Here is a 71042-nt window from a genome sequence, read left to right as displayed (position 1 = left end):
TCAAATTGCATCCAGCTTGGATGCCCTTTAATAAGCGAAGAGTCCAACGAGCCATGTTACGTTCACACCACGGAATTCTACTCAGCAATAAGAAGGAACAAGCTACCGGCACACACCACTTGGGTGAATCTCCAGAGATTCGTAAGTGACATATCTCTCCACTTCGCCATTTTCCTGGGCTCGCGGGATTTCTACGGTTCTTCATTCCTTGTACATCATGTGTCTCTGATCAAAGGCTAATTTAAGACTCCTGCTTTAGTGGGCCTTAGGAGCAGTTTGAGGGAAATTCCCACTGTGTCGTCACAGTCTTAAAAATGGAGATTCAGAGCAATGAGCAATGTTTACAATGAAATGTTCTTGTCTTTCTAGTGCGGCAGTGCTGACACTTTTTGGTCTCAGGACCTCTTTAGAGTCCTCAAAGTTACTGAGGGCCCCAAAGACCTTTTGTTTATGTGGGTTCTATCTACCCATATTTACCGCACTAAAACAAAAACCAAGGAATTTAAAAAATATTTTACCAACTCACTTAAAAATAGCAGTAATGTATCCTTTATGTGTTAACATAAATATTTGTATCTGAAAGTGTTCCATTTTCTGAGGCAACATAACATTTAGTGACAAGAGTAGCATGGCCTTCCATTCGTGCAAATCTTCAGCGCCTTGTTTTCTAGTTGGCAGGTCTTGTCAACAGCTGAGTCTCATGTCTGCTTCGATCTGTTCTCGTCTGTTGGGTTGGGTTGAAATCTGTAAGGAAGCCCAACCTCCCACAGCTCTGCAGTTGGAAAAAGGAGAACCAGGAGAACCCCCTGAAAGCGAGGGCTCCCCAGGAATCCGTGGACCACACTTTGAGAACTGCCCATCTGGTGGCTTGCCTCAGATTTCATTTAAGCGCTTCTTTCCTCGAAGTTGCAGAACACGTGACAAGCTTGACTCTTTGTTCAAGTCTTTGAAGGACCTTGTCCTTTTAGACAAACTAGGGAATAGTAAACGGAAAATCGGGTAATGAAGGAAAAATGGCACCTCCAGAAGGCTTTTTGTGGGGAGAGGGTGTGGTGTCTGTTTTTTTCTTAAATAGAATACTCTGGAGACGAGGTCTGAGTGAGCCCGTGAGGCCCCAGCATTTGGCCGAACTGAACAATGCGAGGAAACCAGCCCTAGCCCCCGAGGATGCTCAGGTGACCCAGTCCTGGGAAAACGGGGCGTTGTAAGCAGCTGTGTAAAAGCAGCGTTCATCTTAGCTTGCCTTTTAACGAGATTAGTCTTGCTTTTCCCCTCCTCTTTATTTCACTGTCTGCAGGCCACCTCTTGGCTCTCATGGTAATGTGATTAGCTGGCCCGCACCGAGGCCACTGTCACAAAGATCTCTGCTTACTTGAGTGCACCTCTTTCCTGAAATGCAACATCTTGTGTTTATAGTCACAGGGGTATTGTTAACGCTGGGATTCCAGTAGAATGGGATATTTACGACCTCCTCTTACCTCCCCCACCCCCATAAAAGTTGATTCAGGGAGACATTTAGGGAAGAAATAGACAGAAGACAGATGTGTTTCCTTCCCCAGATGCGGAGGGGTTTCAGTTGTTCTGCATATGTAATGACTTTTTATGGCTCTTTGCAAATGCCTCTTTTGACTTTTAAAAAGGTGCCAAAGTCAAATATAGGTAGTTACTGAAAACATTTTAGTAATCTCACCGGACGCTCCAGCTGGCTAGAAACCCTCGATCAGAGGATATATAACAAGCCTACATGCCTTTCCCATTTTAAGAATATAACCATGATTTCTTTGCATCTATATTTAAGTCTGGGAACATATGTACAAAAAGCCATAGTGTCTTATTTGGGCACCAAATATCTTTCATAAACATTTAATGGTTCAATAATTCTTATAAAAGCAGTTTATGTAATTACAATAAAAAGGAGATGAAATGAATGGTTAATGTGGACCCTCACTTTTTTTTTTACAAATATGTTATTACCATGTTTCTGATTTTGTACAGCGTCTTACAATTTACAAACCTTTTTGATGTACAATCAGCTCGTGTGATCTTTACGACAACACTGTTTTGAAGAAACTTCTTTTCTTTTCATGTAAATCATTAAATCCGATCATCCCTGAAGGGGAAGTGTGGTTTTAGTGATTTTGATAATTTAGGTTAAACGGAGCGGAAAATGTCCAGGATTGGGAGAACTTCTGTCCACAGCGCTGCATTTTTATCAGCTTTTTGCTGTGCCCGTCCCACTTGAAAGATCGTCTGCTCGGCGTTTAAGGCACTTGGTTTGATCCCAGCACCCAGGTTCATCACTGTGCACTTCTGACTTGGTTGCAGAGGGATGCGTATCAGAATATTGGATGCTCCACAGACCTGCTCCTACTGTCATTTCTCCTTCAGAGCCTGGAGCTGAGAAACAAACCCATGATTAATTAAAAAGAATGGCAGGCGAGAGCGGAGTCCATGGATGGATTTTCCAAAGCACAGATATCATTCTGCCTACAAGACACGGTTCAGACATCTTCTCATCAGTCAATGTCCTCGATATCCCCCAGTCTAAAAATGCTCTTTTTGGGGTTCTTCTTCCAGTTATGTGTGCTCAGTGGTAGGCTGGTAAATGTGTAACAACTAGCTCTTTGGGGGAAAAAATGAGCCCTGATTTATAGTGTTGGTGATTCCTGTGGTAGAAACACTCCCACTTCGGCTGACTTCAAAACACCACTGAGCTGGACCTGATGGGCTCTTGCCCAGGTACCCTGGCTCCGGCACACCTCTTCATGCCCTTCTGAATTTCTGCTTACATAACGAGTTAGATGCCTACATGTTTGTCCCTCCAGGGAGATTTATAACCACGGTGAAGGCAAAGAGAGTGTCCTACAGGTTTTTACATCCCATATTGTGGGACATCCAGTGTCCCACAATAAAAACTCCCTATAAATTGTCCCTGAATTGCATCGTTACTGTTTTTATTGTTGCTGGTTCTTATTGTTGGTTAATATTTATTGAATTTAAATGTACTCTTCTAAGAGCTTCATTTGTCTTATCTCATTTGCTGCTGATGAAAACAAGAATGTGTTAGAGACTATGGAAAACAGTATGGCGGTGCCTCAAAAAATTAGAAATAGATGAACACTACTTAACTGTACACTTGGAAATTGTTAAGTGATAAAGTTTGTGTTACATGGGTTTTTTTTTTACCACAATTAAAATTTTTTTTAAATAAAATTACTATATGATCTAGCAATTCTACTTCTGGGTATATCCCTGAGAAGAATGAAAAACAGGGACCTGAACAGATATTTGCTCACCCATGTTCACACCAGCACTATTCGTAATAGCTAAAAACTGGAAGTAATTCAACTGTCCATTGACAGATGAACGAACAAACAAAATGTGGGGTATATACAATGGAATATTTATTATTCAGTCTTAAAAAGAGAATTCCGACACCTCATGGATGAGCCTTGAGGACATGATGCTAAGTGAAATAAGCCAGTCGCAAAAGAACAAATCCTGTATGATTCCACCTACATAGGTGTCTGAAGGAGTCAGAAAGTAGAATGGTGGCTGCCAGGGGCTGGTGGGAGGAGCGAATGGGGACTTAGTGTTCACTAGATAAGGGGTTTCAGTTTGCAAGATGAGAAGAGTTCTGGAGCTGGATGGTGGCGATGGTCGCACAACAATGAGAATGTACGTAATGCCACTGAACTGTACAGCTGAAAATGGTTAGGATTTAGGGTGGTAGATTTTATGTTATTCGCATTTTCCCACAATTTTTAAACATAAAAAAATGTTCAAGAATGTATTAGAATACATATGTTTGTTAAAAGAGCTGTTATCAGAAATATACTTGTTCAGGGCGCCTGGGTCGGTTAAGCGTCTGCCTTTGGCTCAGGTCAGGATCCCAGGGTCCTGGGATGGAGCCCGCATTGGGCTCCCCGCTCCACAGGGAGTCTGCTTCTCCCTCTGCCTCTGCCCCTCCCACCACTTGTGCTCTCTCTCTTGCTCACTCTCTCTCTTTCAAATAACTAAATAAATAAAATCTTAAAAAACAGAGAAAACTTTCCGAATCTAAACTTATTTATCTATAAACTGGGAGTCATACATTTTCTTATTGTTTTTTTGTAAGGTTCAAATGTATGAGGTTGTGTTTTAATAGTACAAAGCGTGATATATGCCTGCGTGTATAGCGTGTTAGAGCCCAGTGGTATATATTGCAGACACATTGATATGAAGTATTATATTTCTTTGGACCTGAGACCAGTGATCTCATCACGGATATAGACCTATAGGCATCTTACCATACTGATCCAAATATAAAAACACTCATCGTTATCATTAGCATGAAAAATGTTTATTAAATTTCCATTTTTGTTGTGTGTTGGTCTTGTAGCCTGGGTGATTATCTGTCTTTGAAAATATCGAACAGCTATGTGACCAAGAGTCCTAACCCTACTTAGCTATACCTATTGCTAATGTCTTAGGAAATGCTCTCAATTCCCGGTTCCGTAGGTGATAGCTCACTTCACATCCCGAACTTCTGAATTCTGAAAAGTCACAGAAATTTCCAGTTTCCATTAGTTTTCTCCCATGCTTTTATTAATCGAGGTTGTTGTTGGTATAGTGCATAATTTTATCCTCAAAGATGAACTCTGGACAAAATACAGATGGGAATATTTCAGTAAGAATTTTATTCCAACTACTTTAGCCCTTTGTCTATAATTATATGGGCCATATGTCCAGAGGATTGTTTTCTACTTTGGGTTACGTATTATTGAGTCAGTAACTTCTGGATAAATGAATGATGTTTTAGGGTTCATAGCTAATCCTTCCAAGGCGGTGCTAGTAGACTGTTTCACTCAGTTCCACAGCCCAGAAAGGAGTTTCAGCTTTATCCCCTCCTCCTCCTTACTCACCAGCCCCAGAAGGGAACTTGGACTTCTGGTGTTTAAAGACATACTAACTGTGCTCCCATAATAGACACCTGCATAGACTCATAAAAGAGTCCTTGGTTCAAATAGCTAGTTTTCCATTCTTGGCCAGTTGTAGAACCCCACCCCACCCCACATCCCCTGGGCTGGATCTGGGGCTGGGGGAAATCAGAGAAAGAGTTGGAGTGATAGCACATTCCAGATGAAGCATGCTCACAGAGCTTGTCTTACAGGGCTTGCAACCTCTCCAGGAACAGGAGGCAAGTGACTGCTATGGTAGGCTACTCACGAAACAGATGTGGAGATGGAGGTATAGAGAGGGCAGACCCTAGATAGGTAGATACAGTGAGCCCCTGGGAGACGGGGGCACCCTGCAGAACCAGGCACTCCCTGTTCCCTGCTCCCTGCATCCTAAGGGGGACATTGAAACCTCATCAATTAAGCCCAACAAGGAATGCTTCCTCCTTCAAAAACTAAAATGCTTTTGTCGTCAAAAGACCTTTTCATTAAAGCAGTTATGTCAATACGCCATCTGGGCACAAAGAAAAGAGTTCATTTGAATGTACGTAAATGCTATTAGTGTTACAGTTATTCAAACTGTAGGTGACAGTTGTGTTTCAGACAGTGCTGCCTGCATTCCTACTTCTCCAGGTGCCTCTTGGAAACCGGGTCATTGTAGCTCAACATGGCCGGTTCCCTAAGGACAAAGGAAGTTAGGAGGCTGCCTACTTTTGGGAGGCTTCTTATTCAGGAATAGTTGATCTTGCTTTTGTCCTGTGCAACCTATTACTAAATATCGGTTCTGAATAGAAGGTGCTTCTAGAACAGAATTGCTTACTAGTATGAGTATTTAAATGTAATTTTCCTGTTGTTCCTTTCAAAGAGCAGATTTTAGCATTCAAACCTCTAGGATGGCTTCCAAATTAGTAATTGGTTTATTTGAACTTTTTCTCCCAAGAAGTTCACAGGTGAGCGTTCTTCTGTGAAGAGCATAGTTTCAAAGTCTAGGACACTTCCTCATAGGAATGAGGGTAGCAAGGGAGGCTGGGAGCATATCTAGAACAGTCCAGGATGGGAGGGGAGCAAGGACACAGCCTCGGCTGGGATCTGCAGGATGCCGGTTCATTTCCGCAAAAAAGCGGGAGTGGAAGATGGAGAAATGTTTTTGTCTTGTTATCTTTTTCAATGAATGGACCCTTTTCGAAAGACATGGAGACCTGTCATCATTGTCAATTAGATATGGTGAAAAAATGAAACTCAAAAAATTCCACACTTGACCAATAATAGCATGAATGCAGTTATTCACACAGGGTAAAAAAAATAAAAAAAAAAGAGCATTTTAGTCATCTGATAAAGCATTGCAAAATGTATGACAGGTTCCCTGACACTGGAATTTGAGTTTTATGATCTGCCTGTGTTAATTGAAGTTTTTGGTTAAGTTTCTAAGAGAGAGAAAATTAAACACCTTAAAAGCCAACACCTTGTTTCTCAAGACATAACCCGGGGCAGATTTTTATGGCTGCACTAGGCTTTTAGTCCCCGGCTGGCACTCTCTTCCTAATTCTCAAACTGCTCCTAGCACTTCCTCTTTATGGCGGGGGCTGGGTTTCCGGGCCGCAAGTGCAGACCGGCCCAGCCGGGCTCCCTGCAGAATGGCTACAGCCAGGGCCAGCCCCAGAGGGGGCACAAGGCCTCCAGGTGGGGGGCTAGTGCTGAAGGGGGTGAGCCCAGGCCTAGCTGCTGGCCAAATTATAAACTGAAGGAAGTGAGAATGGGAAATATAATCGCCATGTCTGAAAAAATAACTAGTCTTTCTTAAGCCACAGCTGTCCCGTGCCAGACACTCAGTGGTAGGTCAGGACTGCCAGTGCAGGCTCACAAGACTCTCCCATACCAGTGATTCAACAGGGCCATTATTGGTAATTAAATTATGTAAAAACAAAAGAATACTAAAAGAGGATCACTTCCTAATTCGCTTTTACTACATTTCATTTGTTTGTTTTTCTTTTTCTTTTTAATGATTTTATTTACTTACTTAAGAGAGAATGAGAGTGAGCATAGAGGGAGAAAGAGGGACAAGCAGACTCTTTGCCTAGCAGAGAGCCTGACATGGGACTTGATCCCAGGACCCCAGGACCCCAGGACCATGACCTGAGCCAAATACAGACACAACCAACTGAGCCACCCAGGCGCCCCTGTCCTGCAGGTACTTCGGGTTACTGCGCCATACGGTGGACACATTCTTGGACGGTGTGTAACTGGGCATCGTTCCCACCCCCACATTCAGTGACGTCACCGCAGTCAATTGAAATCAGCCACGATGGGAGTGTTTACACCACAGAAGTCAGCAAAATGCTATAAATCAGAGCTTGGTTTATCGTTCTATTGATTGTCTGAACTTAAGAAACTGACAGAGAAAATGTCAGTGATGCAGGTGAAACTTAAAAGTGTATCATATGCTAGCTGCTCAGTTGTGAATGGCCGAGAAATTGAAAACACAATCTCCCAGGATTTGGAAACAGCATCTGATTTAGCGGTCACACACACCCGTGATAAATAACTGAAGTTTTGGTATCGTCTTTGTCGTTTTACTCTTGTCTTACTCTTAAAAATACCAACTACCATTTATGTCAGAACCACATTTTTTCATCAGTTGCAACTGTAGTTTGGCCACGGATATGCGAACTCAACAAATGTTGGCGGAAAGCGTTCTGGGAGGGTCAGTTGGTTGTATGGAATTTGCCATCAAGAATACTGTATATTAAATGGCTAACAGACACATGAAAAAATATTCAAAATCACTAGCCATCAGGGAAATTCAAATCAAAACCACACTGAGATACCACCTTACGCCAGTTAGAATGGCAAAAATAGACAAGGCAAGAAACAACAATCGTTGGAGGGGATGTGGAGAAAGGGGATCCCTCCTACATTGTTGGTGGGAATGCAAGTTGGTACAGCCACTCTGGAAAACAATGTGGAGGTCCCTTAAAAAGTTAAAAATTGAGCTACCCTATGACCCAGCCATTGCACTACTGGGTGTTTACCCCAAAGATACAGACGTAGTGAAGAGAAGGGCCATATGCACCCCAATGTTCATAGCAGCATTGTCCACAATAGCTAAATCGTGGAAGGAGCCGAGATGCCTTTCAACAGATGACTGGATTAAAAAGTTGTGGTCCATATATACAATGGAATATTACTCAGCTATCAGAAAGAACAATTTCCCAACATTTGCTGCAGCATGGACAGCACTGGAGGAGATAATGCTAAGTGAAATAAGTCAAGCAGAGAAAGACAACTATCATATGATTTCTCTCATCTATGGAACATAAGAACTAGGAAGATCGGTAGGGGAAGAAAGGGATGAAGAAAGGGGGGTAATCAGAAGGGGGAATGAAACATGAGAGACTATGGACTCTGAGAAACAAACTGAGGGCCTCAGAGGGGAGGGGAGTGGGGGAATGGGATAGACCGGTGATGGGTAGTAAGGAGAGCATGTATTGCATGGTGCACTGGGTGTTATACGCAACTAATGAAGCATCAAACTTTACATCAGAATCCGGGGATGTACTGTATGGTGACTAACACAATATAATAAAAAATCATTAAAAAAAAAAGAATACTGTATATTTTCTTATTTGTACATTGTGTGTCACACATCTTCCAGATCGGTTACATTTCTAATAAAGCTACATATATGAAACACACACACAGATACACACTAGCCCTGAGCGCTGGTTTCTAAATATCTACTAGCACCCCAGCGCACACCCCGCTGCCGCGTACTCCAGACTTCTAGGACAGTGAGTGGCTCGAGAAACTTCTTTGATGGCAGCCCACTTTAACAAGCTAAGAACCACGGCCTACCTACTTCAGTTTCCACACGGCATAGAAACAGACCTCCTCAAGTCCATTCGGCAGAATTATGCGCCTTTTTGATTCAGCAATAGGGGCACGGGTGGATTACACTCGAACACAAGCGCATTTACCGTCTACATGTCATGACTGGGGAAGTAGAGGCAGATGCTGGTATGCGCCACTGCACACAGCAGGGGTAATCAAACAACCCACAACAGACGACACCAACAATAAGGAAGCCAAAGCCACCGTGAGTTCTCATTTAAAAGCAGGAGAAGGGCAGCAATCGTAAAGCACGACCAACTCAGGTCGGGGCTGATAACAGAGTGTTCCTCCCCCAAAGTGCAGGAATCCCAACCACGACGCCTAGGCTACACGGCTTAGCCCTGCTGCGCAGCCAGAGCTCCGGGAAGGTACCGAAGAGGAACTGTCCGTTTATTCCAGTCCTGGGCTAATTCTGGTTCGAGAATAATAAGCTGTACTGACTCCTAATGACTTACTGCTTAGGTCACAAATCATTAGGCATTAGTCATCTAGAAAAATGTAAGTGTCTGGAAGTGCCTGGTCATTGGCACGTGAGAAAGTTCTCTGTTCTGGGCTCAGCCCGTGGGCTGTGTGTCAAGGGAAGCCCGGGGATCCCACGTCCCAGGCAGCTCTGTGGCATCACGGACGTTTCACACATAAATGCGCTGTCTGCCAAGCCTGACTCAGACTCTGGAGTCCTTGTGCTAAATAAGATCCTTGCTGGTCGTTCCTGGCAGCAAGTGACACATCTTCGTGGAAGCATCAGATCCTTGGGTTGTCAGAGCCCTGGGGCCGAATCAGTCACAGAGCGTCTGCGGTCGCCCGCACCTCCCCTCTTCTCCAGCTGGATGGGAGGGCTGCGCTCACTCTGGTCACTACAAAGGCCCGGGTCTGTGCCAGGCGCTTAGACAGACAGGCCCCTATCATCCAATTGAGGGCCGAGCGGCAGGTTATCTCTGCAGGGAAATCCTGGGTCTGCTGCATGGTGTGCTTTAAAGAGCTTATCTTTCTGTTTATTTGTTCTCCCGATGGAAACAGCGTTGGCCCAGTGACAGACGGCACCCGGAACTGACCCAGCAGCCGACCTCCTCCGCCACAGTCCAGGGTTGATTTGGGGGTTAAAGGTTATACTTTTTGAGAAAGGTAGTAAAACATTAATGGTGAGTAAAGTTCTTTCTCTTTTGCCCCAGAAGTTAACTGGGTGATCCTGTTTGCTCTATAAAGCGAACTGTATTTGCCAAGGGTAATTGGAACTCTGCAGCACGAACGACCTTGATTTCCTCCTGCTGCTGGGCTGTTGTGCGGAGGTGAGCGCCGCAAGGCGTTATCAGACAGCCGGAAACAGCCCTGTGGTGCCCAAGACCACTCTCAGGCAAGTCCCCCAGGCAGGACAGATGCTGCATGTTTTGTGAGAACCACTGGATTCGAGACCCGCGTACCCAAAATGTTAGCAAAGCACAGACTACCCAGGGCCTACCCCTCACCTGCAACGCGGGGACGGTGTGCACCACGCCCGGTGGCACCCAGTGACATTGAAAGCTGGGGAGGCTGACTCACTTTCATCATTGAAGCCTCTGACTTTATTCCTATCTCTGGCCCCCAGACTCTTGGGGGACCTTGGACCCTGCTTCGGATTCTACATCTGGAACATGATGTATTTCTTTGTTCGTTGTCTTCCCACTGGAATCGAACCTCCGCGAGAGCGGGACCTTGGCCTGTTTTGTTCATTGCTGTCTTCCCAGGGCTTGGAGCAGCACCTGGCATGGAGCGGGTACTCAGTGCGTATTTGTCAAATGACCAGATGGATCCCATCACCTGTTCTGCACTTGTTGCCCATTGCCTTTGAGGCACTTGCCATCTCCCTGGGCAGACGTGGGTGTTAGTGGCAGTCGTGAAACAATGAGACAACAGCGTAAGACCAGCAGAGCCAGGAGCTAAGGCATGGGCAAGGCGGGCACGCCTCGGCAGGAAGTCATCGGGCTCAGAGGCCCTCATGGGCCAAGGGCTGAGGTCAGGCAGGCGCCTCTGTGTCTGCTGGGCAAAGATCAAGTTGGTGCGGGGTAGGGGCTGGGTGAACATGCACAAGCAAAAAATACGTTCTGGGTTGCCCTAAGCACATGGAGAAAACTGCTAGTTTTAAAAATCGAACTGAACTCTGTCTTAGTTGACTGCAAGAGCATGGCCAAAGTCATTTCTAGCAGATCATGCCCCATCTGGTTTGGGGCTGTTCCTTGGTGCCTGGAAACAGCTATAGCATGCTGGGACTCTTCCAGTTCTGTTGTTCGTGGTCCTGAGACTTGGCTTTCCTAAACGCAGCCTAGAAGCTCTTCTCTTCCCAGCCATGGGCAGGCTGCTGAGAAGTTGCCCGTCAGCGGAAGCACATAGACAAGGTGAGACAAACTTATCGGTCATCACGTTGGAAAAAAAAAAAAAAAAAGGTCTCTCAGGACACCTGGGTGGCTGTCAGTGAAGGATCCGACCCTTGGTTTCAGCTCAGGGCATGATCTCAAAAGTCGCGTGATGGAGCCCCTGGAGGGGCTCTGAGCTCCGCATGGAGTCTGCTTGGGATTCTCTCTCTCCCTCTGTCTCTGTCCCTTCCACTGCTCACTCTCTCTCAAATCAACAAGTAGAATCTTTAAAAATAAATAAATAAGTAATGTAAAAATTGTCTCTCATAACGAGTATCCAAGACGGGAGCGTCTGCTGAGCTTAGGCAGGAGGCGGTTTGCCTACCCGGGGCCTGAGGTTTGTATGCAGAAAAGCACATGTACATCAGCGGTCACAGCGGACGCCTGGGCGGACTCTTCATCACTGTGCAGGCTGTTTATAACAGTCCTGGGGGCGCAGGGCAGACTTGCCCCTGCCAGCGGCCGGGCTCAGGCAGCAGCTGTTCTGCAGTGGGCACCCCGAAAGCCTGTCCCCGACGCCCAGTGTCACGCTCCGCGCGCTCTCAGAAGGCGGCGTGTGTTGCTGCTGTTTGCAAGGTGATAAAAGGCCCCCAAGAAATGACCGAGGCGACAGGGATCCACAAAGCAGACAAACTGCTATTCCATGCCTTGCATCATCTCCGACAGACCAGGTTTAATCTTGGCACTGAGAGGTGGCTGCACAGCATTTGGCAGCCGTCGGGCAAATTTCTTATTTTCCTACAGTATAAAAATCAAAACCACATAATTGAGGCAAATAACAAATCTTTCAGGATCCTGATTACCCAATTTGGCTGTTTACTTTAATCAAATCACAAACTAATAACCACGTTTGGATTGGATTATGTGCCTATAAAGATAACCAAGGATCCAACGCGAGCGACTGTCAGTCAAAGCCTTTTCAGACAATAGCGAGCATTACAACATGCCAATTACATTTTTATCAGGTAGTTAAGATAATTACCTGCGGTAAATGTGTTAGCGGGACAAGTATAGATTGCTGTAAACATTTGCTGACCACTTTAAAATGCTGCCCGACCGTATGGGAGGAATCAAGGGTACAATAGTATGCAGATGTATTTACACCAGCTGATGTCATATAAAATCCAATAAAGGTTTTCGCCTGAAGCCTGTGTGTCCCTTTGCCACCACAAGATGGCTCTGTACCATTCCTTCTCAGAAGCAACCTGGGCTCGGGACCAATTCGCGGTTGCGAAGCATCTCGCAAGCCCTTGGGTGGGGTATCATCAAAACTGGACAGGCAGCTTGAACCGGTGACTTCAGCCCCTTTCCTGGGCGAGTGAAGCCCCCTTGTCCCTCCCTCTCTCTCAAGTCTCCGATGCCCGGGGCTTTCTTCCAAATGCTGGATCCATGTGGCATCAGCCTCCCAATGAGGGTGCACTGCCTGACATTCTACCCCACATGCAATGCTGGTGAAACTGCATACAGTTTGTAACATACAACTTATTCCCTTTGGCTATTTGTATTAAGAGGATCTTTTTCTCAGGGCACCTGAGGGGCTCAGATGGTTAAGGGCCTGCCTTCAGCTCAGGTCCTGGAATTGAGTCCTGCATCAGGTTTCCTGCTCAGAGGTGAGACTGCTTCTCCCTCTGCCTGCCGCTCCCCCTGCTTGTGCTCTCTCTCTCTCTCTCTCTCTGCCTCTCTGTCAGATAAATAAATTAAGAAAAAAATTAAAAAAAAAAAAAAGAAGAAGCAGCAGCAGCCATTAAGGAGAATCTTCCAACTACAGGACACAAGTTTCCAGAACTCGTGAGCCCACTCTGCCTGGCCCAGCAGTCGAACAGCAAGATGCAGCACTGCATATCCCTGGGAAATCTCAGGACACCGAGGAGAAGGAGAGGATGCTGAAAGTTTCCTACGTCCTCGCGGAAAAAAACAAAATTAATTCATAAGGGAGATATAAATACATAGAGATAGATGACATAGACTATATAAAGGTCAGGAATCAAAATGTCTTCAGACTTTCTAGCACAATACTAGAGATGAGAAGGCAATGAAGCCATGTCTTCAAAATCCTGAGGAAAAAACATTTCAAACTTGGAATTCTATCCTCAGCCAAACAGTGTAGTGGGAGGGTAGACAAAAGGTATTTTTAAAGACTTCCCAAGTACGCTTTCTCAGGAAGCCACAGAGCGCTCCACCAGGATGACAAGCAAACCAAGAAGGAAGAAGCCTTGGCTCCGGGGAACAGAAGGGGAGACAGGAGCCCTGTGGATGACGAAGAGAAGGGACCCAGGCCACGTCCTGGGAGCAGCCAGTGCAGATGGGAGCAGGTTGGAAGTAGTCCCGGAGACATTTCTCCAAGAAGGTAAACCTGACCGAGTACCCAATGTGCCTGAGCACGTTGAGAGGACATTTCCGTAACTAGGGGGAGTTTAAGTGGAATTGGAGGTAAGTACATAAGACACAAAAGACAAGGGATGCCCAAAACGAACAAACAAACAAACCCAGGCAGTTTTTAAATTCTGGATAAAATTAAAAGCCTTGCAATAAGGAAAGAGATATCACAGGTTACCACCTGGGTCCACCGTTAATCGCACTGATACAATCACGTTAGTATAAATCCCGAAGATGGGTCCAAGTAAAGCTCCTGCTCAAGCCCCGCAGTATGGCGCGGCGGCCGAGAGCCAGACTGCCCAGCTTCAAATCCGGAGCCGCCACTTACTAGCCGTGTGGTTGGGCCACTTGCTTAACCACCCTGACTCAGTTTCCTTATCTGTAAAATGAGGATCATAGCAGAACCAGGGTCTGGGGGAGTAGTAAAGGAATCATACGTGTGAAACAGGTGGACCGGTGCCTGGCATGTAGTAAGTTCTATATGAGCGTAATGTAGCGTTTTCTAACCGTTGAGGAGAACGGAAGGAGAAGTGTGTGCGCACGTCTATGTGTCATCCGCATATTCTGTTTGGGAAAATCAATAGAAAGGGAATGACACTGTAAAAATGTGATTCGGGGATGTAAATGAACATACGAAAAAAAAAGCTAAGATGAACATAAAATGGTTGCTTCTGGGAAAGAAGAAATTGGAAGGAGCCTGGGGTGAAGATGGGAAACGCAGAGATAACGTTGTTTTTCGTAATAAGCCTTGTCAAATGATTTGCCTCTCCGTTTCCCAGAAGCAAACCCGGAGACAAGGATTTGCGGGCAGGATTTAGCAAGGAAGCCCTCCTGGGGGAGATGGTGGGGGAGAGGCGGGGGCGGACTCAGGCCGACCCTGCTGCAGGCAAGGTTGCTGGACCCGCCTCTCCCGCCCCTCTGGCTGGCAGCCAGGTGCTCCCACAGGCCCTCAGGTGGAAGAGGCTCCTGCAGCCCCAGGGCACGCCTCTGCTGGAGAGGGTCCTGGGTGCCGACCCCCAGAAAGCTGGCCTCAGAAATGTAAAAGGACCTGGTTGGTGGCCTTTAGATAGCTAAAGGTCCTAAAAATAGAGTTCAAAACTCTCCAGTTTGTTTCTCCAGCCAGACTCTTCCAGACCTCACTGGGATGGGCAATAAACCCAACTTGTTCAACTACGGGGACTCTTAGAGGTCTGAGGCTGGAGGGTGCTGAGATAGCCTTCCAGGGAATTTTTTTCCCCAGGTACCTAAGTACCTCAGTGTGTACGTTTAAGCATGGGGTAGAGTTCTTCCTTGAACCCCTGAAATCACTCCACATAGACCGTCACACCTGCCTTGTCAGTCTCAATGCTATGAGTGAACTGCTGCTCAAGGAATATAGGCTCATTATTTATTGTCATCCGCCTCAAAGCAATTTGTTTCATTTTATTTATTTTTTTAATTCAAATTCAATTACTTAACATATAATGTATTATTTGTTCAACGGTACAGGTCTGTGATTCATCAGTCTTATATAATACCCAGTGCTCGTTAGGTCACATGCCTTCCTTAATGGCCACCACCCAGTTACCCTATTCCTCTACCCACCTCCTCTCCAGCAACCCTCAGTTTGCTTCCTATGATTAAGAATCTCTTATGGTTGGTCTCCCTTTCTGGTTTCATCTTGTTTCATTTTTTTTCCCCTTTTCCCCAATGATCTCTGCCTTGTTTCTTAAATTCCATACATAAGTGACATCATATAATAATTGTCTTTCATTGATTGACTTATTTCGTTTAGCATAATACCCTCTAGTTCCATCCACATCATTGTAAATGGCAAGATTTCATTCTTTTTGATGGCTGAGTAATATTCCATTGTGTATATATACCACATCTTCTTCATCCATTCATCTTTCCATGGATATCTGGGCTCTTTCCACAGTTTTGCTATTGTGGACATTGCTGCTATAAACATTGGGGTGCAGGTGCCCCTTCGGATCACTACATTTGTATATTTCCCCGAAAGCAATTTAGATAGAAACAATAGTGTTTAAGTATATTTTAGTACAATTATAATATTCAAACAGCACTTTTGGGCAAATACAACCAGCAACAGAAGATTACAAAAGATTCTCAATTGCTCAAAATCACTTGGAAAGAAAAAAACTAGTCCTTTGTTTTTTTCCAGAGGACACTGCCCTACCTTTCTTCCAGATTTACATACTTTCATTGATTGCTAAATAGAAGCTTAATAAAAAGTTTATGTGATGACATGATTGAAATTCACAGAAAGTCTTTTTTCAGCAATCCTGCTGTAAACAAGGAGGGCTCTCACACTCATGTTTTTTATATTTTTTACCACTAAAGTGGCACTGGCCCAGGCGCCCTGGTGGTCGGCTGGAAAGCTCTGTGGGACACACCCCAAGCATTACGTGGGGCTGGCACAGCATCTCACACAGAGATCCCAATAAATATCTGAAGGAACCAACCTGAAGCCATTACGCGCAGTCTCCCTCCCATTATCACAGATACCATAAACACATGTCGCTCTGTGGCAATCGTACCATAATAAATGGTAAATCTCTGCGGGAGGTGAATAAGCAAGCCGCCGGTTTGTGGGCAAGATTTATTGTCACGAACGATCACACAGGAGAACACGCTCCCTTCTAAGTTGACAGTGCTTCCCTTCCTGGGCTGCCCACCCTTTGGATGTTGGAGCACACCGCTGAGCTGGAGACAACGTGTTCAAAGTCGTCACTAACTCTAGGATTTAAAATGATGACAACAACAACCACAACAAATCAACAGAAAGATCTAAAATTCCAGACCAAGTTGCTGCCTCCATTTCTTTTCAGCTGCCCTAAGCGTTACTTATGAAAAATCTTTTTCTACTCACCTTCTGGAGCAGGAATTTTTTTTTTTTTTTTGAGAGAGACAGTGTGTGTGTGCTAACAGGGCAAGATGGGGCAGAGGGAGTGGGAGAGAGAGAATCTTAATCAGGCTTCACACCCAGCACAGAGCCCATCATGGGTCTCGATCTCACAACCCTGAGATCATGACCTGAGCTGAGACCCAGAGTCTGATGCTTAACCTACTGAGCCACCCAGGTGGCCCTGGGGCAGGAATTCTTAACGTGGGGTCCAACTCCATGAGATTGTTGGACAGTTTTTTTGCTTAGATGTGTATTTTCTGGGGAGGGGGCCCTGGAGATGACCTCCCAGTTGTAGCGGTAGGCAGGAAGGGTGACAAAAGGGGAGCTTTTGATGTGCATTGGAGTTTTTTGTTTTGCTTTGTTTTTTGGTTTTTGGTTTTTTGTACATTTGGTAGGGGAAGTATCGCCATCAGGGGAAAGAATGACAAAAAGCTGGGAAAACAGAAAAGTCAAATGCAACTGTTTCATCTGCTCTAGCTGCAAAAAGATGAAGGCATTTCTCCTTTTATACAGGGGCAGGGACATAGATGGGAGGGGCAGCAGCTGCTCTTACATCTGCTCAAATTCCTGTTTTTGGAAGATTAACATTTAAGACCAGCTATTTTCCCTTATCCCTAGGTAAGTCAACATTAATAGAGATCCCTTTGAGATTCTGGGCCAAGTTTGTATCATCACAGACATTGGAATATTGGTTTTCCAGGATGTATCCTGCACATTCTCAAACACAGCCCCAAGTGTTCCAAGGAGTACAAAGACCCCTCCTCTTCCCACCCCAATGGGTGCAACCCTCCACCTGAAGAGAGATGACTCTCATCTCCGAAGCTGGCCCAGAGACCAGTGAGAAGGGATCGAGTGAGGTCAACCCCATGCTTTTATCATTGACTTTTGTCTTGCACTGCTGGTCAGATCAACATGGCGGCCGGGAATCCCTTGAACATGAACTTTGGAATAAGACAAGTGCTATAGTTTGAAAGCTCCAAGAGAGAAAGAGCCTGCCTCCACTTTAAAACCCTACTCCTCAGAGGCTGGAGACCACCAGCTGCCCAGTAATTTGGGCTGGAGAGCCCAGGCTTCCTCATCCTCTCTAGGAGGGCTGCTTTGGAAAAGACACCTTGTCATATCATTGTTCTGGTGATGTCTTGTGTCTGCAGATTTTGGGATTTCATGATTGAGGGCAATTCCATGTAAAGCATCTACATCCATTTGGATGTTGCACTGTGGGGTCCGGAGCAAGTCCACTTGGCCAACTGGAGCAGGTCTGGCAAACTCTTTGGAGGAATTGACCCTAAGCTGCCGCCTGATGGATGAATTGACATTTGCTAGTTTTGAGGGACAGCAGGGAGCAAGAAGGAGAGAGTGATACAAACCAAAGGAAAATATTTGGGGAGGTCTGAAGGGAAGTGAGAGATGGGCAGGTATGAGGAATGAAGCAAGCACAGCTTGGACAGAGCAGAAGTGGAGAGGAATAAGGCTGGAGATAATGCTGGTTTCTCTGAAGCCTTGCAAGGGTATTACTAAGGAGTTGGGACTTTGTCCTAAAGGCTATGGGATGCCACTGTGATCCCTGGCATTTGGGAAAGACCCCTTAGCAGTCATGCGGAGAAAAGATTGGAGAGTGAGCCTGGATGCAGAATGCATCTGGAGATCGGGAGTAATGATGGGCTGGACCTCGATGCTGGCTATGGAGGTGAAGGGAAAAGGATGGATTCTGCCCCTCATGGAAACCAAAAATCCATTCAGAAACGGGGCAAGGACTCCCTAAAGGTGCCTGCTCACCTCTGCCAGGGGTGGTGTCTGGCGTCTCAGTGAAAAAAGCTAGCGGAGGAAATTATCAAACACAGAAATCTTGTACTGGCTGTGGGTGGAAACTGCGCATTCAAGCACCTGCCCCTGTGGGTAATCAGAGGGTAATTAGGCCTTGCTCGCTAGATGGAATCTGGCCACTCCAGACTAAATGGATTTGAAGTGAGAGGGAATGACGAGATCCAGGCCTGTGGCGGTACCCTGGTGGGACAGTTACAGCTGCAGGAAAATGTGATGGTCAGACCGAAGCTAGAGGAGGGCTAATTTGAGAAGCCAGCTTGGAACTGCATGGTGAGTAGACGACCAACAAGGAAAACAGCACCGGGTCTAAGCACTGTGCACCGGATGATTCCAGGGGAAGTCATGGGGGACGTTCAAAGAACAGGTGCCGAGAGAGGGCAAGAAATCTGCTGACACAGCACAGCTGGGAGCAAGGACAAAGATACAGGTGACAGCCTGGGGGATCTCTTTTAACTGGGCAATTAGACAATCAGTGACTCCTCAAGGCTCCTTGAGAGATGGGCAGTATAGTGAGAATGTGGCCGAAGGGTGGAATCTCTCTTGCTCAATCTGAAGGCAAAGTGGAGGGAACTTTGCCTAGCCATTGTCTTCCAACTCACTTTGGATTGACCTTGGCCAATGCAACAGTGCTCAGCCATTCATTCATTTTTTGGTTTGAGCCCATATTTGAGAACCTAGTGTCAGTAACAGTTTACAGGTGTATAGCACTTCGTGGTGTTCATGCAGATGGCTGTAATGATGGTGACAAGCGCTAACAGTCACTGAACAATTCCTCTGAGCCATGCATTTTGCTACATGCTTTACATGTGTTTTCTCGTTTAGTCCTCACAACCTGTGAGATAGGTACTATTGTTCTAAATTGACTGATAAAGAAACTGAGGTACAGAGAGGTTATGAACTTAGCAAGTTCTTACATGATGCTCATAACAACTCTGTGAGGGAGGTAGGGCAGGGTCTCCTCTGTTTTACAGATGAGGCAAAGCAGGTTGGGAAGAGTTGCCCAAAGTCATACTCAAGTAGTGGTGATTGGGCCCAATCCAAAGCTCTTGCTATCACATTCCTATAAGAGAAGAAAGAGCATGTGGTTCTGCTTCTTTAAGTTAAAGGTGTGTTTCAGGGGTGATGTCTTGGTTCCTTGCCTGATCCAAAGGGCAATGGCTCTGGCTAACCACCTTGCTTGCGCTGGACCAATCCAAGAGAAGTAAACATTGGAGATGAGAGTAAAATTGGGGTGAAAGGAACCACATGTTAAAGGTCTTCCAAAGCAGTACACATTTGAGTTACTTTGTCCAGTTATCACTGCAATTGCACTGATTCTTGTGACACTGTGCACCTGACTTGGTTAGGAAGAGACTGGTATAATGGCTGGATGCTGTGTCAGGGTTCCCTCACCTGCCAGAACGCTCCTTGTTCAGATGCCCTCCCCTTAGTGTGAGTTCAGGACCACCAGGTCTACAGTTACTTTGTGTAATGAAAGATTCTGACTCTATGTGTTGCTTATACTGCATAACAAATGACCCCCAGACTTAATGGATTAAACCAACACACATTTATTATCTTACAGTTTCTGTGGGTCAGGAATCTAGGCATAGCATTAGTAGGCTGCCTGCTTCAGGGTCTCTCCCTGGCTGTAATAAAGGAGTCAGCCAGGGGTAGGATCTCATCTGAAGGTTCAGCTGGAGAAGGATCCACTTCTAAGCCCATATGGCTGTTGGCAGGATTTGGTTCCTATTCAGCCCTGGTGGAGTGACGGCCTCAGCTTCTAGCTGGCTGTTGGCCAGAGGACACCCTCAGCTGTTTGGGGTGGGCTTCTCCAATAGGGCAGCTTGTTTCATCAAAGTGCACAAGCCAAGAAGAGGAAGGGAGTCAGCTAGGAAGATGGGGAAGTCCCAATGTTTTGTAACCTAATCATAGCCCATCACCATTGTCTTAGTCTATGAGTTAGAAGCAACTCACAAGGTCCAGTCCACAGGTAATTACACAAGGACACGAATACCAGGAAGTAGTGATTACTGGAGGCTATCACAGAAGCCTGCCAACCACAACTCCAGCTTGAGAGTGAAAGGCATTAAGGCAGCAGCAAATGGGCAGAAAAAGAAAAAAAAGGCTACTATTTTTGGATTACTTATTATGTGCTGAGACTTGTGCTGAGCACCACACAAGAATTAACTGTGTCATGTAATTCTCATAACAACTCTGTGGCGTATATATTATTATTCTCATTGTACAGATAATACAAAGTTCAGAGGGATTGAGGAACTATCTCAAGGTCAAATAGTAAATGGGAGAGCCAGGATTCAAAGTTAGACCTGCCAAACTACAAAGCCCATCCATCACTGAGGTTCCTTTTTACCTGTGCTCTCAAATGTCTCCTACTTGCCTCCTTCTCTCTGGCCCCGTGGTCACGCCCTTGAGCCTGGACCTCCCACTCTGTTGACAACAATGTATCTTTCTTAGTGTGCCTTTCTGACTTTAGGACTCACCGTTCTAATCCTATTATCTGCGCTCTTTTTCTTTAGTACCATATTTGTTCATGTTAAAAGGTCTAAGTCTTGCTGGAATAACTGGGGGAGGACTGGGGAGATCTGGAGCATTTGAAGGAGGATAGCTCTGAGCAAAATTCTCTCCACACGGTTGGGGAGTCGCCTAATTTGAACACTGCTTTTCTGATGGGATCACAGCCCACAACGGCAACTGGAAGGATCAGGGCCTTCCTTGGGTGTAACTGAAGATGGGGTGGTGAAATCCACTGTGAAGGGCCATTTAATAAATGCAGGACGTGAGAGAAGGGAAGAGGCCATAGGTTTAGTTTGCTGCGTGGTTGGTGGCTGCACTCATTGGGACCGGAAGACCCTGGAGGAGGAGAGAAGAGGAGAGAAGTTTCGAATACATTGAGCTTGAGCGTCTCTGGGTGTTAGATGATTTTAAGGATCTACTGTTCATTTTGCTGGGTCTGCTAATAGAATGAAGATATAATTATATAATTAGAACCAGCAGTTAGAGCCAATTCTCAAAATGAGATGATGTAGAGACTGCTTTAAAATACTCTAGCAAAAAAAAAAAAAAAAACATGGGGAAAGTTGGGGACGGAGGCTGTTAGAATGACAACAAATTGATGGTTGTCACAGTGGGGTGATGGGTCCAGGAGTCTCTCTGTACTATTCACTCTATTTTATGTAGGCTTAAAATTTTGAGGATGATGAAGATGATTATGATGGTGATGATAAGAGGAAGAAGAGGCAAAGAGGAAGAAGGGCACAGACTACTCCTCTCAGTAACTTGGCTGGGAAGGGAGGACATGAAGCCATGCAATGGATAGGAGAAGCACCGAGACATAAAGGAGTTTTTTGTTTTTTGTTCTTTCTTGTTTTTTGTTTTAAAGATGAGACACTAGAGCATGTTTATTGGCTGAGGGAAAGCACTAGAGAAGAGAGTACAACTTAGCCATTGACACAAAACTGCTGCGTAAGAAGCCGTCCTATGACATAATGGCTCCCAACCATTTATGGTCAAGATGTATAGATAGGTGGAGGGCCAGCTGATGGTAGACTGATCGACACTGGGCTCAGCGGGGATGACTCAGCTTTGTTCCTCACATCTCTCTTTTCCCTAGCACAGGCTAAAGCAGAAATGTCCTCCTGGGGCCAATGGAAGAAGCCTAAGAGAGCAACACATAAGTTCTCTTGAGGCCTACACTTGGAACAGGCACACTGTCACCTTTAACTTACAAGCCAAAGCAAGTCACACAGTTGAGCTTAGCATCAAGAAGAGAGAAAATATCTCCAGCTCCCTTGATGGGAGGAACAAAGTCCCTTGGCAAAGAGTGGCTAAAAAGCTGAGGCTAGTAAATGCAATTTTCTAGCTAGAAGAGGCATATCAGAATTCTATGTTAACCTTTTGGCTTGACTTACAAGATGCATAGTCTTATCCCTTCCAGGCTGAAGCTGTTTGGATTTGGAGAAAAGAGCTTGAACCTCGGGTGGGCCCAAGGTTCTCTTTCAGGAGTCATTAGCCATGGGGAGTTAAGAGGCCAGATTATATAAAGTCAGCGTTGCTTGGGTTGAGCCAAAGCCCTTGGAAAACTGCAGTCACAAGGGCAGAAACTCAGAATCTCATTGAAGAAGCTGATTTACAGAGAAGAGTGGAGAAACAGATAGGGATGACCAGAGACCCGGGGCTCTGAGGGCATGAAGTCTGGCAGAGAAGGGGGAAGGGAAAAACGCATGCACACGCAGGCACACATGCACACATACGCATACACACCCAGGCACACACCTATGCAGGAAACACGTAGTTTTCTGGAGCAGTCTAAGAGATGCCGGAGAGAGCTAAGGAGGATGGCAGACCCAACTAGCGACAGTCAGACTGAGGAGTGGACTGTCTACGGCTGACTATGATCCTATGAGGCCTTTCTGTAGTCGGTGCAGGGAGATCCCCTTGGATGCTTACCCTAAATCTCTTTTCACGTAGATGAGTTTGAGTCTTCCTTGCACAGAAAGATTCCTTGGTGAAGACATTCATGTAAAAATTTAAGGTTTTACGCAATAGTTCATGGCTGTGACCTTTAACTAACAAATATGGTGCAGGAGCCATCTTGCTATTGAGGATTCAAAATATGATCCGGTCTCTGCCCTTATGGAGATTAAATCAAGATTGGGGAAACAGGAAATTATAGCCTGAAGAGTTAACAGGAAATTACAGCCTGAATAGTTAAAGATAACCCAGACATCCAAAAACGTTCTACTCAGTGCTATAGAAGGAAAGGGCTACAGAACTTCCAAGGCAGAAAAGATAGGTGGGGGCTGCAGTAACCAGGTAAGGAAGTAGGACCCGATCTGTCCAGAGTAGGAAGGTGCCTGCTGGGGGGCTGAGCTCAGGGCCCCCATTTCCCACCTAAGGGCTGTTACCTGAGCTGCAGGCATAATAGCCAAGAGGACTGAAAATGCTTTGCAATTACCAGTCTTGTACACGTAAACTTATAAAATCTCGGATGTTTAGGGAGGTGATGCTGGCAGCTGCATGACACGCTGTTTCGGGTGTCTAGGTCTTGAGTGCAGAAAAGCTAAACAGAGCCTGAGAAGCGCAATAGATAGGACAGGCATAAAAGGCAGCCAGGCCAGTGATGGGCAGAGGAAGGAGGAGGGTCAGGGACTCTGATTTCACTGGAGGCCCCAGGTGTCATCATTTTCAAAAGTGACTCTCATGTGTGCCGTTCTAAGATTTTAGGGGTGGGAGACAGAATTCTACCACTGTTGACAGGGCAAGAGAGGGAAGGAGGTATAGCCAGCTGGAGGAGATAAGATTGATTGGTTGGCGTTAAAGTAAAAAAAAAAAAAAATCCACTTGTCATTTGAAACGTGGGCATTAGAAAAACACACTGGGGAGTAAACTGCAGAAAGAAAGAGGTGGAGCAATGAATCTGTTTCCAGGAAAGAAAGAGACAGAGGGAAAAAGGCATGGCCTGGATCCTATTAGCTGCTTTATATGCGGTATTGCTGGGAAAACCGAAACTTGGTGGTCAATGGGCCTAGCACAGTGTCCTGTAATAAACGGAACTGTTGGTTCGTATAATCTCATTCATCCCAAAAATGACCATTAACAGGTGGGTATTAACAGACCACTTGAAAGGTGAGAAAAGAGAGTCAAAGAACCTTAGCCAAACTCCTACAGTTAATAAATTTGGACTCCAAAGTTAGGTGTAGTGAGAGGCTGTCCCACCACAATACATCATAGCAGAGGGCTGAGCACGAGAATGTGGGTACTGAGCTAAGAAGGTTGGAAGAACTAAAGACACGGAAAAAGTCAAGAAGGCAGGAGAGCCATGGGTCCACTGTATGGGGTCAGGAGGCTAAGGGAGTATCTCGAAGAGATTCACCCAGTACCCATGCCATATCCAGGGTGCAGGGGGTGTGAGGAGGAGAGAGCCAAAACCAACACAAAGGAAAGCATTTAAGACTCTCCGAGCTGTGGGAAGGAGGGATGTGTGTGGACTTGTCCCGTGGAGCCGGGCTAGAGCAGCAATCAAGAAAAGCAGCAGGTGGACCCACGTCCCAGACACCCTCTCGCAGTCCTCATGACACCCTGAGACAGGCATTATTATCATCATCTTCACTGTAAAGATGAGGGGACTGAGCTCGGGAGTGAGTACTACGTGCGTAGATCCCAGATCAGGGCTGGCCAATAGGCCCTGGCTTGTTTTCAAAACTGCACTTCTCTGCAGGGACCTGTTCATCACCCTCTGACAAAGACCTGTTTCATGATTTCAATTGATATAGGATGTGAAAAAAAACACACCTGGCACAACATCAGACAATCCCCCATTCAAGACATCCGTTAAACATGTGATCCACGTAAACCAAGACACCTATATTCATTCAAGTCTCTGAACGGTGCTTCTCAAATTTTAATGTGCATCGCACCACCTGGACATCCCTCTGATTCAAGTAGGTCTGTGGTTCTGATTTCTAATGGTGCTACCAGTCCGCAAACCATATTTGGAGAAGCAAGGCCTTAGGACAGTATTTCCCAAACTTTCCTGCACACGGGAATCCCTGTGGTCGGTTCCAAAACTTCTGATTCCTACTTCCTACCTCCAGAAATTGGTACGGGGCATACTCTGGGTTTGGGATTAGTTAAAGATCTCCACATGATTCTAACCTGCAGACAAGTTTAGAAAGTACACAAAAAGCATACGACCAAATACATCCATAAAGAAGACAAACTATTAATGTCCTAAGGACGAGATAGTTTATTTTTTAAAAAGATCTTATTTACTTGAGAGACGGAGGGCTAGAGACACAGAGAGTGAGAGGAGCACAGAGGGAGGGGGAGAAACTCCCTTATGAGCAGGGAACCCTACGGGGGACTCAATCTAAGAGTCCTGGGATCATGTCCTGAGCCAAAGGCAGACGTTTAACCAACCGACTCAGGACAAGATCGTTTAAATCATGCACGGCTAGTGCGTTGCAGAAGGTGGTGGCGGATGGGAGACAGGTCACAAGCCAGCTGTGCCCCTACTCTGTACTGCAGCTTGGGTAAAGGTGCCTCTTCCCAAGGAAGAGGAAGCCCTACCACCAAGCACCGCGCGCGGGAGGGGCGCCTACCCGCGAGCGGCTTCCGGGAGCATGCGCGAATGCGGCGCCAGCGCGGCGCGGGGCGGGGCCTGCTGCCCGCGCGCGCGCGCGCGCCGGCGCTCCAGTCCCGCCCCGCTGGTGTCGTGCTCCCGGAAGTGCGACGGGGTCGCGCGTTGGGTCCTCCGGGAACGGAAGGCGCGGAACCGAGCGTCGGCCGCGCGCAGCCGTTCGCTGCACGTGCCTAGCCACGTGGCTGAGGCACGGCCCCGGGCGCCCTGGAGCCGCCGGCGCCGGTCGCGGAGGCCGTGTCATCCCTGACCATCGCCGACGCCTTCACCGCGGCCGGCGAGAGCCCCGCCCCGCCGCCCTCCGCGCTCAATAGGAGGTTCATCTGCTCCTTCCCTGACTGCAGCGCCAATTACAACAAGGCCTGGAAGCTAGACGCGCACCTGTGCAAGCACACGGGGGAGGTAACCGGGCGCCGGCCAGGCCGCGGAGGGGCGTGGCGTCCAGGTCCAGGGACTCAGGACGCGGTGGCCCGCTAGGTGGGCTCTGTCCGTGAGGCCCCGGGCAGCACGTGGGTGCACATGCCTTTGCAAGATATGTTCACCTTTGGCACCCTGGATCACAGGGGCGAACCAGCTCGGCTTTCGGTTAGGAAAGAGCTGAGAAGGGATGGACGCGTACTGAAACGGAGGAGGCTTGGGGCTTACTAAACCGCAGCCACCCCTTTGATCTTCAGTCTTGGCCAGTCATCACCTCCCGATAATCTAAATAGGTGCAGAGGAAGGATTCATTTACTCTCACGCTTTCTACATCCCCTACGCTTACCCCCAACAGACACCTGACTATCCCTGGCCTTCTGGAACTGGAATGGAGGGTGACAGAATTCTTTTTTTTTTTTTTTTAATTTTAATAATGATTTTTTATTATATTATGTTAGTCACCATACAGTACATCCCCGGTTTCCGATGTAAGGCTCGATGATTCATTAGCTGTGTATAACACCCAGTGCACCATGCAGTATGTGCCCTCCTTACTACCCATCACCGGCCTATCCCATTCCCCCACCTCTCTCCCCTCTGTAGCCCTCAGTTTGTTTCTCATAGTCCATAGTCTCTCATGTTTCATGGAGGGTGACAGAATTCTAAGTACTGGAGGTTTGGCGAGCAGCATGCATTCATTGCTTCATAATTCAGTACCTTTCTATCCCTGAAGAGAGAGTAGTGAACAGAACAGATAAGGCATCTGCTGTCACCGCCCTTATGCTTTAATTGGAGCAAAGGAATTAGTAAGAATGAGACGCAGTAAAATGAGAGCTCCTGAAGGATGGTCAGGAAAGGTCTCTCTTGACCTGAATGAGAAGGAAAGGATCCATTCATGCAGACACGAGGGAAAAAGAGTCTGGGCAGAAAAGGAACCTGTGATTGGGTGTGATTGAGTTGGGGACCATACAAGAGAAGGTCTGAGAAGCAAGTCTGGTGGGATCATTTGTAGGCCAGGGTAGAAATAGGGTTTGGAGTTTAGGTTTTATTTTGAGGGCAATAAGAAGCCTTTGGAAGATGACCCCTGGGGAAAGGGAAGCTCATGGAGACTGAGGAATCTGCCCAGTTTCCCAGTGTTTGACAGAGCCTGGCTTCACAATGTCTCATCAGAAGGCCCTTAATTTCTTTCCTTTCCTTTCCCTTTCCCTTTTCCTTTTCCTTTGACCTTTCCCCTTCCCTTTCCTTCTTTTAAAGATTTATTTATTTTAGAGAGGGAGAGAGCATGGTGGGGAGGGGAAGAGGAAGAGGGAGAGAGAGAGAGAGAGAGAGAGAGAGAGAGAGAATCTCAAGCAGACTCCAGTGTGTAGCTGGATCTCACAATCCTGAGATCACGACCTGAGCTGAAATCAAGGGTCAGATGCTCAACCAACTGAGCCACCCACGTGCCCCTGAAGGCCCTTAATGTCTTAAACCAGGGACCTGCAGCCCCTGCCTTTGCTCCTAGCATCTGTATAACGGGCTATTCCTTCATGTGTCCTCATGGTCCCCATCTTCCTTACCCTCCCCAGCATTGGAAGGTTGACCATTTCCTCCAACTCTTTTCCTCTTCCTCACTGACTGTTTTCACAGCTCCTTTCTGCCCTTGACTTTACCCATGCCACCCAGCTGTCGTGGCAATCTTACCCAGTGACTGTCTTCACTCAAGACATCCATTAAGTTTGGCCACCCTGTCCTTTCTCTTGCCCATTCCATCCCTCAAATTGTGGGTTCTGAAACCTGTATGTCCAAGTAGGGAAGCATGTGGTCACTTTTGTGTCCCTCCCTGAGAACCCCTGGGCAGCATGAGCCTCCTCTCCCTTCTGTAGGTCACCCCCAGAGCCATGGCCCAGGGGAAGGATAGATTGTCTGTGTCCTTGGGGCATAAGGAAAGTAGCTCTGCAACCCCATCCCTCAGCTCTGCCCTGTCTTTGAAACAACAACAACACAAACAACAAAAAAAGACTGATAAATACTGTGCAAAGTTCTGTGGATCTTCCGCTAGTAATACAACTCTTCTGTCTTCCTGTCTACTTGCTTTGCTGCTAGTACTAATATTTGAGGCTTTGGTACCTCCTTCCTAGAATCTCCTGAGGTTATGTTTTTCATAATTAAATAAACAAAACTGGTTATTTGGGGGGATGTTTTTGACTTTTCCTGTAGGTTCAGAATGGAGACCCTTCCTCCCTGGGTCCCAAGTGGTGGTTGCAGTTAGGCTGGGAGCTGATTGCTTTGCTCTGGCCCCTGTGAACATCTTCCTGGAGGTGTGCCAGGCATTCTCTTAGCAGACACTGGGCTTGTCTGGGATGAGACGGAATCTGCATGTTCCTCTGCCCTGGGCTACAAATGGATAAAAACACGCTGTAGTGGAGACGCGTGCACACAGGCTGTGCTGATAGCGGACAAGTCATCTTCAGGGGGTTGCCATTGAGGCCTGTTGTCAGGTTAGGAGCCGGTTAGCAGTGCTGTCTCTTACTGTGAAGGCTACCTGCTTCTTTGCTGTGCTGTTCAGAGAACAAAATCTGCTGCACCGCCTCTGTGAGAACATTGTGGCGTTTGTAAAACACCATTATCTAGCTGGGTGCTCAGCACTTACGGAATGGAGACCATCTCTGGAGGCAGTGTCCATGGCCCTGCCTGCTACACATTTTAGGTCTTTAAATAATACCGGAGTGACTAGGGCAGGATTGACATGTTTTTTTTCTTTCCTTCCTGCTAGAGACCGTTTGTTTGTGACCACGAAGGGTGTGGCAAAGCCTTTGTCAGGGACTACCATCTGAGCCGCCACGTCCTGATTCACACCGGGGAAAAGCCATTTGTGTAAGTAGAGAACAGCTTTGAGGTCTTTGAGGTGGTTGTGTTTGGCATATAGACCCGGTAAGAAAATGGACTGTTCACTCCCGAGACCAAGAGTGTGCACCTTCTCTCATTTGCATCCCCTGGTATAAGAGGAGACTGGGTTTGAATGTGTGGAAGAGAGGAGGGGGTTTTGTGGGTCCTTTGTGTGTGATAACTTCAGGAATGAGTTCATCTGAAGTTCTCTTAGGTTTGCAGCCTCTCTTCTCCCTTTAAAGTATATACTAACTGGGAAATTCACCCCCAAAAGAAAACTCCATTCAGACTAGCCGGACAGAGTCCTGGCTCCACAGGCACCGGGCCTTTATGAACCAATAAAGCTTGTTAAAACAGAGTGCTGGATCCCACCCCGGAGTTTCTGATTTGGTAGGTAGGGGGTGAGGCCTGAGAATTTGCATTTCTAGCAGGTTCCCAGGTGATGCTGATGCTGTTGGTCTGACATCCACACTTGGAGAACCACTGAACAAACACTTAGTTTCATTGAAAAAAATAATAATTTATTAGATTTGCAGAGCTCCATAAAGGAGACCATATCGAGAACTCGCTGTGTGGCCGGTTTTGCAGATGTTAGACTTTGATATCATAATTGTGTTCTATGAGACAGTTCCTCGCGCAGTGAGGTTTTCTGATGATCTGAGTTGACTTCTTTTAGTTTTAAGATGATGGTGAAGGTGAGGTGTCGCATGTCTCACTGAGGTCCCAACAGTCTGAGGAGGGTGAGTTGTCAGTTGTTGACACGGGATCGTCTTCACCGTCACTTTCCATGTGGAGAGCCACCTGTCTGTGTGACCAGCGTGGTAGCCAGCAGGAATGGGACAAACTACTGAGGGGGAAGATGTCCTTATCTCACCCCCCGTTCAAGCTCACAGTGTATCATCAAAATAAATGACTCCAAGCAAAGCTTCATGTATTTCAAAATGTAGTTCAAGTAGCCCAGCAGAGAGTCACTAAGCGTGGTCTGGGCTATCGTCTTTGACCTGGAAGTTTTGCTTTGGGAAATTTATTCTACACTTACGCTCGTGCGTGTATTAAATGCACGTACGGGGTTCCGTGCAACACTGTGAGTAGTCGCAGAGCATTGCAGTCAGGCCACCAGCTCGTCACGAGGGACTGAAGAGTGTATCAGCGCAGTGGAGTACTCTGCGGCCAGAAAACGAAGGCAGGTGTCATCCGCGAAACCGAGAATCTCTAAGGCATGTCCACTGAAAGACCGAGGTTCAGAAGAGTGTGTACGGAGGGCTGCCTTTTTGTGTATAAAAAGGTGGAGGGAGAGGTGGACAGGAAGAATCTGTATTTGCTTCTGTCTGTATAAAACTCTAAAAGTTACTTCATAAAACCGAAAATGTCACCTGCCCTGGGAGCGGTGGGGAGTCATGCAACCGTGTCTCTTCTTATGCTTTTTGGTTTCTGAGCTAAGTTACCGTATACTATTTAAAAAACGAAATGCTCAAGAAAAACTGGGGCTGGGTACAGATGCACAGGGTGACTGGGAAAGCTGAGGGTTCTTCCCTGTGGAACGAGCCAGCTCTGTGGTAATCCCTGCTGCGCGCTCTCTCTCTCTCATCCAGCCTATCTTTAGCTCCAGGTCCCCAGCTGTCTGTCTGGCTCCTTAAATTCCCTGTGGCCGAATCCCTCCCAGTCCAGTCTGAGCTCTGCTTCCTTTGGTCCTCCTCTCCCTCGTTCTTGTCAGGCAGCATCCCTGTCTACCCGACGACCCCCAGCAGAGGCAGGGCCGCCCCCCGGGGCACCTCACCCTCTCAGACATCCTCTGCAGCGGGCGGCTCATCAGGCTCTGTTACTCGTCCCTCAGACCCTGTCCCTCCAGCTGCCACGGTCTTCCTGCAGCCTCTTACTCCCACTTGAACAGTGTTTTCTCTCCGTCCACACTGCTTCCCTTCTTAAAGCTGGGCACGGGTTTTCAGCGTGGCTTTCATAACAATATCCGGGATCTTAGTAAGTTGTGTCAGTGACCTTGGTGACTGGCCTTTTTATGATCCTGCCTCGTTTGCTTGACTCTCCGACACGAAACTGTGGTCCAGCAGTGCTTCCCTGACCAGCAGCACCCCCTGCATCTCTGCCTGCATCTTCTGGGCCCCTGTGCCTGCTGTCTGCTTCCTGTCAGGATGTTTCTGGGCCCTGTCCTCTTGCCCCACACTTGTGTTGGGCTAGATGCCTGGGTCAGGAGTGAGGTCCAGAGTGACAGAAAACCCAACACACTAGCCGCTTAAACAAGACAGTCTCTGTTTTTGTTGCTTAACTGAAATGCAAAAGTGCAGAGGTGGATAGTTGAGGGCGTTCCACAGTCAGGAGGACCTGGGCTCCTTGTAACTTGTCTCTGCCATCCTCGTCTTGGGGCTTCGACATCCTGGTCCAGGAGGACTGCTGGCGTTCCAGACACCATGGTGGACGAAGGAGCAAAAGAGGTGTGCCCCCTTTTCAGACACTTTGTGCTTGTCGAACAGGACGGGCCAGAGACAGCCATGTGGCCACCCCTAATTGCAGGGGATGCTAGAAAAAGCTCTATTTCTGTTGACTGTGTACCCAGCTAAACTCCGCGTTCTGTTCCTGCGGTCAAAAACAGCACCTGTTGGAATTCGTAGTGGCGTCTGCCACAGCGCCCCTCCCGTGTGCTTCTGGTGGCACAGCTCCCACAGCCCTGCGCGCTGTCACCCCGTGTGTCTCCGCCTGTCCCTGTGGACAGCACGGTGCCTGACAGGACTATCATCTGGTGTTTATACGTGAGTGATCGCTGAGATTAGGGCTCTCAGGGAGGTCCTGCTTCATCCCCCAGGTTTAGGAGAACTCCTCACAAGAAGAGCACACATTAAAAAAACACAACTGCACAAAGAATTTAGATAAATCAAGGGCAAGATATAGAAACGCTCATTAAAGGGGACTAGAATGGCTTAATGATATGCCAGAGGGCATGATGGTTTGTGGTTTTGCTCTAAATACTTGTTTTTACCTCTGATGGTAAGCTGAAACCAGTGTTTTTGAGGTTTTTTTGGGAAATGCAGCTTATTGTGACATTTCAAGCAAAATTATGAGATTCCAAATTGGGAACAGTTTAACTTAAATATGATTGAAGCCTAAGCAGGGTTTGGGCTTTTGGAGCTAGTGATTTCCACTTTCCCTCCGATGCACTGTGCCTGACTTCATGAAAATGCATCTCATTACATGGTAATCACATCAGAGTTGAGAGGCTGACACTGACTTAAAACTAAAGACTATTTTATACTATACTTTGGAAAGTACTTTTATAAAGTTGGAGGATATATGCATCTTAAAAATTCTCTTCCCTCGGCATGTTAATATTTTGATTTATACACTTTCTTACAGTTGTACAGCTAGTGGTTGTGATCAGAAATTCAACACAAAATCAAACTTGAAGAAACATTTTGAACGCAAACATGAAAATCAGCAAAAACAATATGTAGTAAGTATGAATGATTTTCTATGCTTAAATTCTCTGAATATTTTTATGCTTATTATCTATGTTTCTAAAATGCTCATCAACCAGAGTTTGTCTGCCAAACACCTGAACTTAGCCCAACTACTAGCTATCATAATAACGGCTTATTTTGAAACCAAACATTTCTGCGCTAAGGAAGTTTATTATTAATAGACTGCCCCAAAACGAAACACTTTTGCTGTTTCAAATGTGTTCATCTTTAAAGCTTCCTGGCCTAGAATTTGACGGTGACTCCATGGGAGCAAGTAGCAAGTACAAAGTCTCCACGATATGGAGTCTTGAGGGACTTCTCTTGTGAACGGTTCTTTGATTTTTCCCAGACTAATGAACCTTTACTAAACAGTGCGCTTTTGAAGGTTGTACGAAGGCCTTTAAGAAACACCAGCAGCTGAGAATCCATCAGAGCCAGCACACCAGTGAGCCGCTGTTCAAGTAGGTGCTTCGTGCGCCTGAGATCTCGTGCAGTTCAGGTGGGAGTAAAGACTGAGACGTGAAGGTTGGATGCAGGTGTTCAGAAACCATCTCTTCATCAACACTTTTCTGTACCGTGAATGCCCATTTATAGAGTGGGGCATTTCCGAAGTTTGCTTTTGCTTTTCTTTTCTAACAAAAATAATCAATGCTTCTAAATGATTTGTGAGATTACTACAATTGTGGTTAAGCCTGAAGGAAAACTAAGAAATGACTTTATTCAGTTAGAGCCTGTTTATTTATTTTTTTTAAAGACTTTATTTGTCAGAGAGAGAGCGAGACCATGCGCACAAGCAGGGAGGGCGGGAGGTAGAGGGAGAAGCAGGCTCCCCGCTGAGCAAGGAACCCAATGCAGGGCTCCATCCCAGGACCCCGGGATCATGACCTGAGCTGAAGGCAGACAGTTAACCGACTGAGCCAGCCAGGCAGCCCAAAGAGCCCTTTTAATTGTGTGAACTGTCCTTATGCAGACACGAAGCATTCCTTTCCTACGGAGCAGAAGTCATGGGGCTTAGCATGCATCAGAGCGGCCTTCCTGAGGAACAGGAACGGTGACTGGACACATGGGGGTGGACATGCCGAGGGTGTCAGAGCCCCAGCTGCCTGCCCAGAGGGGCGTCCTGAAGGACACTGGCTGGCCACTCTGCGTGCTGTCGTCCTGCCCGGTGCCTTCCCAGCTCCCCCAGAGCTGCGCCTTGCCTGGGGTCACTGCAGGGCCTGTGTCTGTCCTCGCTGGCAGGCCTGCCACCTCTTGTGCCGCTGGGGCCTTTCCCATGGAAGCGGCCGTGCCCCTGTGTGGCTCACGAGAGCCGACGGGTCTGCTGCTGCTTTCCTCCCACACCGTCTCCAGGCGGCGGCATTAAACCCAGCAAAGATGGTTCAGAATGCCTTGGGGGTTTACCTCAGCCATCCTGTTGCCAGCAAAACAGTCTGTTCTCAGAAGGATAAAGATGAAAACTTTAATTTGATCACAGAGGCAAAAAAAAAACCAAACAAAACAGTCCTCCCTCTTTTCTCTGTTTGTTTTGTCCCAAGGCTGGTCAAATAACTTGAATTTCACTTGTGATTCGGTCTCAATTTTAAATCTCCTTTTTATGATTGGTTTGGTTGTGGGAGACTTTGGTAGCAGAAAAGGACAGAGTAATATTCACCCTCAGCAGATGCTCCACAGAAATGGATTGGCTCACACATGACGTGTTGTTAACCCAGGTGTGCCCATGAAGGATGTGGGAAACACTTCGCCTCACCCAGCAGGCTGAAGCGACACAGCAAGGTCCACGAGGGTATGTCTGGCGCTCCCCGGTGGCCCCCGCTTCCAGGAGAGCCCAATAGTGTGTGTGTGTCTGGTTCCTCGACTGGAAGGTGCTTTCCGTTTTATTCCATGGTCACGCGGAGAAACTCGACACTATCTCAGCAGGGGCAGCGTGCGCTGGTTCAGGTTTTAGACTCGGCCAGGGCACTGCACATCCTTGCCTGTTCTTCCGCTCCTGTCATCGCTGTTCACAGCGAATGTGTCGTTGTCTGCCACAAGTGCCTGGTGGCGCTCTGTGCTTCCGAGAGTGTTAGCGCTCCAGCCACGGTTGGCTTTTTCACCCCTGTTTACCTCTTTATGGCCTGGGTCTTTCTTCTCACTGGCACTCACCAGGCTTGGATAATAGTTTGACGTTGTAATCAGATTGTGCCTTTTTCAAAAAGACTTGATTAAACTGCTTAAATCTGTTCTGTTTCCATGAGGGATTTTTTTAATTCTCTATTCCAGTTTTCTAAGTATAGAATATATGGTGGTTGTTTTTTTTTTTTTTAAACAAGAGACTAGTAGCTGAAGAGCTGGAGGTAGCCTCGTTCCCTTTCGTTTCTGTCTGCTTAGTGGGTGAAACACAGGTTGGCTGTAAAACTGACGGATTCTTCCAGTTCTGGTGCTTCACACGATGTCCATTTTTGTTGGCAGCATTTCCTCTGGGTTCTTATTTTCTCCCTTAATTGCACCCTGAGTCTTTCCTGTATTGTGGAACTTACCAGATAGTAAGACTAGAGGCCAGGGGTAGGCACACAACCGCTGAGACTTAGTGTTGGTCTGCCAAGCACAGAGGACCACAGAGCTCTCTCACTGAGGAAAACAAGAGGCAGACATAAAGCAGGGAGGGGCAAGGGGCTGCGAGCCATGGAGGTGGGGGAAGGACAGCAGCTGGGAGTCCACGTGCGCTAAACACAACTTCCCGGGGACAGCGTGCTTCTGTGAAGTCTGCGGACGTAAAACTCTGTGTGGAGTACCTTGCTATGCGATTATTTGGTTTCCCTGTAAAAGACTTAGTTTTTATTCCCACATCTAAAGACTAACAGAATATTATTGGAAGACTGGAGAAAAATTATATAGGCTTGTAAGTTTCCTTTCTAATTACAATTGGTATTTACACTAAATATTCACAAAAGACAATGTACCAATGTATTTTTTTTCTAATCAGGCTATATGTGTCAAAAAGAATGTTCCTTTGTGGCAAAAACATGGACAGAGCTTCTAAAACATGTGAGAGAAACCCATAAAGGTAAGGCAGACATGTATGGCACAGTGTAAATATTTGTCGCTATAGAACTGCTTTTAAAGAGTGAAATAATAAACATGTTCCTTAAAATAATAACCGTTCTGGGTGATGTTTTGTGACGTGCTGGGTACCTCAGCTGTTTGACGAATGAGCAGAGGTATGGTTCCAGGTTTGGGAGGAGCTATGCCAGGAGCTGCTGTGCACAATTAGGTTCTTTTTTTTTTTTTTTTAAGATGTTATTTATTCGAGAGAGAGAGAGAGAGAGAGAGAGAGGGAGGGAAAGAGTATGTGCATGAGTGGGGGAGGGAGAGGCAGAGGGAGAGGGAGAAGCCGGCTCCCCGATCAGTGGAGAACCTCACACAGGGCTTGATCCCATCATGACCTCAGCTGAAGGCAAACGCTTAATCAGTGACTGAGCCAGCCAGGGGCCCCTAAATTAGTAGTTTGAAAGGCTCTGGCAAGTCAGGAACCTTGGGAGGCACTGGTGTTCTGTGGGACAGTTTAGGAAACAGTGCTTTAGGTGTTGGAGGGCAAGGAAGGAAACTGGTCTTCTTCATCTCCCCTTGCCATGCTGAGAACCCCTGCTCCCTGGTAAGGGAACAGAGTGACTTTACGTAATACAAGAACATGGGAAAATTGAGACAAACTTCCAAGCAATAAAAATTGGAGTTAATTTTCTCACGATAATCATGATATTTTCGGCATCAAATACCTTACTTACAAATTCAAATTGATTCTTTCTGGGTGATAACCTGGCGAAATTGGTTAAGTTTGTGTGTCTACTCCACCAGAGGACCTAAAATGTGAAGTATGCCAGAAAACATTTAAGCGCAAGGATTACCTTAAGCAGCATATGAAAACTCATGCCCCAGAAAGGGACGTATGCCGGTGTCCAAGAGAAGGCTGTGGTAGAACCTACACGACGGTGTTTAATCTCCAGAGCCACATTCTCTCTTTTCACGAGGAAAGGCGCCCATTTATGTGTGAACATCCCGGCTGTGGCAAAACATTTGCCATGAAAGTAAGTACTCGCGCTCACAAATGCAGTCCTTTAGGTCTGTGGCTTCCTTGCTGGGTTTCTGGGAGCCCTGGATTCCAAGATGGTGCCCCAGGGCCTACAGATGGGGAAAGCCCAGTGGTCTGGACCTTCCACTCTGGCTTAACTCAAGTCTGCAAGACAACCAGATTTGCCTATGCCAGTGGTTCTCAAAGCATGGCCCTGGACCAGGAGCATCAGCATCACCTGAGAACTTGCTAGAAATGCATATCCACAGGCTCCCCCCACTGAATCAGAAACTCTGTGGAGATGGGGCCTAGTAATTTGGGTTTTAACAAACCCTCTAGGCGATCATGTCCAGCTTTGAGAAACAGTGGCCTGCGGTACCACTTGCTCTTCTAAGAGATTGCTGACAGTTGGGTGTCCTTTTAGACTGTCATCTTCTAGGGATTGAGAGAAGTGGGCAAACAAGGACATGAGGGACCATAGCACTTGAGAATCTAGTCTGGATCTTGGTGTGATTTGAATAGGTAAGAACGTGACAGTAAACGGAGGGCCTGTGCAGTTCTGCAGACCCTCACTCTGGCAGGTGCTCTCTCAAGTGCGAACTGTGAGCTGTAAGAAAGACCGAAGAGACCAGTGAGGCAGGCTCAGCATGTGTCCAGACCATCAGAAAACAACTGGGGGCTAATGGTAGTCAGCATTATCGAGGACAGCAACACCTTGGTCAGATTTTCCACTGGTGTTTGGGAATGCTGCTGACATAGATTCAGTTAAAAGAACCTTCTTCAGCTTGGAATAGCTCATTCAAAGTGAGCTGTGTAAGTTCCTAACCTGGGTCCTTGTGAATGGTAGTGGTTAGGTCTAGGATTTGAGGAAGAATTCTGCTCTGGTGGGGGCATCTTTGTAGGTAGAGGTCACATCCTTCAGTGGTATGTAACAGAAAGAAGGTTGACAGTTTATTTAAATAACTCACGGAGTTTTCATATTAATAGACACCAAAATGGCAGTGTTTTTAAGATGTAACTGTTTTTCTTTTTCCTTCATTGTAGCAGAGTCTCACTAGGCATGCCGTTGTGCATGACCCTGACAAGAAGAAAATGAAGCTCAAAGTAAGTTGAGTTAGGACAGCTGTTAATTTCAAATATCAGTGACCTCAGCCAGATGCAATCCAGAATGTTTCAGCTCCTTATTAGCACGTGAGCCTGCACTGCTGTGGAAGGGGTGGCACGGCCTTCGCTTCCTTCTAAAGGAGCGCTGTCTGCCGGGGGTGGGGGGGTGGGGACAGCTATTAGAAGATCAGTTCTCACAGTTTGATTTTGAATTCCCATTATCTTGTTTTCTTATTTCCAAAGGTAAAACGGTCTCGTGAAAAACGGAGTTTGGCCTCTCGTCTCAGTGGCTATATTCCACCTAAAAAGAAGCAAGAACGAGGCTTATCTGCACCTAAAAACGGAGAGACACTGAACTGTACTGAGGACAAGGTGCTCTCGACAGTTGCAGTTCTTACCCTCAACTGAACCTCACATGGCTTGGTTTAAATGATACACACCAGCCAGCTCAATTATTTCCTCCCAGAAGCACGTTTTTCTTTATTAAAATCACTGATGCACAACATCTGATTCTTGATTGTTTCGATTTTCCGTGTTCAAAGTGTCTCCTTTCTGGGTTCCTTGAGTTTCTCTGTACGCATTCTCTTCCTTTTTGCTCAAATGACGAAGAACACACATTACAGCTTTTCCACCCCGAACAGCTTGTGGCCGGGATGAGAAGGTAGCTATTCCAGGCATAGTCTGAAGTATTTGATTACAGATCTCCTCCTAGAAAGGGAAAACAGCCAAAGATTAATGTAAAACCAATGTCTTTGATTCTTTCTTAATGCTCTAATACACATAAAAATCAGCATTCCTGAATTGATGTTATTTAAGTGATTATCTAAATCAAATTGTGCCTATCTGGTTAAGCTGATTGAAACCGGTACGATAACGAGGCAGTTTTACAAACGCCATGTAACTAAACTAATGCACTAAAGGTTGATGGTTTTAAATTCCCATCTGTCATGGCATTGAGGGGCTGTTTGGCCCCAGCTACCCTCTCAGAAAAAAGATGTACAAAGCAATGGGTCTGGGCATTGGCAACGGACCTCTTTATCTCCCAAACTGTCAGTCTAGTGCAGTTCCTAACATTGCTAACACGGGGTGATTAGAAAAATACACCCAGTTCTAGAGATTCTGGACTGAAACCCACACCTACGTGATTCTAACCTGGAATGAAGTCAGAAACCACCAGACTGGTGCTGCCTTTTAGCTGCTAAGGTCTCTGACTCCAAAAGCAAAATAGATACTCTATAAACTTATCAGGGAGTGTAAACTGATACTTTCCAGATAGACAATTTGACTTTATATATAATGCTTCTCAGGGACATTAGATACAGGAGACAGACTAAAAAACGAATCTATGGATATTGCACAATTTGTAAAGCAATAGTATATAGCCCTGAAATTACGAAGTGCAATGTTTTCACATGACAAAATACTTAAAAAGGTGATGTACATCGAGTATGCTTACATTTTTGAAAAAGGAATTGGAAAGCTACTGCCATAACTGGGTAGAATTAGCAGTTACTTGTCTTTGCCTTTACCTTCCCCAGATTTTCTACAATTGTATCTTTAGATCAGAAAACGGACACCACGAGCAGTTCCCTCATACCTGCTTTTACTCACCATCTTATGTTCTGGCTCCTCTGTGTTCTTCCCTTTCTTTATGGTGATCTGAACTCTGTATTTTTTCTCAATCCACTGCTGAATCTGTTTAGTCTTTGTGTCCAAATCATGTTGTCCAATATTTGAAGAAAAACTGAGTTCCTTTGTCAGGGCAGGTCCTAGTTTGGAACAGGGAAGACTTGGTGCTAGGACTGTTCCTGGTCTCCTCACGAGACCTGAGCTGGATCACACACTTCGTGAGAGATCAGGTTGCCACAGGGGCCCAAACGCTCCTCTCTGACTTAGTTTCACAGGCCAGTAAACACTTTTTTAAACAAGGGAGATGGACAGACTTAAAGGTACCAATTTTTTACCTGCCAAGTAAGAGTATTTAGGTCTCAGACTTTAAAAGCAAAACAGATATTCTGTAATGTATGAAATGCTTCCATTATTATTACCCTCATTTGATGAAAGAACAAAAGAATGGTCCTTGAAAAGGAACGAGTCTAGCTTCATGATAAACTTGACTATCCTTATTTTTCCTTCTGATCAGAGCAGCATCTGGGAAGTACTCTTCTCATCTGACTCCTTTTGTGATGGCCTCCTAGAGACAGTGGGGTCAACCAGACCGCATCAGACAGGAGGGAGCTCCCTACATCCTGTACTCCAGAAATGGAAATCCCGACTATTTGAAAATTACCTTACAGGGAAGGAAGCACAACAATATTAATGCTTGTTCCTTTTGGATGATGGATAACAGGTGTTCATATTTTTCTGTATGCTTTCTAATTCCCAAAATAAAAGTAATCTTCTTTTTTAAAAAGTCCTTTTATTAACACCTCCTTCTTCCTTCAAGCCCCTGCAGCTGGTCCTAGAACTCTCTCAGAACAAAATAATACCTTTAACACCTTAGCCCTTCACGTATCTCTCACAACAGCAACATGTGTCTTCTCCAAGCTTCTCTGGGCTGTTCAGCGATTTTTCTGTGATACAGATTGAAGTCTTTATCATTCTAGTTGGCCTCCTCTGAATACTTTTAGTTTTCTAGTCAACACCCTTGTTGATTGTGATGTTACAAAACTGAGCCACAGAGAGTGTGTGATTTTCTGAAGAGACACAACCCTCACTGTGGCAGTTTCGGGACCAGTCTCCTGGTCCCTGTCCCAGGGTGTTTTCCAGAAAACAAGCTTTCTTAACGATCAGCACATATCAGGAATCATGAAAAATCTTCACTTACCTTCCAATTCATGGCTCCATGAGGCATCCATGACAAGGGCATTGTAAGGTGACTGGCTAAATGTAAGTGAGCATTGCTTACCAATACAGTAACAGGACACTGGGGTGTGAAAGCTGCTCTACGAACCACCTCGGAGATTAGGAAGTGCTTCCAAGCAATTAAGCAAGGACCTCCACTTTAGAGATGTGGGGGGATGGGGCGGGGGGGGAAGGGTGGCCTGGCCCTGGAACAGGGACTCCAATCCACCTCTTCCGAGTCTCAAATTTTCAGTCCCGCCGCCAGTGGCTCTGCCACCCCCGTATCAGAGACAGAGCCAAGATCCAAGGGGAAAAGAGGTCCCATCACTTTGGGGTGTTTACCTCATTTTCCCCTCCTTTTATACAGGCTTAAAGGAAGAGATGCCGACCACAGGGCATGAAGGGAAAAAGACAAGACGACGAATGGAAATAAGGGAGAGCTGAAGAAAGATGTGGGCGGTGGTGGTGAGACTGTGAACTGCCCCATTTTGTCACACCCCCGTGGTCATGGGGCAGCCTGGCCCATGCCGCTCTCAACTGCGGGTGTGCGGTCCCGAGGGCTCAGGGCGCAGACAGCACGACACCTACCAGGTTTGGGGTGGGCCTTTTCCAGCTCCCGCAGTCTCAGCTGCTCCTTGTGAATCTGCGTCCCCGTCAGGAGCTGGTACTGCGGAGGCTCGGCGCCGCTGTCCCGCTTAACGAGCTTCAGGTCCCGCTCGTTCATGAGCCTGATCACGTCTGCTCGGTGCATGTTTCCCAAGTCATTGCCTGCCTCATCCAGCACGTGAATGACTCGCTCGTGAATTTTTCTGCCGATGTTGCTAAAAGCTGGTGCACTCTTTCTCTTCTTCTTTCTTTCGTCCTGGGTGTCCGCAACGGTACCGAAAGCTTTTGCGTGAATTAGGTGGGACAGTCTGGGGACCGAAGCGCCGAGGGGCAGCCACGCTGCTAGGGTCTCGTGCAGGATGTATTTACCAAGACACCTTCTTAGGCAATTATTTTCAGTCTTTACGGTCTGTAATGTTAGCCTCTTTAGAAGAAGAGCAGCCATCCTAAAAAGAGGGGGAAGGTTTGTTACAATTCAGTCCGTTCATCCCCATGCTTTGATGCCGTGGTACAGGGAGGGCGTGTGTGAGGCTGCAGGCCTGTGTCATCTGTGAACGCTGTGGATCCGGCCTGGGGAGTTTACGCCAATGACGTGGACTGTCAGGTGACTGTGGTCACACTGACTCGTGGAGGTACTGTCCCCAGAGCAAGTTACTGTGAGAACATACTTGCACAGGACTGTCGTTTCCCATCGTTTCTCCCCCCAATCCTACCTCATTTGACTCTACTTCCCAAGCTTGTAGGGCCAACTCCAAAAGCAAGGATCATCCTAAAGGTTTATTTAAGAGAATGCAGTATATAAAATCCTTGGTGATTCATAAATACTAATTCATAAGCTTTTAATACAATCAACTACTAACAATTTATCAATACATCCGCTGGTATACAGAAGACAAGAGCACTATTCTGGGAAAGGGAACTCCCCATGAAGGAAGCTGACCCCCTGGGAGCACTAAGTGAGACTCTCAGAAAGAAAATACCCTGACGTGAATCGGAGGGCTGACCTCATGAACTGTACGATGACTCACTAGGGACGGCACGACGAGCAAACGTGAACTAAGCATTAGGCCCACGTGGTGATCCTGGTTTACTTCATGGGAATAACCGCTGCTCTTATAAATGGCATTTTGATTTTGTCCTTGCTTCTCTCCCCCAGTAAGTGTCTTTCTCCTTCCATTCACCCGCTGGGCAAAGCCTAGAGGTGCAGGCTGGAGGACAGAAGAGAGGACCCACTCGGGTCACCTGGGGTTTGCTGAGCGACACAAGAACTCAGGGAGGTGAGCCTGTCCACGACCAAAGAGGGAGGGATGAGGGGCCTTCAGCAGTGCTTCTCAAAGAATGGTCCCCGGGTCACCTGCAGGAGAGTCACCTGGAGCGTTTGCCACAACTGGAAAAGCCCTCTGGTCCCTAGCTTTGATCCCACCAGGCTGTACAACCACGTATCCTACCCCCATCATCACCCCTCCCTCATGCCTCTAGCGACGAGTGATATGGAAAAAAGCAAAACAGACACAGTAAACTGAATGGGAAGTGATGGGATGCACATACTCTCACTCTGTCCTCACTGAGCTGGGTGACACCCACACTTCCTGCTCTGCCTCCAGACTCTCCCTTGAACCCCAAACTTGTAGGGCTGAATGCCGGCCCACGCTGTCCACTTAGATCTCTAATGTCACCCCCAGTGAACACGTCCCCCACCGAACTCTCAATCTACTCCCTCTCCCCCCGTGCCGGCTCCTCCCTCTGTCCTCCCTAGGTCCTAGAAAGACCACATGCCCTTCCGGCTACTCTGGCCCCAAACAGCAAGGTTATCCTTCACTCTCCTTTTCCTCTTAGCAATTTAGCAGTGCATCCGGCTGTTCAACCTCTAAAAACATCCAGGATCCAACCGCTCCTCACCTTCACCGTTGCTATCACCCCACTCCAAAACTACCACCCTCTCTTCCCGGTTTACACTCACAGCCTCCTGACTGCCCTCCTGCTTCTCCCCTACCCCTATAATTTATCACCCACATGGCACACACAGTGATCCCTTCAAAATGCACACGGCAGATGACGTCCCTCCTCTGCTTAGGACCCTCCACCGGCTTTCATCTCGCTCGGGGGAGACGCCAAGCCCGTGAAGGGGCCTACTGCCCCCCCCCTCCCAGGAGTTCCCTTCCCCCAGCTGCCTGGTTCATCGACCTCAGGCCTCAGCTCAAGTGTTACTGCTCAGCAGGGACTCCCCATCCACTTGGTAGAATACTGTACCCCCATCACTTTCAAATCCACTGCCTGGCATATTCCACAGTTATTTGCACACATGTTCATAATCTTTCCTCACTAGAATGCAAGCTTCATGAGAAAACATAATTGTCCATTTTGTTCACTGCTGTGTCCCTAACACTAGAGCCCAGAGCCCTGGTCAGCATGGACATGGTGAACGCTTGAGCCAAAGGGAACAGCCAGGAGAGAAGGCCACGTCTGCTGGTGTCTGACCCCAGGGTCCCCAGATGCGTCATTCCCTAGCAGTACACACAAATGCTGGTAACCCGTGCTCTTCACATTCGGGCTGGCCTTTCAGATGTCCGCTGCCCTTAGTGAGATCTACGGCCAGGTGTTCCACCCACCGCGAAGGACATGAACGCTCCGTCCTTACCTGCTTGCGGCCTCCAGCTGTAGGTGTGGTCAAGGCTCTAGAATAGACCAGACTGGATTTTAAATAGCTGAGACACTACCGTTTAATGAAAGAAGTCAGATATTTGTTGGAGGAGAAAGCCCCCAAACCAAAAAAGCAGGAGAGCCTGAGGAGACCAGAGAAGACTATCTTCCATTTATCATCAGAAAAATAGCAGCAGCACCAAATTTCACTACTGAGTTAGGATGGCGCTGACAATAATGGATGACAGCGCCTGCGGCCTCGGTGGTGAATCCTCATCACGTTAAAACAGACAATACTATTTCAAAATGTAGTGTTTTTTTTTTTTTTCAAAATGTAGGATTATTAAAAACAAGTAAGCATATAAATAGACTCGGCACAGGAAAAAGATGAAGAGAAATTTATGAAAACCCTGGTTGTTTGTGGTTGAGGACACAAGTGATCTTTTCCCCCTCTCCTTTCGATCTTTTACATGGAAGAAATATTTTTTATACTAGAAAGTGAAATACATTTATTTACAAAATAGAGATGATTTCAGAAAAATGATGTAGAATTTTTTTTAAAGCTTTAAAAACACTTTCTAGGAAAAGAAAAAGGTAAAGAGTAGAAAGATACTGTAACTATATTTTTCTTTAAGTTCTGCACCGTTATTTAAATGTTAAAAAGTTTTAAATTTTCTTGACTTATACAGCAATTAAGCTCCAATACTAGCTAAATTTTGGCTTTATGTCAGCAAAGCTGAACATATACATATTTCTTCAAAACAAGCTTTTCACAGATAGAATATAAATACAACGCTAAGAAATAAAGCTGTGAGATTACTAAATTTGATTTGCAAATATCAACTTAAATTCTAATAATTAAAAAGCTTTTTTTTAAAAAAAGATTTCGGGGGGCCTGGGTGGCTCAGTTGTTAAGCATCTGCCTTCGGCTCAGGGCGTGATCCCAGCGATCTGGGATCAAGCCCCGCGTCAGGTCCTTGCTGGGAGCCTGCTTCTTCCTCTCCCACTCCCCCGCCTGTGTTCCCTCTCTCGCTGGCTGTCTCTCTCTGTCAAATAAGTAAATAAAATCTTAAAAAACAAAAAAAAAGATTTATTGGAGAGACAGTAAGCAAGTGCGCACACACACAAGGGAGAGGGAAAAGCGGACTCCCTGCTCAGCAGGGAGCCTAATGCAAGACTCAATCCAGGACCCTGGGATCATGACCTGAGCCAAAGGCACACACTTAACAAACTGAGCCACCGAGGTGCCCCTAAAAAGCTTTTTATTAGGGAAAGTTTCAAACATGTACAGGCAGAATAGTATAATAAAGCCCTAAGCACCCATCACACAGCTTCCTAATTAATAGCATGTAGCCAAACCTGCTTCCTCTCTGCCTCCACTACTCGGCTGCACCCCCAGCCACCCATGAACCACTTCAAGGTCAATCCTATCTCGCCAGCAAATACTTCAGTATGTCATCTCTAAGCGGTGAGGCCTCTTTTGTCTTTTTAATGACCATAATAACATTATCCCAACTAATAATCATTCCTTTATATTATCAAATATCCAGTTTTCTGATTTCCCCCACAGTATTGTAATTTCATTTGTTTACATTTCTTTCACAGGTTGGGAGCATGGACAGACTCCCCACTGGCCAAATGTACAGTAATTTCAATATTAAAGAACAATGGCTGAAGGTTATTTCAACACACAGAATATGTAAAAATCTGTAAAAAAGAAAGATCATTTGCCAGAACTGCACATGACTATTACCCGGACTCCTTACTGTGAAAATTGGTAAAGGAAAAGGACTATGCAGTCATCCTACCTCTTTAGGAAGAACTGTAAACAGCAATCATCCCCAGGTGGTGAAGAAAAGCTCTTCGTTAGAGGAGAATGCCAGCTAATAAATGGAGAAGAAAAGTAATTTAGAAATCACCATTTTGCCACCTTCAGTCAAATCACAGATCCAGGCAAAGGTGGATGCAAAAACCGTTAGGTAAAAAGCTAATGACGAAACAGGGTATTCGTATGGTGCCAAAGGGTGACTCAAAGATTACTTGCAAAGTGAAATGGGAAAAACACACTCTGGCTGTCACCCTCCTTAACCTAAGGTCAGACTCAGCATTCCAGCGATGGGACAACCTGACCCCCTAGCGCACGCCTCCTTCTGCGACACGGCATGAGTGTGGTGCCTTCTGTGAAACAGTCCTGCCAAAAGAGGTTTAACCAGGACCTGGTCCGGCCTCTAGACCTGGTTCCCAGTTTCCAAGGAATACAAGGGCCAGACTCGGGAACAAATCAGATACCACCACAAGGAAACAATGTGACAAATACAGACTGTGGGACAAGCCAACTGGCTTGGTGATGAAAAAAAGTCAATGTTAATGGGGAATGAAAAAAAAGGGGGGCTATTCTTGAATAAAAAGAGGAGACATACTTATAAAATGCAATGTGTTTGAAAAAATCAACTGCAAAGAGATGTTGAGATACAGGGGACAAGCTGAATGGTGACGAGATTCCTGATGGACCGGGTGCCATCCGAGAAGTATTGTGATTGTCTCAGGTGGGAAAATGCCTTTCTTGGGAGGGGACTCTGAAGTATTCAGTGTAGAGGACCATGACATCTGCCACTTGCTCTGACAGGGTTTAGCAGAAAACAACACGTGCAGCATGGCAACATTTGCTGAATCTACGTTATGGTTACCCGGATGTTCAGTTATTGAGCCTTCCAACTGTTCTGTATGTTTAATTTTGTTCATAATTAAAAAGTTAAAAGAGAAGCAGCTGCGCACAGGAAGGAAAATGTTCACTAGTCATGTCAATATGACTGTTCCAATCTGTGTAAGTTACATACGTCACTATAATTTAATCAATTGGCATTCTGGCTTTATATGTCTTCAAAAAATGTTCTCTTCATTAGTTTCAAGGCTGTATCTAAGTGAAGCCTGTGTTTAGGGAGCTTTCTAGATTTCAAAGCCTGAATTGTTTAGTAATGCAAATCATCTTTATTCTCCATCTGGTTTTCATCAGAGCAGTCTCACCATCATAAATATCAAGATGGTTTCAATTCGAAGTAGAACTTCTGCAATGTTTGCCTAACTAGTAGTTAAAAGTGAACATGTTTTGCAGTAGCGGTTCTCAGAAACTGGAGGCCTACCAGCATCACCTGGGGATGCTTTTTCAAAACCTGAGATATTTCCTTGTTCCTCTCTTGTTAAGAACCACTGGGTCAAGAACCCCTCAAAAAAGAAGACATAAGAAAATAAATGATAAAACATTATAACGTTGGTGGTTCAAGTGGTTTAAGCTAGGCTGCCTGGGAGTTTAAGAGCAGAGGTTCAGAATAGGTTAAGAAAGCTTTCAAGGTGGATGCAAAATAGAAAGCCTTGCTCTCTCATGAAATTTCTCCAATTAAATATCTTTGATAGCTCTGTCAAACAAGTAGTAGGCTGAATGAACCAGCAGTCTAAACTGAAATAGGTTCTTATGTTTTTAGGACAATATGGGTGCCTTTAGTCACTTACTTCCACAGCTATCCCTCCTGAGACATCCAGAACTATTTGAAAAGCCAACTATCTTAAAGTCATTTCCTTAAAGTGCACGATTGTACAGTATGAGACTTCCATGTCTGGTTTCACGGTAACTCGGACCTGATCGAGATCATCCTGTGCTGAAGGATCTGCAGCTGGTGGGAGTTTTAAATCCCGCAGCTGACTCCACATCGCAGGGAGAAAACATAGAACTTCTCTTTTCCTGTTCCTTATTTACGTGAGATTGGATCACTGAAAAACGCCATATCCTGCAAGCACTGGAGGATAAATGTACAAGCGCCCTCAAAGCCCCTTCACTCTTCTGTCTTAGCAATTCCCACTAATTTCAGTCCTCGCTCCTCTGCTTGGACCTCTTCAACACCATCACTAACTTGCCTGGGACCACGTAAGAAAAATGACAATTGCATTATTCCAAATGCACACAACACAGAGTAATTTCAGTGTTTGCTCCACACATGTCATGAGAAATTGAAAGGATTTTAAATAGTACGCCATAAAATGGGAAATTACAAAATAAATATATGGCTACTTTCATACGCTGTATATTTCAGGAGAGCTTGGGGCTGTGTTCTTTATACTTTCACATTAAGTCTGCAGTTGTTTAAAATGAACAACATTCTTTGAGGAGTATTTGCCCCGACTTTTATCATGGAAATGTTTAAATATACAGAAAAATTGAAAGACTGTACATTGAACACCCCAATACCCATTCATCTAGATTCTACATGTTGCTATCTTTATTTACCCATCTACTTATTCCTCTTTTTATCCATTTCATTAATGTTTTGATGCATTTCAAAGTAGCTGCAGACATTGGCATCCTCAAATCCTTTATCCTCAAATACTTGAGCACGCCTTCCATTAACTTGGGTGCAATATTTGTTAATGATTCTTTCCATTTTGAGGCAAAATTTACATACAATGAAATGTACAGGGGCACTGGGGTGGCTCAGTCGGTTAAGCGTTTGCCTTTAGTTCAGGTCAGGATGCCAGGGTCCTGGGATGGAGCCTCCTGTCTGGCTCCCTGCTCAGCAGGGAGTCTGCTTCTTCCTCTCCCTCTGCCCCTCCCCCCGGCTCGTGTTCGGTCTCCCGCTTTCTCTCAAATAAATAAAATCTAAAAAAAAGGAAAGAAATGTACAAATCTTAAACATACCTTTTAATTCGTTTTGACAAGTATAAACACCTCTGTAACCAAAACTCCTGTCAATATGTAGAATATTACCACTACCCCAGAAAGTTCCCTCATGCCTCTTTCAAGTTAGTCTCCATCCCCAGGGGCAACAACTGTTCTGATATTTTTCTATCAGTCTGTTCTCAGATTTCATATAATGTCATCAAGCAGTACGTGCTCTGCTGTAAGGCATCTCAGCGTGTTTTTGAGATTCATCTCTGTTGCTGCACGTGTCATTACTTTGTTCCTTTCTATTTCTGAGAATTGTCCCAGTATAGGAACATACTACAAATTTTAAATCCAGTTTTCTGTTGATGAACATTTAGAATGCTCCTGGTTTGGGGCTATTATGAATAAAGTTGCTACGAACATTTTTGTACAAGAAAAAAAATGTGATCAAATGATTACTGCTCCAAAGGACGGCTGCGTTCCCCTCACGACACGTTATTTTGCATTACGTTTTATAGCACCTCTTCAGGAGGTACTGATAATGTATTTTTAATGAAACTTCCTGGAATATGATTTAAGTATGTGGTTATGAGGGAGTCCTGCCCTGTAAGAAATTAAGTCGCTTGCATGCTCACCGCTCTTCTAGCCTATACAGCTGATATTCACAAGCTCATACTTACTGATATTATTTCCAGGGAGGCTGGCTCAAAGTTACATAGATTCTAGTGGACTAAATATTTGTGAAAGTAATTTTGCCAATTCCTGTGACTTTAAGAATCCCCTCTCACACCTTTCAAAGGAGTTTCACAAAGTCCTTGTTTCTGCCTGCAGACCTGCCAAAGGTCCCTCTGCTCTGTTCCAGTGGGTTCCAGCCTTCATACCAGAGGACTGAACCATGGTCACTGAGCCTTCATGGTGCTCCCCCTTGGCTCTGGTTTTGCTCTTCCATAAGGGGTACAAAGTATTCTCCTTACTCAGATTGGCTTTTTAAGAGCTCTAACACCGACTTACAACACTGGAAAAAGCCAACATATATCTTTGGTCAATTACTTAACCATATTTCTTTACCTGTAAGATTTTTAATTTATTTTATATTTTAGTTATTCTATTGAACTAGCTTAATGACCATCCAGGAAATGTTTCTTAAAAAGCTTTTAAATCCAGAGCTACAGACTCAGTATTAAAGTTGGACTTATTCCTGTACATGAATCTTCTACATGGTCATTTGCTCTTCCAGAACTTCCTATCTCAATGCCCAGCATCACAGTCCATTCAGAGCGCCATCTTTTGCGTCTCCGCTCTCCCTCACTCTCCTAGCTAACCCAACACCATGTCTCATAAATTTTACTTCCTAATTCCACTTAAATCCAGCCACTTCTCTCTATACCCACTGCCACCACCCTAGTTTAAGACATCTTCCATTTCGTGTGTATTCCCACCAGTCTCCTAAGTAGGATTTACACACTTGGAACACTGCAATCCGTTGTCTTTGCACTGCTGTCACCACATACCCCCACCCTCCCCACCATAAAACTGCCCCAGATTACAGGCCAACATCTTTCACGAAACCTAGAGGCTCGGCCACCTCTCCAGCCTCGTTCTATACCAAATCTCCTATTTGCCTAAAACACACTGGCAGTCCAGATTCTTGAAATGCTCTTCCCTTAGGTTTAGGAAACGCCAGATTGTTGCTTAGTGCTCCCTTTCTCCGGACATTCTTCTGATTACCTTCCAAACTAGGCCAATCAGCCCCCACTCCCCCTGCTCCTTCAACTGTTTGTTGAGCTCAGCATTAATGCTCAACATTAAATGCTCGCGTAGTACAGTTTCTCTTTCCCTTTTAGCACTTATCACGATCACAATTTTGTGATTATCTTATTGCCGTTCCTCTCCTTCACTAGACAGTAAGTTCTCTGAGGCTGGGAAAGAATATGATTTATTCTTAACTGTCCCGTCCCTGGTACAATAAGCAGTCGTTGACTTTTCAAACGCCCCTCCACTCTCAGTACTTTCTTAAGACTGAAACCTTTCATTATACGAATGTGGAACTGCGAGTTTTCAGTAGGAAAGTTTATTTGCTTCTTTCAAGAGTCTTATGCCATAGAGCCTATTAAACGACAGATAGGGAAAAAAAGAAACCCCTCATACACTGAACAACCTAGCCCCTACTCCTTCCCCCGCCGCTGCCGCGGGGGAACTGCACGGTCACGTGTGTCAGCCGCGGCCGTGGCCACGCCCACACCGGGAAGGCGTCCCCCGGCGCGCCTCGGCCAGAGAGGGAGCGTGGGAACGTACGGCGTGCGTGCACGCGTGCCCGTACGTGCGCCGCCATGGCGGGGCGGGACATCCAGGGGACCCGGAGGGTTGGCGCCGGGTCTAGGTCCAGCGGTTCCCGGATGTAGGGACAGCGTTCTAGGCCCAAAGACGGCTCTAGAGACCGGGCGAATAATCCCCAACCCCGCGACAGGGTCTGCTGCGCCTCTCCGCGCTCTGTCCGGCGGCAGGGGCGGCACTGACCTTCCAGGGACACAGCCGAGCGCGAAACCGCTTCCTCCGCAGGCCTGTGCCTAAGCCCACGTCCTCCCACCGCCGGCCTCCCCTCACCCGCACGGCGCCCTTCGCCTTTAGCTTTACCTATGCCGGGCCGGCAATTGGTAAGGTCTGGCGGAAGAAGCCGGGGAACAGCCCCCGCGGGGAGCCCCCTTCGTCCTCCGTAGTGGGCGGGGCTTCGGACCACATCTTTTAAAGGAAAGGTGACGCAGGGAGGAGCGCCGTCCTGCTGGAAGGCGGAAGTCCTCCGACAGAAAGTGCAGAGGCGGGGGCGCCTGGGTGGCACAGCGGTTAAGCGTCTGCCTTCGGCTCAGGGCGTGATCCCGGCGTTGTGGGATCGAGCCCCACATCGGGCTCCTCTGCTATGAGCCTGCTTCTTCCTCTCCCACTCCCCCTGCTTGTGTTCCCTCTCTCGCTGGCTGTCTCTATCTCTGTCGAATAAATAAATAAAAAATCTTAAAAAAAAAAGAAAGTGCAGAGGCGAGGGTTGGTTCCTGCGGGCGCTCTCTGTTAATTTACTGTTGAATAAATTAATTCATAAATGTTCTTATAGTTCCTGTAATTTAAGGAGCACTTCCTCCGGTTTGCAGTTGAGCAAACAGACTCGGAAAGTGAAAGACTGCCCTAGATTCTCGAGCGCGGGGTCACCGGAGACCGATCCGGAGGTGGGTTCAGGCGTGTAAGATTCAAGTCATGTTGTAACTGGGAGAGCTTCGGACAGGCCGTCAGTTTCACCGAGGTGAAAACGGGCCTGTGGTGGCGAAGTGGTTTGTTAAGAGTCAGTAGGGCAGTTGCAAACCTCGGGTGCTTCCGGCTGTCACCTGCCGGAATGGGGGCACACCCCTGCCGCGAGGCTGCTCTTCCCGCCGTCGCACTATTGGTGTCAGTCACCTCACCTCTCACCTCGTCTTCAGTAGGAAATTCCTCAGCGACCCAGTGGGCATCTGCAATCGTGACGTAGTGAAGCCACCTAATTAGAGAGGGAGGAAACTGCATCTACAGGATATAGTGCCGCAGAACACATTGCTCTGTTCTCCTTAAATAACTCCTTCAGTCAGTTTTTACCTGCTTTATTACAGATGAAAACACTAGTTCAGCCTTAAGAGCTCGGGAGCAAAGCCCCGAGTTTCTATTTCCTCATCAAATCCCAGTGTCTGGCACATGACGTGCGGTTTTGCTGAAACAATGAAGTGGTAAACCGAGAAACAACTCGTGGGTGTGGCCCATACTCCAAGGTTAGCGTTTGTGTGTTGGCCATTTACAGTTCAGCAAGAGTTAGGCCACCCAAATTATTCCTTAATACTAAGATACAAGTTTGTTTAGATAGGGGAGAGAGTGACTAGCGGATGCCTTGGGAATGGTGGGTACTCAACAATGACAAATGCGTGTTCCCAGTATTTACCCGTGTGCCTGCCAGGCACCCTTCTAAGCGCTTTATTTGTATCAAGTCATTTAATCCTCAGGACAAGCTTCTTACCCTATTTCACAGATGAGGGAACTGAAGCATAAAGAAGTTCAGTGATTTGCCCAAGGTCACACAACTAGTAGCGGAATCCAGAATGAAATGCAGGCAGCGTGGAGCGAGTGTTGGTGCTCTTAATGCTAAATGTTCCTTCCGCTGCTAAAGTAACTAGTGAAGCAGTGGAGTTAGTCTGTGAGGATATTTAGTGAAATGTGAAAAATTGAGATTTAATACCCAAACTAAGGGCTTGAAAGTTGGTAAGACTGTAATTGGAATGAATTCACTCCGAGTAGTTGTTGGTCGCTGGAGCTACTGCCGGCACCCCTGTGGCCGCCCCTCTCTGAAGGCGTATGTGTCCCGAGTAGGTGACTTGGGAAGTTTGCCAGACTGCCATCATCAGGTGTCCCAAGAAGGAGGTGCTTTACTGTTCCTGGAAGGAGATGAGCAGAGAAACGTGCACATTGAAGACATGCCCTCAGAAGACTTTTTTTTTTTTTTTTATCTCTCATCTTGAACTCTGCTTTGACCTCCAGCTGAAACGGGACCTGGCAGCTTTTAAAGAGCCATTGAGAGTCCCGGATTCAGCTCTGTTGTGGATTTTGAAGACCCTTGAATAAAGATAGGAAAGCAGGCAACTGGCACTTTTGGATCCCAGTCCTGTATTTATGGCCTCAACTTCTTGGTTTGGGGGAAGTATTACTACTATGCCACAAATCCTCTGTAAACTAATTGAATACGTGCACGGGACTCCCAGAAATTTACAGAGCTTTCACAATGGCTGTTGTTTCTACCGACAATTTACAAAAAACAAAACCAAAAAAACCGCCCCAAAATATAAGTGTGACTCAATAAGACTCAAATCCAGGTGACTCCAAAACTTCTATATATTCCTCCACAGAGTAAATTCCATGTTATTTTCCATGGTTGGTCCCCAAATCACAGGGTTTCTCACACAATGCATATATTGGTGTTTTTCTCTGTAAAAGGATAAAGGAAATATTCTATCCCGCCCCCCGCTCCCCCCCTTGCCTGTTAGCTTCCGAAGTCCCCTCTCCTCAAGGCATGGAGGGAACCTTGGGACCAGGAAGGCCCATGAGACGCTGTCTTAGCCTAGTTCCTTGAGATGCAGTATATCTGTTCCACAAAGTAATTATTCTGTGGGTGATTTCTTTAAAAAGTTATTAACACTAGGCTGTATCTTGTGATGCCACAATTACTACAATTACTTAAAGAGGCTAATCTTACACTAATCAAACCCTGTGTTAATTTAGAGGTTACAGAGATGAGTCAAAGCCTGTGCGGCTTCACATATTCCCCATAGTCTTCAACAACTAGTTGTTAATGGATTATAGCTAGTTTATATACCCTATCCAACATTAGCTTGTAAGCTCCTATCAGGACAGTTTTGCTGAAATCCGGGAACTGAAGTCTATTATGTGTGAGAGCCTACGCGGTACCAACCAAATCTGACAGCCATTGTCTTAAGTGCAGCAACTTGCTCATTACAGTGCCTTCTCAACACACTCTCCTTAGGCTATGTTTACAAGCTTATCAGAAGGGACATGGAAAGCAAGGTGTGCAAGGGGCTATGGCGAAGTGTGAGGTAACTTGTCAAAAACATCCTGAGGTTACCCTCAGCCCAATACCACGTGTCCATGATCGTAACACATGAAAGCTGGAAGCCTTCTTAGGGAATCTCTACTGTTTACCCTCAGGCAGAACTGTGATTAATCTAGTCCAAACATGTAAGCATCCACACACTTAAAAAAAAGAGAAGAAAACTTGAAGCAGAGAGATTTAGCCTTCCCTAAGTAGCCTATTTCGATGTTTTGAAAGACAGGGAATCTCTTCCTTTAACCTAAATTCATCATGTGGCTGCTTGGGCCGATCCCCAGAAGAGCTGGAGGACATCTGGTGACCACATCTGTGTTAAAACCCTTCATGTCCTCTCAAACTATTATTAGATTCAGGATGCATTTGCCATGTGCAAAATTTCCCATAACATTAGACTCCAGACTGATCATTCCTCTTGGCAAACAATGATGTCACCAATTATTTATCAAAATGTGATGGTGGTTGTGAATGAGCAAAATAAATTCATCTAAAATGAATGATATATTGTAATAAATTTTTTGAAAAGCTTTCATGTCTCCAAATAAAAGAGTAGTTATCTATGGAACATCCATTTTTCTTCTGTGAAAAGTCTTGTGCGACTGAACGAAGTAGAAAATAGGTTCAAAAGTCTCCATTGGAAAAACAACAGAACCATGCGTTTCCATTTCAAAGGTATTACATTTGGGGGGTGAGTCAGTTAACTTTGGTCATTTTGAAATGCTTAATGAAAGTAATTTCCATCACCTTTGAAATTAAATATAAAAATACAGAAAATTAAATATAGAAATATAAAGAGCTAGTCTAGGAAACCTTAAAGAATGTACAATGTGTACTACTGTGTAAATCAGAGCAAAGCAGAACCAAGTTATCAGCGTTTCACATTTTAAGTAAAACCCAATAACGTTTTTAAACACAACGAGATCTGCTAGTTACGAGGCTCTTCAAGGAAGGCAGTTGACCGCCAATATAATGTTCGCGATAAAATAAATTTGCACTCTCACTGTTGACAAGCTCCTCCAATGAGGAGTTTTACACGTTTACTGTATCGGGAAGACTTTCCACTAGACGGCTCAGTCATTGCTTGACTGCTTCCCGCCCCCTCCCTCTTTGCTCGGTTCTGCTGCAAAGATTTTCAAGGCTGTTTTGTTGGCAGCTTACGATGCAACCGTGACCTTACCAAAGTGGAAGTGAAAGCTCTCGGTTTTTCTTCTTTCTTTCTTCTTCATCTTTTTTTTTTTTTGCAACAGTAAATCTATTAATTTTACAGTCAGTTGAACAGCAATAGATTAATTTGTTTAAAGTCTGTGTTCACAAAGAAAACCAGAACTGTAGTGGCTTGAATGCTTGAAATTGCAGCGTGGTGGCCGAAGGGTAGACACTCTTACAGCTTGCTCGGGAAGGATGCAGGCAGTCCACTGTCACCTGCTTCTCTGCACAGGTGCTGACCCCTCGGTTGATCCGGGGCCTCCTGGAGGGGTAGCAGGAAGGCTGGGCCTTTTGTGTGCTACAGAGAACGCTTTTCCAAGGACTGGGCCCGTTTTCTCCAGCAGCCACAGGAAGCAGAAGAAAGAAGAGGTTAAGGGCCACCACGAGGGTCAGAATGTGTTAAATTTAGTTAACATCAGAGGTTATAGCTTTTAACAAGAGCTTCAAGAAAACTTATTCGAAGATGCAATTTGTTTCTTCTTTGTCAACTGTTATTTTTTTTGCCCTATTGATAGTGACAGCTTAACAAAGTTTTTATATGCTGGAGGTTTTCATCCTTTAGAGAATAAAAGATTGTGTTCCTAAATAGAGATGCAGGTGGGGGACTTTATAAAGCTTCCATGATTTTCGAATTGGGAGCTTTAAAATAGGCTCCCTGCTTGGCTAAGTCAAAAATAATCTGTGAGGGATGTGGAAAAAAAATCTCCATTAGAAATGGAGGAATGCTTCCGCAGTCAGATGTAGGGGCTCAAATTTCTAGAAGCTTCTTTGTGCGTATTTTACTTTCAACCATCCTAGCATAGTTTTCCCAGTTGTTTTTCAGAGTTACCAAAGAGGCCCCTTCTTAAGTTTCCATACATATGTTCCTTTAAATTTAGAGCCTGGTACTGGGCATAACTAGTTGTGTATTGTTTCTCTGTGCAAGCAAAAAACATGACCGTAGATTTCTGCATATGTCCTTCATGCTCTTATCATTCTAGTATCCATATTTTCTGTTCATGGACCCAACTCTTGGTCTTTGGAAAGAGAGTCATGTCAACTCTAGCCTTTCAATTGGAAACTCACACCTTTCAATAAGTATGATTTACCTAGAACCGATGTTGAGGGTCTTGCTCGTCATATGAAGGCCTCGGGTATTACTGAGCGGCATTTCTATGATAAATAAGAGGCTTGACTTTTTTTTGAATGAGTTTTATACATTCACGTGGTTGAGGTTTTAGAATGGCGAGCTTGGGTTTCCAGAGCCATGGTTTCTATCTGATGGGCAGAAGGGTGAGTGTAATCTACACATCTAAGTGCTATTCGATAATATGCATTTGACATGTTTGCTTCCGGTACAGGGAGGACTCATTTAATTATTATTTGGGAAATAAGATGTTTTGTCTAAGAGAATCTTCCCAATGCCTATACATACCTCTCAAATGAACACAAAACTTCTTACCATTTTGAATAAAAGTATTGTATATAACGTATCACAAAAGATTTCATTCTGAAACATGGTATAATAACTTTTTTTTAAGAGCGAGGGCATCATTATGACTACATGTTATTATATTATATGGTGTAATATAGTCACACCTGTATCAAATGCCACTGTACTGTGTGTACTAAACTGCAATGGTTTTTGAATTTGTAATTTCTACTTGTCATAGGTTTTCTTACTCTTTTCTTACCATTGTACCTCCAACTTCCCCTTCGTGTTGCTATAATTGCTTACCTGTTTTATAGTTCTCCCCACTTTCTAACAGTCTGCTCAAAGTCAAATCCAGTCTCACCTGGCCTAATGCAGGGGTTGCTTAGGGGACTTCGGCTCTCCATCTGTCCTTATCCCAAATCAGCCCTCACACTGCAGCCAGGCTACCCTTGTTTTAGGAAAGCTCCACCCGCACCATTTCCTTGGGACGGTTTTCCCCGTCCCACCTGCTGAATTGGATTGTGAGCTTCCGCTCTAGCATTCACCACCCTCTGCAATGGCTCTATACCCTCCTGGAGTTGACAAGTCAGTCAGCTTGCTTGCTCTGCCCAGGCCCCTTCCTCAGCCCCTGAAAACGGAGCCTTGCAGCACAGAAGTCCTGTCCTCATTCCTTCTTCCCATTCACAGCAGGTTGGACCAGAGGAGAAGCCTGCCCTATAGGAATCCAGTCCGCAGACTGTGACAACTTGCACATTCCAACTGGGACATTTGCTGGATGTCAATGTGGCAGAGATACTACTTGGATATTCATCCTGCTCTTTCCCAGGTTTTAGCCGGGCACATAGTCGCGCAGAGTAAGGATGGTATATGCAGCCTCCCCAACAACTAGGTGTGGCCACGTGACTGAGTTCTGGCCAGTGGAATATATGTGTACCTACTCCCATGTGACTTATGCCCTATAGGTCCTGAGGAGTCCTCGTTTATGCCTATTATCCCAGTATAATTATTAATAGCATCCTCTTTCACTCTGACACGGCATATCACGTGGCCACACTAAATAAGCAGCTGCGGTATGTACAACTTCCAGAAAGTTCTCTTAGAAGGACTGTGTGCTCTCCTCCCCTTCCTGCTTTCTGCCAGCTGAAAGGTGGACATGATGGCCGGAGCTTGGATGGCATCCTGGAGCATGAGGGGCTCATGGAATGGAAACCCTGCTTGGCAGAGCAATGAAATAGAAGGAATCTGGGCCCTTACACACCAGCACACGGTGCTTCTGGATTTACTGACTGTGCGAGAGAAACAAGCTTTTCTGTTGCAGCTGAACTCTTGACTCCTGACAACACATCACTTGGACAAAAAGTCTTATAAAGTTGTTTATTTCATAAGTCAGGCCAACGCCACGTGCCTGCTGGAGTTCTTCATGCAGCTGAGCTGGTCTGCAGAGAGGCAGAATAAAACAGACATGGGGAAAGAACCATGCAGAAAAATAGGAGATCGTGGAGCTCTGTGAAAAATGGGGTAGAAGCTTTCATGTCTAACTTTCTAATTCCAGTCTCCATGGAGTCCACTGGTCTGCATTTCCTACCTGTAGGAATCCTCTTAGGTGGATTTGCTCACAATAACTTTCTATTCAGTGCAACCAGACATCGTTATAGCTTTAATTCTCTCTTCCCCCGCCACTACCGAGCAGCTAAATAACGACTTGCAGTTCCCTAACCATATTTTGTGCTGTTCTGCTTCTGGGCCTGTCTGTGCCCTACCTTCTGCCTGGAACAGAGCCGTCTTCTCCAGCCCTAGACCAAATGCCACCTCTTCCGTGAAGCCTTCCCATAGCCCATCTGGGTGAACTTCTCCCTTCTTCGGACCCCTGTCATTTTATGCATGCTTATTTTGTGGTATTTCTTTTTCTCTGCCTCCCAGTGGAGTTGCTTGAACACGTGGCATTGCCTGCCCTCTACACTGCCAGCTCCCTAGAGGCAGGGCCAGCACCCTTGCCAAGTTGGTTCTAGCGCCAGCCTTAGGCCCGCGTAACTTTGGTGTGCGTTATGTATTTGCTGAAGCCTTGTGCGCTGTAAAAGACACAACTGAGCCTTTTCTAATGGTCTCTGAAATAAAAGAAAGCGGACTTTCTTGGATAAAGTGTATGAGCTTTGGTGCAAGGTTGTGTCTTGTAGAGGTTTCCCTTCCCTTTTTTTCTGGCTTTCAGGTGAGAGCACTTAATAAGAGACCACTAGGTATTTTATTATGCTTTTAGGAGGAATCTTTGTCAATCACTATGGGAAGCTCGGCTGACGTAGGCATCTTTTGTTGAAACAAACTTCCATGCTAAGTAGTATGCTTACTACTATCGTGATTTACAATCACTGAATTAGACGCGCAGAATTGAAAAAAGTTATGAAAAATGTCACAGAGAAGGTCTGTCTCATAAAGGAGTAACACTGAGGTCTTTGGATTTCCTTGTATCAATTACTATTATGGACGCTATAATTGCAACCTACATCCCATATAATCATCATCATCATTTTCAAAAAAAGATTATCAAATGATCACGCATGTGTAACATTGGGTTGACATTGCCACCTCTAAGGCAGAAAGGTCACAGCACAGTAGAAAATCCAGTCTAACCATTTCTTTAATGTTCTGTACATAATTGATGGGTTTTATGACTGACTTGGTCAAAGGTTTTGGTATTAATGCGCACAGTAAAAAAAAACCTGACACCATAAAATGGATCCATGTGTAATTATAACTGCAATTTTATTATAGTCTAGGAGGATGCATCATAAATGTGAGGCACGCGACAGAATAATGTGGGATAATGAAGAAAAAGGTATGTGTGCCTCACATTTATGATACATCACTTATAGTCCATAATTGATAACCTTTGACGTTTCTAATACCCCTTTCACACTCAACCATCATGTCATGACACACTGGTATACGTAAGTTTATATTAATAATAGTGTAAGTCGCAGAAGTTGGCACTGATTTCACTCATTTAATATTACTTTTTTACCAATTAGCATGGATTTGAAATTATTCTTTTTATGATTGGCCTCTAGCTCCCTGCTTTCTTGAATGGGGGAGACGGCTGCTGAGTTAGAGCTGGTATAACGGCACCTTCATCTTAGCCGAAGTCCGGGGAGGGCTGGCCCCCCTCGCTTCCTGGACACCCAGTGTGGCCATGGACACCCGATGTGGCCAGGGGGCTTGCACACGAGCTTCAGGCAAAACCGATGGCAAGGATCAAAGGATAAAGTGGGCTGAGAAACACATTCACGCTGTTAATGCAACAAAGCCAGAGAAGGAAACACAGGGCGGCAAATAATTAATTCTATGCATGTACGGACATCTGGAGAGCCACGAGGCCAGATGCTGGTTGCCCATAAGGCTCCGCAGCAGGAGTGCAAACCAGGAGCCAGGGACTTAGGTGCCACTGGTTCGGCCACTGTGTCCCTTCGCTCAAGTTACTTACCGTGTAGAGCTGTTTCATCATCTGTTATGTGGGGATGGCAGAAGTATTTTCCACGTGGACTTGTTAACATTTAAAAAATACAGACGAGACACACATGCAAACACGTTCGGTACCTGGGGCTTAGGACTGCTCGATGAATGTTAGCTATTAAAGTAATACACAGAAAACAGACCTATGAAAAGTAAGCGTGTCATTCCCAGAAAAGACACGGACAAGCCTTCTGGGAATAGCAGTAGATTAGATTGTATTGGCTGAATTTTCCTTGATCCCAAACCAATCTTTTTCTATCACCTTTTTATTTTTTTATTCATAACGTGATTTAAAACTGGGTTATAAAAGTAATCTTCCTCATTTTCTTTCATTTGAATCCATTTTTCTTAATACCTTGAGCATGCTGGAGCATGGTTTCATTGTCCTAGGCATCTCTGATTCAGTGAATCTTGCTTACAAGTAGCCTATGGCTTTTTATACATTTTTTAGTTGTCACCATTTCAAGGCAACAGAGTCATTGAACTCAACATGGAAGTGTGATCACAAAAAAGCATTAATAAAAAGTTTTCAATGTTGACAATGGACGAATTTAAAGATTTTAAAAATCAGAGGAGAAATACAAATCAAAGCCACAATGAGATCCCACTTCTCACCCACTTCGATGGCTAGAATTAAAAAAGAAACAATACCAAGTGTTGACAATGATATGGAAAAATTGGTACCCTTATAAATTGTGGGTGGTGCGACTATTTTGGAACTCAGTTTAGGAGTTTCTTTAAAAGTTAAACATAGACTTACTATATTAATCCAAAATTCCATTGGTTAGGTCTCTAACCAAGAGAAATTAAAACACATGTCCACACAAAGACTTGTACGTGAATGTTCATAGCAGCATTATTCACAATAGCCCAAACGTGGAAATAACCCAAATCCTCATCAACTAAAGAATGGTTAAACAGAATGTGGATATCTGTACACGGAATACCACTGCACCATTAAAAGGAAGAGAGTACTGATCCGTGCTACAACACGGATGAACTCAGAAACATTCCAGTCAATGCAAGAAGCCAGACACAAAAGAACACTTACCGTTTTTCCATTTATATGAAGTATCCCCAAAAAGCAAATATATAGAAACCAAAAGTCAATTAATGGTTGCTTAGGATGGCGGGGCGGGGGGAGAAGGGGCAATAATTATCAGTAGAAAAGGGTTTGGGTTTTTTTAGGGTGATGGAAATGGTCTAAAATTAAATTGTGGTGATGGTCGCACAACTCTGTCCTTTGACTAAAACTCATTGAATTACACACTTATAATAGAGTGATTTTATGGTATGTAAGTATTTTGGTAGGTATCATAATATATATCAATAAAGTTATTTAAAAAAAAAACAAAGAGGGGTGCCTGAGTGTCTCAGTTGGTTAAGGGTCTGACTCTTGATATCAGCTCAGGTCTTGATCTCAGGGTCAGGAGTTCAAGCCCCGCATTGGTCTCCACACTCGGCATGGAGCCTACTTAAAAAAAAAAATACTGTTTTACTAATAAAGTAATAAAAATACTTCTAGGAAAATCTTATACAATAAGATGGTCATTTTACCAAAGTTCTATTCTCAGTATTGCATTTATTTTGTCTCAGTGAATACTTACCGGGATTTTAAATATGAACAGCATTTCTATTTTCTAAAATTATTATTGTGCAAAAGCGCAGTTTGTGTTTGTTTCAGTTTATGTGGTAGTGGGTAGAAATGCACTTTCCCCGGTGTATCAACATCTCATGGGATTGAGGGCCTTCAGATTTCATACTTTGCCTTAGTAATTAAAAAATACAATTATAGCAGAATTTTAATGAAGCTTATGTTTAAAAGCTGTCATAACTTGAAAGTATCATTTTGGTTATTGCCGATAGAATATTGTGTAAAAGGAAAACTGAAACACATCTTCATTTCGCATTAGATTGTATATGAATCACACTTTCAGGGGCAGATATGTGATCAACTCAGGCCGCGCGCAAATGGAATTTCTTTTATAAATTAACCTGTATGAACAGCCAAGTTTATTATTCCATTATTATTTCATTAGTCCAAACAGTAAAGCTTATTATTCCATTATCCCAACAAGAATAGAGATTTCTTATTTTTACCGAATGCCTAAAATATTCTCATGAGAGGAGGCCAGGTTAGAGCTGACCCTTCATTTTCAAAATGCTTGAGTGTCTAAGGTGTTCCTTAGATATGGAACACCTTGGCCCAGCCAAGTGTACATATCGAGGCCGGGGGTGAACAAGAAGTTGGGTCTGGAACATAGTCCTATAGATTGCAGAATTTCCTTCCACTCTGTCGTTAGACGCTTTCATGAAAATCTTGCCTCACTGGTTTAAGGGTTTCCATCACAAAATAATGGTACTTATTGAATCATTTTTAGGTCCTGAAGAGACTGTCCTGAACAGGAGGAAATGACCCCAATGGTGCGGTGAATTCTGTCCTTAATTGCATGACAAATAACCCCTGGGTTTCCTGAGGGGGGCAGCACACACAACCGCTAGGAAAGCTGTAAGTGAGAAATCCCTGCAGGAGCCCAGTTGACAAGGAGAGGATTTGCTGGTGGAACACTAATGGTGAGAAAAAGGCCCCAGGGCTAAGTGAGTGCAGGAGCGGCTTGATCAACTGGGGAAGTGACTTCCCAGGGCCGGGTACCTGGGTCCGGGCCACACCTGGCCTGGCTCTGACCCGGGCCATGCCCTTGGCAGCAGCAACATTGGACTCTCCGGGTTGCATTCCCCGACTGCCTAATTTTCAGCCTGCGTGCTTTCTTGGAAAGGACACTGTAACAGCCACAAACCCGGATGGCCCAGCCCACTGTACATATCGAGGCCGGGGGTGAAGGGATGGGGTGCGCAGCCAGCAAGACGGCCTGGCATTTCCCATTGTGCTCTCTGGCTGTCCCTCACCTGCTTCCCCCGGGGAGTGTTGGGCTCTTTCTGCCTCCAAGACGAGGCCTGGGTCTGAGATGCTCTGCAAATTCTTCCTTAATATTCCTTTTCCAGAATGCTTCCTCTCTGGTCTTGGGGATGGAGGCATTTTATCTTGTTTTGGAAAAAGAGAATTCTGGGTCAGAAAACTGAGCCTCAACACCCAGGAGTCCTAGCCTCAATTTAGGCTTCCCACAGCTCCCACTTGGCCCCAGCCTAAAGGCTAAATGCCTTCAGTGCATGTGTCAGTGATAATGATAGAGTATGTAATAACATGCACACACGTACACACATATACAGCTTACCGTGTGTGTCAAGCTCTCGACATATATTGACTCATTTAGTTCGCATAAAAAAATCCTATGATTAAGTACTGCTGTTGTTCTTATATACCTTTCATAGATAAGGAAACTGAGTCAAGAGAGGTCAAGTAACTTGTCCAAGTTCACACAGCAATGGATGGCAGAGCTGGGATTAGAAGGTAGAAGGTCCGTCTCCAGAGTTCATACTCTTAGCTACTGTACCAGAAGCGATAGCTAAAATAATAATATTGTGGTATGTTATTTATGTAGTAATAATTTAATAGTAATTTATTCTTGTTGTTAAACTGAATATGGGACTAGGTCTTGCTTAAAGTGCATTATAATCCCAGAACTTCCTTTTCTTTTCAAAAACACTGCTAGGAAGGCCATACTGAAAATCATGAAGTAATTTTTATATTACTATTGACTTTACGCTAAAAATTATTTGTGGTCAGTGGGGAGGACAGAGCTTCATAGCGAGAATCCGGGGACCTGGATATATTTCCTAACTCCGTATTTTACTTGCTGTGGTTCCTAGAGCAATTAATTTTGATTCTCTGGATCCTTGCTTCTTCCTCTGTAAAATGGGGTAATGGTGTCACAGACTTGGAGGGATCAACTAAGACATATTAAAATATTTTTGAAACGATCAAGCAATATACAAATGTCAGATACTATTCAACTCCTGATCCAGGTTCCCTTGAAATACTTATCCCTGAGTATTTTCTGACTTCTGGGCATAAACTGGAGAGGAGATACTGTGTAAGCCAGGGCTACTCAGAGTAGGTCTGTGGACCTGCAGCAGCATCTGGAAGCTTGGGAGCAATGGGATTCCAGGGGCCCCTTCAAAGATCTACTGATTCAGAAACTGTGGGCCTGGGGACCAACAACCTGGTTTTGACAATCTCCAGGTGATTCTGATGTGTACTAGAGTGTGAGAAGCACCAATGCAGTTTTTCACTCATTCATTCATTCGATCATTCATTCATTCATTCATTCACTACTTCTGGAATAGCTCTAGAAAGGGCCAGTCGCTGTGTTGGGAGGATAAGTAAGACCCAATTACTATCCTTAAAGAGAGAATATTTATCTCAATGAACTCCTTATTCTTCAAGATTCTGTTCAATGCCCTTTCGGGGGCCCAACAGGGGGCCCCAAATAGGGGCTGTTTCCACGAAGCCCTCCTGGGAAAAGACACACGAGTGGATGAGGAAGCACCCGTCACTGGAGTTTGCTGTATACAAATATTATATTTGAGCAGACCACACAGTAACGGGTAAAACTCCTCAGTCCATAGCGCAGGCTCAGTCATTCTCACCAGCCCTTCATTATCCTGTAAAGAGTGAGGGCAAGGGACCCCTGCTGAGGACTGGTGCGAGTCCATACCTGAAATTGATGACCCGACTCTGGTGATTGCTTCCAGAAGCTAGGGCACAGAGTCAGGAAAACGAGGTCAACAACATTCTTTCTAGACTATTGCTTCAACAGAGCTCAGAGTTGACAGTGGGCTCTGTGCGACACCTACTTTGCGGTGACGTCTTATGTCTGTTGCTGTCCCCTGGGGACATGGACAAACTCAAATGACTGGGTACGATCACGGCTTCCTTAGAAGGGGGAACCCTGAGCCATTCGTGGATTGGCACATGTCCTAAACAGAGGCCACCTGGCAAAATGAAAAAGAGCCTAGGTTTTGCTCATAGGTGAAGCTGGGCTTAAACCCTGGCCTTGCCATTTGTCAGCTGTCGCGTGGGACAGTGTTGTACTCCCCGCCAAATGGGGAAAATAATTTTAATACATAGCTGGAACGTCACATATGTATTAGATACAACAATTTGATTGCTGTTACAGTTTTATGATAAAATACTACCCAGAGTGCTGGAGGATGGGCAGGCTCAGGGTTCCACAAGCCGGTGATGTTGGAATCACTGCGACAGAACCATTCACATTGGGTCCGCCCAAGAAGAAAGCCTTTGGCAGGGCAGCAGCTAAGGCGGCCGGGACTGGGGCTGGGAGGGGGGTGCAGCCATGTGTGGTGGACCCTGACATGGCCATGCCACAAGGGCCGCGGATCCGCTCCTGATCTTACTGTTGTCTTCCCACCCGTAACTCGTTTCCACTTTCTCTCTGCACTTCCACACCCAGGGAGAAATTCAGGTCAGCATGAGGGGAAGGTGATTTTTTGATTGGTTAATCGTGGGAACTCTTCCCATGGCATTCTTAAGCCACTGCTGACTTCCTAAATGTAGGGCGGACGCCAGAGCCCTCAGAGCCCTCTGCGAAGTCCCACATTCCTTCCAGAAGTTGTCATCTGAGGGCCATGCCGTGGCGTGCTGCTGGGGACCTTCTGCAATTATGTTTGAGCTTTTCCCAGTCCTGTTCTTTTGTTTGGAGGTGGGGAGTGGGAGGACGCTGGTGAAGGGGTGGTGTGGAATGCAGGGGGAACAGTGCAGCGGAGGGTGGGGATGGGGCCCAGTTGATAAGACAGAATGATGTTTCCAGAAGCACTGAGGCTCCTTTGAAATATGGATTCCTCCCTGGAGGTCACAGCCCAGCCTTTGTTGTGCTTTCAGAGGGGCTATTTATACATTTTGGTCTCCGTGTCAGCGTCGCCTCCTATATTGGTGACACTCCAGCTTTGCCGAAGCGGTGTTTAAAAAAGAAAGTAGTAATTATTAACTGCACACCCAGATGTGGGGATCAGAAGGCATTCAGAACAAAAGCTTTCATATAAGCTTTCTACTCCCACTGCGTCAGGGGGAAGCTGGAATCCTCTTCATTTCTAGCTAAAGCAAGGTTCTTGGAATAAATTAAATAAGGACTTCCGTGCTCTTGAAATCCGTCCCTGTCTTGGGGTTGGGGCCCACACTCTGACTTGTATGGTGATGCTTTACCCTCATCCCTCACACACAACTGGGGCAGGGGGTGAGCGAGAAAGTGTAGATTGAAATGTGTGATCTTAGAAGCAAGCTTTCCTTCTCACGCTTTTGAATTCTCAGCCTTCCTACCCATGGCTAGCTCAGCAGTTTATCGCCAGAGGCCTGGAGATTTCACACCAAATTCTCAGGACATGCCCCAGTGCTCACTGACTACGCGGCTGAAGGAGAGACCCCAAGTGAGACCAGCAGAAGAACCGTCCAACTGAGCCCCGGTCAACCCTCAGAACCACAGGAAATAATGAAATGCTGGTCATTTTAAGCCACTAACTTATGGGGTTAGACTTATATTAAGGAAGTGGAAATATTACTCTTTTGGAAAGCAGAAAGGTTATCCTTAACCAAAATCTAGAAAGGCATTTTGAAGCAGACAGCCTATTCCTCTAATATTATCATTTAAAAAAATTGTTCAATAAGCAAAAAACCATATGCCTAAAAAAGTGTTCATTGTTGCATGATTTTAAAAAAATTACAAAGGATATAATGGAGCATAAATGACAGCTAAACCCAGTGATGTACTGAATTATGATACATGCGAATATTAATGTGCTTTTTCAGGTGGTACAAGGGAATCCTTCCTGTGCAACTCAGTTGGAACCAGTGATTAAAAAAAAAAGTACATATATTCAGAGACAGTATTTATTTTTACCTTAAAAATACACAGTTACATTTCTTTTCCAGCTCTTTCTGTGGAGTCTAAGCCTTCTGAGTGTGAGTCTGCTGCCTCGAATTCCATGTAATCTTGCACAAGTCACACCCACTCCACACTGTGCTGTCAGGAATTAAAGACATCTGGGGAGCCATAGGAATGCAGAATCATCTGGATCTCCCTACTCCAGGTTTTTATAGTTACCTCCTGACATTGATTTCAACAGTCTTTATTTTTAGTGACTCACTCTTACTGAGATTTTCTGTTTGGTTTTTATTGCCTTTTCTGCAGTCCTATTTCAATGGTTTATGTCATCTTTAATTCGATTGTGTGATTGTCACATGAAGTATGACTAGCAAGGACGGGAATGGGGCCAAACCAGCTGCCTCTTGTCATGGTCTCTGCAAGATGGCGGTGGTAATTCCGGGGCCCTCTGCTCTGTCTGGATTGCCCAGACTCCTCTGGGATTCTCCAGGAAGAGCCAGTCTCCCCGGATGAGGGCTCTGGGTCCAGCAGCGTGGGCAAGCACCGGCAGCTTGTTGGAAATGCAGATCCCCAGGCTCTCCCCCAGATGTGCAGAATCGGAATCTGATTGGAGTGTGAGAAAGTCTGCTCGCCTGGGAGGTCGGTCCAGGTCTGCCCCCTGATCTGGGGAGCAAAGCGCGGCCATGTGGGCGCCGGCTGCAGCAACAGCCTTCCACCATGGTCACCTGACCTTCCAGATCGGCCCGTCTCTGTGGGGCTGGATGACCAGACAGGTGTCTCTGGAGGAACCCCAGCCCCTGGGGGATGGCCACACCATGGGTGGGGGAGGCCCAAGTGTGAACCCTGCGTTGTTCATTGGAAACAATCCATTCCTTCCGAAGTGGCTGCTCCTTCCGAAGTGGCTTTGTGGGCATAGAACCCAGAGCTGAAACCACCTTTTAGCAAGAGAAGACACTAACATTACCGGGTGGAAGGAGCTTTCGATCTTAGCTGAAGAAGGATGATCTACATAAAATCGCTATTACCAGACATATCTGTTCCTTTAGATTAAGTTCCCTGCGCCCTATTTTTGCAACTCTGAGGTCCGTAGTGCATTGTGATTTATGACTGTAGTCTTCAAACCCACTGGAAAACAAGAAGCCGCTCTCCACCTGCACGTATCGCTAAAATCCCACCCCCAACAACTGCCAACAATAATAATAGCCTTATTCAGTGCTTGCCCATGATCTCAGCCAGAAGTGATGGAAGTGGGTTGAAATCCAAGTCTGTCGGACCCCACAGGCTGAGCTTTTAGCCATTACGCTCTAAGGCCGCTGTGTACGTGTGTCGGCGCTGTGCTGGGTTCTTGTGTTATTTCTCGTTCTTATGATAGCCTGAGACATGGTCTTTTGTCTCCATTTTCCAGGTGAGGGCCTGGGGCTCAGATGACACAAAGCTAAAAGCGATTGGCTCAGAATTCTGAACCCGACCAGGTCCTTCCCACGACCCCACACCCCCTCCTGGCAGAGTCGGCATCCAAGTGGAGACACGAATTCGTCTGGCATGTGGAGGAAGTGAAGTTCTTTTGCAGATGGAGTCAGGATGTCACAGCTGGGAGAAATGGTTCAGAGGAGGGTTTTCCAATGTCAGGGTCTATGGACAACCAGCTGGCTTGGGGTGGGTGGCGCAGGAGCTCTGGATACAGATGAGAAACTGAGTCCCCCAATGGGACTCGACCTACCCGTGGTCCCAGAACCAGTTGGTGAGGGACTCAAGCCCTCTGTCTCCTCAGCCAAATCAATCATTAGCCCCCCACTGGAGCCTGGGAAACTGTCTCTGATTGCTCACTTTTCTGCTAAATCTGGTGATTAAGGCCTGCGTTCTTCATGACCTGGGCCCTTGATACACAAATGCTTTGGTTTCTGGAATGGAAAGGCAGGCACAGACTCCTCAAGTCTGTGCTTTTCTGCTGGTTCGTCCATCCCTGAGACAAAGAGAGCCTTGTGGTCTTGTTTGAATGGGGAGGGGCGCAGTTCAGAAAGGAATTAGCCAGACCTAAGCATGTGTGTTCGTGAGTCAGCACATCATTCCTCTATAAGAACAGGCCTCGTAGATGTATTCCCCCCATTACATAAGTGCCTCGCGGCCAGGAGGCCTGCCTTGGCACCCCCTCAGTGGAAGCGTCTGGGGAGAGGGCGAGCATCAGGACACAGCCCACACCTTGATGGGCTAAAGCAAGGAGGGGGAGGGAAAAGAGATGTCACCCTGAGGGTGTCTTCCTCCTGGATGGAGACCAGGAAGGCCCGGTGGAGTGTGAGGGAGCCAAATCCCCCACTAGCCCACCATGTGCTGGGTCCTGCCCACAACTAGCCTCATTTGGTCATGTTTACGTTCACAGAGCCAAAGCTTGAAAACCATAGAAAGGACTTGCCCCAGGTGACTCACTGGGGATGGGAGTCCTGCTTTCATCCTCAAAGGTCTATGACTCAAATTCCGCTTGTCTGTGGGCTTCATGCCACAAGCAGCCCCCTGGCGGGTCTGCACAGGAACCCACGACCGTCCTCATCGAGACAAACACCAGCCAGATGTTCTGGAGAACTAAGAATGTTCCCCTGGTGAGTTTTAGGTGGAGATGTTTCCATCTAGGGGCATTAATGAAGTGGCACCTGTAACCTGCTCTACTGAAAAGCTTCGTGTCTGTTCTATTCCCCGTCTCATTGTCCTCCTAAACTGGTCTCCGCTGGGTAGCTGGCAATGTTCTTGTGTGTGTGTGTGTGTGTGTGTGTGTTAAAATACACACAAGCTTAAAGTTACTATTTTCACCAGGTTAAGTGCATCGACACATTCACACTGTCACAGTGTAACTTTTAGCTTGTACGTTCATCTTCCCACACTGATACTCTGTGCCATTAAACAAGGACTCCCCATCCTCTTTCCTCCCCAGCCCAGCAACCACCATTCTCCTGTCTCTATGACTTTACCGCTCTGGGGACCTCATATGAGTATTTCTCCATTTGTGATGGGCTTGATTCCCTTAGCATCGTGTCCTCCAGATTCCCCCATGTGGCATGTGGCAGAGTTGACTCCCTTGGTAAAGCTGAAAAACATTCCATTGCATGGCTATGTATCACATTTGTTTATCCGTTTATTCATAAGTAGATATTTGGGTTGTGTTAGAATTTTTTTTAATGCTAATCTGATTATATTCCTGCAGGTGGGATAAGCCCCCAAGTCTTTAACAAGCTGGAAAGGCTGTGCTCCCTTTCCAGAATTGTCTCGCCACCCTGAGTCCCTGGGACATCACCCCTGGGGCCCACTGCTGAGCTCATATTCCTCCAGGTGCTGGCTGGGTCTCAGCCTGGGAGGCTCTTCACACCCTCCTGGCCTGGGTCATTCACCCCCAAGTGTCTGCCTCCTCACTGCCTCTGGGGTCCCACCCAAATCAGGGGGGCAGCTCTCCTCTCTCAGGGCACCTTCAGGTTTCCTCCTGGTGCTGTGCACACCTGTCGCGGTACATCTGGCTCTGTGTATGAGACTGGTTTCCACTGCTAGACTTCGAGGTAGGGTGTTGCCCCCCTCCGTATTCCTAGCGCCGCGGGGAAAGCCTGACAGGCAGTAGGTGCTCGACAGATGTTAATGTCATAAAGGAATGAGCGTGGGAAGGTGCACGGAGGGAAGTAGCCTGATGCAGACCTGAACCATACCTTGGATGATGACCTTGAGCTTTCCTGAGTTTTAGCTTCCACACCCACCCCAGGCTCAAGGTGGAGGGTGTGTTGGGAGAATCAAGGGGACTGAGTGCCAGAACGTGCCCAGCACACAGTAGGTGCTCAGCAGTGGCACTGCTCTTCTTCTTCTTCTTTTTTTTAATTTTTATTTATTTGACAGAGATAGAGACAGCCAGCGAGAGAGGGAACACAAGCAGGGGGAGTGGGAGAGGAAGAAGCAGGCTCATAGCGGAGGAGACTGATGTGGGGCCCGATCTCATAACGCCGGGATCACGCCCTGAGCCGAAGGCAGACGCTTAACCGCTGTGCCACCCAGGCACCTCTTCTTCTTCTTCTTCTTCTTCTTCTTTTTTTAACCACAAATCCAGTCCAAGAGTTGGGACGCGTTTGCTTCTATAAGCATCCCAAATCATCCTGGCTCCCTTGAAAGGTGGTGTTTCCTGCAAAGAGAGGGTAGTGGGAAGGTTCTGAGGCTCCGGGCACCTTATGAGGTCCAGAGACCCTCTTTTCAAGTCCTGAACCCCCTAGCTGGTCTCCACCAGCAGTTTCATGGCTGGACAGTATTCTTAGCCCTTGATGCTGATGTCTGCAGGGGTGGGAGTAGGGAAGTAGAGGATGGGAAGGTGGCTGGAAATCCTCCCTGGAGTTTGGCAACTTGGCATTGAACTACTCCCACCACGAG

General features: G+C 46.0%; 2 protein-coding genes across 5 annotated transcripts; one reads left to right on the top strand and one right to left on the bottom strand.

The window, feature by feature from the left end:
• The first annotated feature begins 25652 nt into the window (after positions 1-25652).
• GTF3A (general transcription factor IIIA) lies at positions 25653-37867 on the top strand. The gene is made up of 10 exons (XM_087865226.1): positions 25653-25863; positions 28634-28734; positions 32110-32206; positions 32586-32674; positions 33184-33264; positions 33923-33996; positions 35176-35256; positions 36045-36274; positions 37303-37362; positions 37606-37867. Exons 5-10 carry the CDS (start codon positions 33218-33220, stop codon positions 37768-37770), a joined length of 657 nt encoding a protein of 218 aa, XP_087721352.1. The 5' UTR covers positions 25653-25863; positions 28634-28734; positions 32110-32206; positions 32586-32674; positions 33184-33217; the 3' UTR covers positions 37771-37867.
• On the bottom strand, positions 37815-50898 carry MTIF3 (mitochondrial translational initiation factor 3). Of its 4 annotated transcripts, none has more exons than XM_045797058.2 (6): positions 50741-50777; positions 45261-45335; positions 43451-43487; positions 40795-41258; positions 38974-39131; positions 37815-38070 (listed from the first exon to the last, which is right to left on the bottom strand). In XM_045797058.2, exons 4-6 carry the CDS (start codon positions 41255-41257, stop codon positions 37852-37854), a joined length of 840 nt encoding a protein of 279 aa, XP_045653014.2. In that variant the 5' UTR covers position 41258; positions 43451-43487; positions 45261-45335; positions 50741-50777; the 3' UTR covers positions 37815-37851. The 4 variants fall into 4 exon arrangements, with proteins under 4 accessions (XP_045653014.2, XP_087721351.1, XP_045653012.2 ...); XM_087865225.1 differs by having other exon boundaries at positions 50624-50763; XM_045797056.2 differs by lacking the exon at positions 43451-43487 and having other exon boundaries at positions 50741-50898.
• Between the last annotated feature and the right edge of the window lie 20144 nt (positions 50899-71042).

Source organism: Ursus americanus, chromosome 10 (assembly GCF_024610735.1).
Source record: "Ursus americanus isolate L20-20 chromosome 10, mUrsAme1.1.p, whole genome shotgun sequence".
Taxonomy (NCBI): domain Eukaryota; kingdom Metazoa; phylum Chordata; class Mammalia; order Carnivora; family Ursidae; genus Ursus; species Ursus americanus.
Note: the sequence above shows the minus strand (reverse complement) of the source record. Positions and strands in the feature narration are given on the sequence as shown.

Bases quoted from the DNA above. Each gene is read 5' to 3' on its own strand.
- GTF3A (XM_087865226.1), top strand. From the start codon at position 33,218: ATGGGGCTTAGCATGCATCAGAGCGGCCTTCCTGAGGAACAGGAACG. The intron at 33,265-33,922 runs GTGACTGGACAC...TTGTTAACCCAG, and splicing joins CTTCCTGAGGAACAGGAACG to GTGTGCCCATGAAGGATGTG. The intron at 35,257-36,044 runs GTAAGGCAGACA...CTACTCCACCAG, and splicing joins TGTGAGAGAAACCCATAAAG to AGGACCTAAAATGTGAAGTA.
- MTIF3 (XM_045797056.2), bottom strand. From the start codon at position 41,257: ATGGCTGCTCTTCTTCTAAAGAGGCTAACATTACAGACCGTAAAGACT. The intron at 39,132-40,794 runs GTAGGTGTCGTG...GTTCCAAACTAG, and splicing joins AAAGGCCCACCCCAAACCTG to GACCTGCCCTGACAAAGGAA. The intron at 38,071-38,973 runs GTGAGTAAAAGC...TTCCCTTTCTAG, and splicing joins AGGAGCCAGAACATAAGATG to GAGGAGATCTGTAATCAAAT.